This window comes from Narcine bancroftii, chromosome 7 (assembly GCF_036971445.1).
Source record: "Narcine bancroftii isolate sNarBan1 chromosome 7, sNarBan1.hap1, whole genome shotgun sequence".
NCBI lineage: Eukaryota > Metazoa > Chordata > Chondrichthyes > Torpediniformes > Narcinidae > Narcine > Narcine bancroftii.
This window is the reverse complement of record NC_091475.1, coordinates 138,529,382-138,601,470: the sequence shown is the minus strand read 5'-3', so window position 1 is coordinate 138,601,470 and position 72,089 is coordinate 138,529,382. Positions and strand designations below refer to the sequence as shown.

General features: G+C 41.3%; 1 protein-coding gene across 5 annotated transcripts; it reads left to right on the top strand.

The window, feature by feature from the left end:
- Window positions 1-46,841: 46,841 nt before the first annotated feature.
- LOC138739174 (SLIT and NTRK-like protein 5) lies at window positions 46,842-58,081 on the top strand. 5 transcript variants are annotated; one of them, XM_069890730.1, is made up of 5 exons: window positions 46,842-46,952; window positions 49,967-50,122; window positions 50,245-50,387; window positions 52,822-53,059; window positions 53,177-58,081. In XM_069890730.1, exon 5 carries the CDS (start codon window positions 53,228-53,230, stop codon window positions 55,832-55,834), a length of 2,607 nt encoding a protein of 868 aa, XP_069746831.1. In that variant the 5' UTR covers window positions 46,842-46,952; window positions 49,967-50,122; window positions 50,245-50,387; window positions 52,822-53,059; window positions 53,177-53,227; the 3' UTR covers window positions 55,835-58,081. The 5 variants fall into 5 exon arrangements, 3 of the variants coding, with proteins under 3 accessions (XP_069746831.1, XP_069746832.1, XP_069746833.1); XM_069890731.1 differs by lacking the exon at window positions 52,822-53,059; XR_011342063.1 differs by lacking the exons at window positions 49,967-50,122; window positions 50,245-50,387; window positions 52,822-53,059; window positions 53,177-58,081 and adding an exon at window positions 49,188-49,373.
- The last annotated feature ends 14,008 nt before the right edge of the window (window positions 58,082-72,089 follow it).

The following is a 72,089-nucleotide window of genomic DNA, read 5'->3' as shown; positions in this document are numbered from 1 at the left end:
CATCAAACCACGCTGCCACCATGTACTCCCCATGGGCACCGCCATCTTGGACCAGCCAACTTCTTCCCACGCAGAACACATCATTTCCTCCCCACTGATACGACAATGCAGTTAACATGTGCGCGTACAGCCATCCCCCGACTGTGCACTCATCACACCTCACATCATACATGGAACATACCAGACCCAAGCTACACATATGATGATTCCTCCACCATCCTGGCTAATCAGGACAGCACCTACAATCTGCTACTCACTGCCGCCAGCTTGGAGCAGCAATTTGGACCCCGAGTCCGTCCGAGCGTCCACCATGCTGTTGGACAACATCCCCCACATATTCTGGTGCTCAATGATGGATATCACTGTCAACAGGAAGGTAATAAAATGCCTGTTCAATAGCGGTTGTACTGAGAGCTTTGTGTTCCTACATGTGGTCCATACACTGGCACTCAAAGTACACCCAGCGAACTTTTCGATTGCCTTTGCATCCCATGACCACTCCATCACGGTGCTGGGGTGCTGTTCTTTAAATTTGCCTGTGGGAGGGGAGAATCTACAAGGGGTTCAGACTCCTGATCATGCCAAAGCTCTGCGATCCAGTTATCCTGGGATGAGATTTCCAGTGCCATCTCTGTAGTGTCATTATCTTCTGTGGCCCACTCCCTCCTCTCACCTTCCACATCCACAGTGCCAAACCGAGTGACTGCCACTGCCTCACCTGCAGACTGTCCACCCTACGGGTACCCCCTCCCTCCTTCTTTAGCTACCTGATGCCAGATGGTAAACCCACTGCAGCCAAAAACAGGCACTACTGTTCAGCCGACATGGCAACAGCTTCTGGTAGAAGGGGTAATAGAGCCCAGCACTAGCACCAAGTCCCGGTAGTCAAAGGGGGCAGTAAACTGAGGATGGTCATCGACTACAGGCAGACCATCAACTCGTACACACAGCTGGACACCCAACCACTACCCCATATTGCCGACATGGTCAATGAGATAGCCCAGGACAGGTTTTTCTCCACCACTGACCTAAAGTTGGACTCTCATCAGCTCTCCATCCAGGCCTGGGATTATCCCTATACTGCCTTCAAGGCTGACGAGTGCCTTTACCAGTTCCGCCTGGTCCATTTTGGGGTCACAAATGGAGTCTCCCAGTTCCAGAAAGAGATTGACCATATCATACACTGACATAAATTAAGAGCGACCTTCCCATATCTGGACAATGTCACTATCTGTGGCCATAACCATCAGGACCACGATGCTAACCTGGAGACGTTCCTTCGGATGGCAAAGGCATTAAATCTCACTTACAATAGGGAGAAGTGTATGTTCAGCACCTCCTGCCTTGCCATCCTTAGGAGTATTATGGAACTTGGTTTCATCGGTCCTGACCCTGATGGAACTTCCACTTCCCTGCACAGATGTAAGGCCCCGCACAGATGCCTAGGGCTGTTTCCTTACTATTTTCAGTGGGTCCTGTGGTTCTCAGACAAGGTCCACCCACTGGCCCATGCCACCACTTTTCCCCTCCCCGCTGAGGCACGTGGCTTTTGCCTATATCGGAAAGGATATTGCCAACACCACGATGTATGCCGTGGATACTGTCTCGACAGGACCTAGCACCAGCAGGAGCCCAGCACCCCCATCCCAGGCACCCAGGCACCTCCAAAACCCTCTTGGAGCTGGCATCCTCCTCCCATCCACCCTGAACCACTGGACCCCACTGCCAACGGACCCAATCCTGACCTCCACTCCCTCACTGCCAAGCAGCACCCCGGCCACACAACTGGCCACTCTGACCACCCCTGACCCAGCCAACTTTCAGGCGGCCCTGTCTCCACTGACCATTGACCAGAAGCCTATCTTGTGATTGTCCCAGAGGCAATGGTGACCACCAGATCACCTGAGTTTGTAAACTTGTAAATATGTTTCTTTTCCCTCCCCAAACTACTCAGTATCTAGTGGATACTCAGCATGAAGATGGTGCTGGGCACTTTTTATTCCCCCCCACTCCCCCCCACCTTGGGACACATTTTATGAAGGAGGTGATTGTGGTGGTACAACCTCTGGACTGTATGTCGCTGCCTGTGCCTGTCCGCACTCCTGCACTGTCTACTGCAGGAGGAAACCCGCTGTACCTGCAGGGAGGTAACCTGTGAGACTGGCTCCACCTACTCCCTGCCAATCACTGGCCCCATATAAAGGCTCATGCCGGCCCTTGGGCAGAAGCAGAACACATGGAGCCAGAAATGTCTGCAAGTTTTAAGCTAATTAAAGCCTGTAGCACAGCCTTTTGTTTGCGCATGTTTGTTCGCACTGCACTGCATCACAATCCCTCCAGATCAGAGGAGCAACAACTTGCATTCATATAGCATCTATTCAGTCCTAGAAAAGTAAGTATTCCTATGTGTGCTTATGGTAAATAACATGAGAGACAGGATCTTATAGCATATATAAAATTCTGAGAGGCATATGTGGATTGCAAGAGTCCCTTTCCCAAAGAGAAAAGTTAAATACCAAAAAGAATTAATTTAATATGAGAGGAGAAAATTGAAAGGCAGGTATTTTGCACAGGATAGTGGTAGCCGGAGGGGTGGTAGAAATAGATACTAAAGTAATTTTCAAAGAGTGCTTAGACAGACAATAGAAGGATACAAACCCCAATGTGCAAACAGATAAGATTAGTCTAAAATGCATCACAGCCAGTGCAGGCCAAAGAGCTTGATACTGCACTGCACTGTCCTACATCATGAAAGTTCACAAATGCAGGAAATACAGGTAGTCATTTCTTTTTACACACCTGTAGCTGTGATTCATCCACCCCATGAAATTTGCTCCACCTGTGATCTCACTTGACAAATGCTGATTTGGAAACATGATAATCGTGATTTAATTGAAGGAAAGAATGAAACAGCGCAGGAACATTGGTCGTTAGTTGATTTCACTTCTGCATGTTCAGTTTCACAAAGGTAAATGCATTTTCCATTAAAATATTGTACTTTTATTCAAAATAGAATCATACGTGAGATAGTATAATTAGTTTTTAAGCAGATGTAGCTGTAGCATAACTCATAATACAAAATGGAACAGAATTGTTTTTTGAAATTAATTGTTCTTTTTGCCATGTGCAGATAGTTATAGTGAATTTGCACTTTTATGTACTGTGTTGTGTATCTGCACACAGGCAATCAAAGAATATGGAGACAATGCAGGGGAGTGGGGTTGAGTGGGAGAATGGATCAGCTTATGATGGAATGGTAGAACTAACTCAATGGACCAAATGGCCCACTTCTGCTCCTCTATCTTATGGTCTTATGGTCTATCCAAGCAAATCAACTCAAATTTAAATACAGCAGGTAATGGAAATTTAAAACAAAAGTGCTGGGTATAGAGTTACTAAGACAAAATGGAGGGCACAGAGAAAAGTACCATTAAACAGTGCAAGGATATCATCTTTTACCAATGAGAGGTGCATTTAAGGATCTGATGACAGCAGAAAACAAGCTGTCATTGAAGCTAGAGATTCGCATTTTCAAGCTCATGTATATTCTGCCCAACAGAAGTGGGCAGGGAAGGGAGGAGACCAGGAATGGATGGGTCCTTAAATTTACTGAAAACTTTCCCAAGAAAGAGAGAGGTCTTGATGGATAGGTTCTTGGTTGGTTTGCTTGAGCTCCAATTACAGCTATCTGCACTTTCTTGCAATCTTGGACTGAGCATTCATTGGACCTATCAATCCAGATATGATATATTCCATAATTTTATTTTAAAATTAGATATACGGGATGGTAACAGGCCCTTTCAGCCAATTATACCCAATTGACCTACAACCCATGGTACATTTTGAACTGTGGGAGGAAACCAGAGCACCCAGAAGAAACACAAGCAGACATGGGGAGTACATAAAAACTCCTTACAGACAGCATGGGATTCTAAACCCAGTCCTAATCACTGGTGCTTTAACAGTGTTGCGCTAACTGTTACACTAACCATGCCACCCTATGGTTCATTCACCTCACTCTCAATATCAGCAAGATCAAAAATCTGGTTAAAGACTTCTGGAAGAATGGCAGAGCTCACTCCCCAGTCCACATGAGGTGGAGATAGTAGACAACTTTAATTTGTGGAGCAAATATCTTCAATGACTTGTCTTGGGTCACCCAAATTGATGCAATGACTAAAAAAGGGTCCCACTGTCTCCTTCAGGGTGCACAGTGTGGTGTGGCAACTGCTCCGCAAAAGACCACAAGAAACTGCAGAGGACAGTGAACATGATTCAATCCATCATATGTGCTTCCTCCTTTCCATTGACTTCATCTAAACCTCCCACTGCCTTAAAAAAAAATCAGCCAACATATTTAAAGACTCATTCCACCCCAACCATATTATCTTCTCTTCCCTCCTGTCAGGAAGAAGATTCATGAGTGTGAGAACACACACCGCTAGAGTCAAGGTCAGTTTCTGGCCAGTCATTATCAAATGCCTGAATTAACTTCACAACAATATTATTTTGCTTTTGCTCCTTAACATCTAATCTCAGCACTTCTGTGTCATATCTTACGTTGTATTATGTATGTGTTGTGCAGCTAGACTGCTTGTAAAACAAACATTATCACTACCATCACTTGGTACTCGGTACAATATATTTCAACTTGAACTTCAACTCCTTAGGGACACCTCTGAGATTATTGAGAAAGAGGTTATTATCTTGACACCATGACACCAGGCTCTCTATCTCCTTCCTATACTCAATGTTTGATTGTAATCCTGCAGCAGTATTTGGCCTCACCGTGATGAGTATATAGGGAATAGAGCAGGGGGCTGAGTATGCAGTCTCGCAGGTCACTAGTGTTGCTATGGAGGAAGTGCTGTTAACAATCCTCACTGATTTTTGTCTGCAGGTCGGGAAGTCCAGGATCCTGTTGCAGAAGGGAGGGATGTTGAACTATCTGAGTAATATAATAAATATCCACAAGCCATTGAACAGACACAGAATGAAAAAGATATTTTCCACAGGACGTACTACTTACACACATTACAGAGGTGATATCAGATCACCACTGACTTGCTGTGTAAAAATGACATCCTTTGTTCTGTTGTGCTACTGCCAATCTATACAATAGATGCAATTGTACTATTTCAATTAATATTTGTGATGGACTGGTGCTTCTGTTTCATATTTCATAATGACATAGTAACAGGCATTTCAAGTCATTGTCAACTCTCAGAACAATCTCATCAATCCTGTTCCCATTTATTTGCTTATAATCTGTTCTCTAATGCACCCCATTAACATTCTTCACTCCTCCACTTTCCCATTCTCCTGCCACCCATTCACAATGGAGACACGGAGTCGAAAGTATTGCACAGAGGATTATCGTGTAGCAGATTCTTATGTTGGTTTATGGACTCCCCAACTGCTTGTCACTTCTGTGATCAGGTGGAGACAGTGTACCATGTATTCTCTATATGGAGTATGAGAGGTTGCAGACTCTAATTGAATATCTGAAGGGGCTGCTCCTCAAGTTCTGGCTGCATTTCTGCCCCATGCTCCTGATCTTTGGTCACCCGGTGAGGAGGAGGATGGTTCACTCAGACGCTCTCCTGTCAGTTTGTTCCTAGGCCTGGCCAAATTTGGCATTCATGGGTCTAGGTAGTGAAAAACTGAGGGTTCAGCTCAGCCTGACAGCCTGCCCATCTTATTGGATTACATCCGTGTAATGCGTGTTGAAAGAACCAAACACTTGTTGATCCAAACCAAGGCTTTTATTAACTAAAAGACTGGAGCATCTCTCAAGTAGGTCGACCAGTCCAGAATGACCTGGTCTGGCTAGGAGCAATCCTTTAAGACCTGCTAGTAGGTGTGACTACACTCTCAGCCAATCACAGCCATCCTACACTACCTTCTGTACATGTGTACATATACACATTGGTGATAGAGTTTGTACTATCACATTCCGCACCTGTATGTTTCTAGAAAAGGAATACGCAGTGTCCTTGGGTACAATCGGGCATTTCCAGGACCCATGGTGCCACAGGAGCGTGTGTGCATTCTTAGTAGTTATGACTGCATTACAACTTGAACATAAATATAGTGCTTCTGGGGTACCCTAATATTTTATTAATATGACCTCTTGCAAACTCTGAATGATCCCGCTTTGTTAAATGAGAAAAAAAAACCTGCAAACTCATGATCAAACTGAGGGATCTAAGACTCGGTTAATCCCTCTGCCACTAGATCCTTGACTTCGTCATTGGCAGACCCCAATCGATGTGGATTGGCAACATCACCTCCTTTTTGCAGGGGCCCCTCAAGGCTGAGTGCTTAACCCCCTCTTGTATCCCCTGAGCACATCATGACTGTAACTTTACAGCTCAAATGCAGTTGATAATGGCAGTTGATAATTTTGTTGATGATACCATCGTTGTTAGCTGAATAATGGGATGGAGGTGGTACCAATTAACAATCTTGTTTTTAGTGACACTAAGACCATGGAGCTTATTTCTGATTTAGGAAGGAGAGGTTGAGGGGTTAGCACCTGTCTTTAATAATGGGATGATAGTGAACAGGGTTAGGATTCCACAAATCAGAAGACCTTCCCTGGAGCCTGCACCTTGAAGCAACTGTGAAAAAGGCACACAAGTGCCTTACGTTGTTAGGAATTTAGGTTATTTGGCATGTTGTTAGTTACTCCATCAAACTTCTAGAGGTGCACTGTGTAAAGTATACTGACTTGTCACATCATGGCTTGGTTTAGTAAGGCTGAAGAAACAAAATAGAAAATCCATCACAGGCTTTCACATTCATGTGTGGCGTTGCATCAAGAAGGCAGCCAACACTGTCTATCTGATCATGACCATTTCTCACTGCTAACTTCAGGCTAAGATACAACAGGTTCAAAACTAACACCTCTCAGTTCAAGAATAGTTATTATCGAATAGCTATCAGGGTCTTAAACCTCCCCTTATTAACTAATCATAGTTTATGATTTAGGAGACATTCAAGAGGACAGGACCACAAAAAGGCCTCTCTGCACTTTTTGAAACACTGCTTTTTTTTCTTGCACTAACCTACAGCGGCACATTTGGCATAGCAGTTGCCAAGACACCTTTATAGCGCCAGCTATCTGCACCGGGGTTCGAATCCTGTAAGGAGTTTGTAGGTTCTCTCCATGTCTGTATGGGATTTCCCCAGGGGCCACGGTTTCCTCCCACTGTTCCAAACATATCGGGGTGTAGATTAATTGGGTGTAAATTGGCTAGTATGGATTTGTGAGCTGAAATCGTCTGTTAGTGGTGTATGTCTAAATGTAAAATATAAAAAGCAATAACTGTAAATATTTATTTATCTATCATCTCTTTATATTCATCGTATCTATTGATGGATTGTGGGGCAGCTGTACTACCTACTGCACTATTGTACCATCTGTTTGAATAGTAAATATTATGCCTCTCTCCACTCCATCACTGCTTGAAATTAAATAGGTTATGTAAGTGAGGATGGGCAGGGCCGGTAACAACAAACGATTTAATTGCTTTCTCTTGATGTGGTCCATCAGCATAAGGAATAGACCTGGCAAATCATCTGACTCTGACCCAGGAACAGTAATATCCAATGGTTACACTTCCATAAATAGGCACTTCCAAAACTGCATGACATGAAACTGCTCGACCTCCATCCCACCCAACGAACTCCTACCACCTCTCATCCCAACAGCACTGCATTGCATCCATATTCCAGACTTAAGGGGTAGTGAGCAACTTGATTCTTGAAAATCAGGAGACTACCTTATGCCTGGGTTAAGTCATGCCTGTAACCTGAACATTCAAACTTTGCTGGTAAGTTTAACAGGCTGTCAAAATGAAAGAAAATTTAATTCTGCCTCCATCTCAATTTAATCTGATTAGCAGAAGCATCCAAGGAGCTGATTGTGGACAAGGAAAGAGAAGCCAAGGGAGCACACTCCTGTCTTTATTAAGGGAATGGCACATCGATATATTAGAAGATCTCTCCTGGGGTCAGCACATCATGACCACTGCAAAGAAGGCAGAAGAACAATTCAATAACACTTTATTTTATTCAACAGTTATCAGGCTCAGGCATTTTTTTTCCAAAAATAAACTTTATTCACAATAAATTATTTACAAGAAAGAAATCAATTCAAAGACATTTCACATCTTTAGTGACCTATACATTTATTTCTAGCAATCTACATTGTTTTATTTGTTTGCTATTTAACACCATTGCCTCCACTATTGCACTTTTTTTGTTATTCCCCTCTCTATTGTTTGAAGGGATTCCCCTCATTCTCAACCCCTCATTGCCCAGCAATGGAAGGACTCCAGACTGTGGTCCTTCTCCACAGGGCCCTAACATTGCTGTGCCAAGCCTCAGTGTGTCCATCAGCACATACTCCTGCTGCATTTCCCTCACTTACATCTCAGGATGTGAAGAACCAACAAGATTCGGGCAAACCAAAGGGCATCTTTCACTGAATTGATGATCTTCCAGCAGCTCTGGATGTCTGGCTCTGCATGCTTCCCCAGAAACAACCTGTACATTAGAGGGTCATCTATAATGCTGCTGCTTACAAAGGGCTCAGGCCTGAAACATTTATCCCTCACTTTCTGTGGATACTGCATGACCTGCTGAGTTTCTGCACCACTTTTATGAATTGCACTACAATTCCTGTTTATCTGGATCAATCAGAGAGCAAAGCAGGAGGCCATAAGATTTCAGCAACAAATCTTTGGATGGGCAGCTAAAGAAAAGTATCTGCCGATAACTTTAATTACACCATGCAATTGCAAATCAAATTGTTTCAAATTCAACAGGAATATTCATTATTTCTGGGACATATTGATTCACATTGGAAATTCAACTCTACACTTCCAGTGTGAGAGATACACAAGATATGGAGAAATGCAGGGGAAGTTGAACTCTGTCTTCGTGGGAGTACCCTCCTGTCACAAACATAGTCTTCCCAGGAGAATGCTAACTGGCATGCTTGCCAGGTACCTTGCCTTCATCCTTTGTCCCGTGTCAAAGTTAGTCCCTCCATCCCCACCACGACTATAATTATTCTAGACATTTTATTTTAATCTCAGGGTGTGTATAAAGGACTGGAAATTATGGAAAGACCAATAGAAATAATTGAGACCAAATCCTTGTTTTGTGTCTTCATCATTACCTGGAAGTTGTAAAGTGGAAAGTACACTGACTGGGTACTTCATGTGCTGATTTGGAAACTCGAGTGCCCAGGAATGCATAAGGTTGAAGAAAGTGGGAAACCTAGCCACATTTATCATGACCTGCCTCTTTAAAGCATCAATGTGAGATAATGCCTTTCAAAGGCAGCCAAACGACATAAAGAACCCACTTCACCCTGGTCACAATCTCTTTTAAATGATCCTTTAAAACAGAGATACCGTTCCTCTAGATTTGAGAAGTTTTTTTTTTCTAATGGGCATTAGGCTATTGAATCTTTTCAGTACAACACTATCCCTAATACAGGACCCCTAAAAGATCTGTCTGAATTTCTAAAACATCACTTTTTTTTCATACATTAACTTCTACTGTAGTGTATCTGTTATCTTTGTGCTTATCTTTGTGACAAAGATAAGCGTATACAGAGCCGTTGTCATACCCACACTCCTGTTCGGCTCCAAATCATGGGTCCTCTACCGGCATCACCTACGGCTCCTAGAACGCTTCCACCAGCGTTGTCTCCGCTCCATCCTCAACATCCATTGGAGCGCTTTCATCCCTAACGTCGAAGTACTCGAGATGGCAGAGGTCGACAGCATCGAGTCCACGCTGCTGAAGATCCAGCTGCGCTGGGTGGGTCACGTCTCCAGAATGGAGGACCATCGCCTTCCCAAGATCGTGTTATATGGCGAGCTCTCCACTGGCCACCGTGACAGAGGTGCACCAAAGAAAAGGTACAAGGACTGCCTAAAGAAATCTCTTGGTGCCTGCCACATTGACCACCGCCAGTGGGCTGATATCGCCTCAAACCGTGCATCTTGGCGCCTCACAGTTTGGCGGGCAGCAACCTCCTTTGAAGAAGACCGCAGAGCCCACCTCACTGACAAAAGGCAAAGGAGGAAAAACCCAACACCCAACCCCAACCAACCAATTTTCCCCTGCAGCCGCTGCAACCGTGTCTGCCTGTCCCGCATCAGACTTGTCAGCCACAAACGAGCCTGCAGCTGACGTGGACTTTTACCCCCTCCATAAATCTTCGTCCGTGAAGCCAAGCCAAAGAAGAAGAAGTGCATCTGTACACTTTACTAATGTGTATGACAATAAACATCATCATCAATTATAATTCAGTCAAGTCCCAAAAAACACAATTGTTACATAAAACAGTTCAATAGCATCAGTTTAGTTTTGTATAGCACCAAAAATATAGGCTCAGTTCCTCATGGAACCAGGCACGTAATTCCACTGGTGATTTTCTATATAGCAATCACAGCAGCTTATAAAGATACACATTTAATAGCAAGTAGATGGCAACAAGACTTTTTATGGATGCCATGGATAGATAGAGAGAGAGACAGACAGACAGAGGGATGGAAGGAGGGAGATAGGCTGTGAGAGGGAGAAAGAGGAGGGGGAGAGAGAGAGAGAGAGAGAGAGAGAGAGAGAGAGAGAGAGACAGACAGACAGACACACACACACACACACACACACACACACACACACACACACACACACACACACATATACACAAAGACAGAGGGAGAGAAGGAGGGAATGTGAGGGAGAGAGAGAGAAAGACAGAGAGGGAAGGAGGGAAATAGAGTGTGAGAGGGAGAGAGAAGAGGGAGACACACACACCCACACACACACTCACACACACACACACACACACACACACACACACACACACACACACACACACACACACACACACAAAGAGGGAGGGAAGGAGGAAGGGAGGGAGTGAGAGGGAGAGAGAGAGAAAGACAGAGGGAGGGAAGGAGGGAAATAAAGTGTAAGAGGGAGAGGGAGGAGGGAGACACACACAACCATACCCACACTCAAAGACAGAGGGATGGAAGGAGGGAAGAAGGGAGGGAGAGACGAGAGAGAGGGGGAGAGAGAGAGAGAGAGAGAGAGAGAGAGAGAGAGAGAGAGAGAGAGAGAGGGAGAGAGAGAGAGAGAGAGAGAGAGAGAAGAACCCTTATAATTGAGGTATATGATATGTCCTGTGTCTTATGGACTGATATGTGCTTGTGTGCTGGTGGCTGGGAAGGAGAATTTCAGGGATGCCCATAAAATGATGTTGGTAAGTTGTGCAAAAGTGAACTGCACATCACCACAAATATATCTCAATTTCACAATGAAACTGTTAAGACATTTATACCTGATTATAAAACACATTTAAACACTCACTAAAACCATTAATCCATGTAGTTATTTTATCCACATCCCATAATATGTCCATTACCATCCCTTACTCTTACCTCAGCGTCGGTTTTTCTACTTCACTGACCTCATACAGAGCATGAGCTTCCTCCTGTTGGATAATTGAAAGCTCATTCAACATAGTTCAGCCTCTTCAGTGAAGCTAAATTGGAGAGGAATAGCAGAGAGCCCACCTGCAAAGAATGAACATTTACAAGGAATATGTGATACTATGCGAGAGGAGGTTCTCCTTCTCATTGTGGTGAAGCTGCAGAAACCTCAAGCAAAGAGGTTGTAAATCATTTCCTGAGGAAGATCATTAACAATGCTTCAAAATGACTATATCTAAGTCATACCTCGCACTATCTAAGCAGTAGCACCAACATTGATAATATATATGTGCTGCTAAGGAGTGCTTTATCCTTTTACAATAATGGGAGAGATTTACTCCATGCCACAGAGGCAGTCATTACTCAAAACTCTTGCATTACTTGAAAATGGAGGTGTATGAAGGAAGAGGAGTTGGATGCTGATGTTGATAATAATGATCACAATGTATCAAATGCTGCACAGTCACACTGCAGAAGTTGACTCTAAAGAATAAGCAGTTGAAGAGAAAGGTGAATATGTCACCAGAAGGTGCATCAATGTTAGCATGCTTCAATCAGGTGGAGAGAACTTTGGGACAGATGATTGCCGAGGCAGCTTTTGTTGTATCTGGACCTTTCAGAACGGCTCAGATGAAGGTCAAGAATGGGATGCATTCATGGCAAAGCTGTTGCAGAAGTATAAAATTGCACTCAATGTCACCAAAACCACAGAGCTGATTATTGACTTCAGGAAAGGAAAACCAGAAGTGAAGAGGGTGAGCAAATTTAAGTTCTTAGGAGTCATTATCTCAGAGGATCTTTCCTGGATCCAACATGCTAATGGCATTGGGAAGAAAGCATGTCACCACCTCTATTTCCTCTGGAGTTTGCAGAGGTTGGGTATGATATCAGAAACCCTGACAAATTTCTCCAGAAGTGTGGTGGAAAGTTTGCTGACCAGCTGTATCGTGACCTGGTATGGAGAGAGCAATGCCAATGATTGGAAATCCCTGCAACAGATAATGGACACAGCCCAGGACATCACAGGTAAAATGCTCCCTACCATTGAGAATATTCACAGGGAATGCTGCATTCTTAGAGCAAAAGCAATCATCAGGGATCCACACCATCCAGCATAAACTCTGTTTTAACTGCTACCATCAGAAAAGAGGTATATGTACCATAAGATTCACATCACCAGCCTTAGAAACAGCTGCTACCCCTCCACCATCAAACTCAAACTCTTTTCAGGGGCTTTCACATTGCCCCTGAAAGCTGGTATTTAATTGTTTCTTTTTTACCATTTCAATTACTTGTGTGAACATGACCCACATGGTATGTGGTGGGTCATTTTCATTCTGGTACTTACCTGGCAAGGTAGGTCGCATCAGAGCCGATGCAAAACACATTGGCTTCAGTGTAAAAGGTTTACCTGCCTTCAATCTTCTCCAGCATGATGCTGAAACAAGCCATGAAAGACCTCAACAATGAAGACGCTGTTTACATCAGGTACCGCACGGATGGCAGTCTCTTCAATCTGAGGCGCCTGCAAGCTCACACCAAGACACAAGAGAAACTTGTCCGTGAACTACTCTTTGCAAACGATGCCGCTTTAGTTGCCCATTCAGAGCCAGCTCTTCAGCGCTTGACGTCCTGTTTTGCGGAAACTGCCAAAATGTTTGGCCTGGAAGTCAGCCTGAAGAAAACTGAGGTCCTCCATCAGCCAGCTCCCCACCATGACTACCAGCCCCCCCACATCTCCATCGGGCACACAAAACTCAAAATTTCTATTTCGGCTGCACCATTTCATCAGATGCAAGGATCGACAACGAGATAGACAACAGACTCGCCAAGGCAAATAGCGCCTTTGGAAGACTACACAAAAGAGTCTGGAAAAACAACCAACTGAAAAACCTCACAAAGATAAGCGTGTACAGAGCTGTTGTCATACCCACACTCCTGATCGGCTCCGAATCATGGGTCCTCTACCGGCATCACCTACGGCTCCTAGAACGCTTCCACCAGCGTTGTCTCCGCTCCATCCTCAACATTCATTGGAGCGCTTTCATCCCTAACATCGAAGTACTCGAGATGGCAGAGGCCGACAGCATCGAATCCATGCTGTTGAAGATCCAACTGCGCTGGGTAGGTCACGTCTCCAAAATGGAGGACCATCGCCTTCCCAAGATCGTGTTCGTAGTTTACTCTCCTGAAGAATGAAGACTTAAATCTTTCCTTCACAATTCCCTTTATTCATTGCAAAGACTGTCACCTATGTAGAGGATCAAGGATCTCCCTGAAGCGTCAAATGCTTGGGTTGTATACCCTGCCACGTTCTGATGTGAACCAGTCACAAAACACATCCATACACCCACACCCCCCTCCTCCCCCTCCCTCCCTCCCACACACACACACACACACACACACACGCACACACACACGCACACACACACGCACACACACACGCACACACACACGCACACACACACACACACACACACACACACACACACACACACACACACACACACACACACACACACACACACACACACACACACACACACACACACACACACACACACACACCTCTTCTTCTTAAGTCTTCCTGACTCAGAAGAGAAAAGCAAAAGCAAGGTGGAGTGGAAACATGGTTCTGGATCTTCAACGATTTATTTCTGGGCTGAAAGGTTAGGACAAAGGTATAGAATCCCCTCAGACAATTCAACTGTACATCATCTCAGGGAGCCACATTGGTGGTAATGGTTCAATACACAAAGTTGCTGGAGAAACTTAGCAGGTCACGTAGCATCCATAGGAAATACATGTTGTCAACTTTTTGGGCTTGGGCTCTTCATCAGGTACTCCTTCCCCTGCCCATTACTCCCTCTTCTCTTCTCCTGCACCATCCTCCCCCTAGCATTTTTATTCAGGCACCAGGCCTGAAAAATTGGTTACCCTTTATTCCTTTAGATGCAGCGTACGTAACCTGCTAAATTTCTTCAGAATATTAGTGCATTACACTTGACTCTAACATCTGCAGACTTTCATGTTTAACTCTTATTGGTTATGATGTTCTATGGTATTAGACAATAATGTGCAGAAATGAAAGGTTTAGAATAAATGGATGCAAGACACTAAGAAAAACATATATTTTTGGTAAATAATGGAATGATAGTTTAATTTCTGGCAGATCAATTAATAATTGTCTACCACTTCTCGTGAGAGCTCAGTGTAGGTTAAGAATTTTGCTGTGTTCTCTCACAAGAAGACCAATTCACTTCTTACCATAAACATTCAAGCAGCTCAATGTCCTGCCTTCCACAGCTGTTGTCCCAATTGTCCTGGACTTGTCTGAAATTGGAGCAAGTTTTTGTTGCAGTGATCAAAAACTTAATGGGAAAGAGAGCAACCTTCCATTTGGCAGACAGAATCTTCACTGAAGACAATGCAACCCGACAATGGGACACTAAAACTAATATGCCAGCTGGTATAATGGTAAAGGCATAAAGATGTGAACATTTAATACATCATCTAATTTTTCTTTTATTATTGTAAAGTATTTTTAAGGTATAGTCATTGATGAAATGTATTCTCATTTTGTGTAAATAATATTTTTATTTATACAAAGATGAGTAAGCCCCAGTCTAACAACTTCTTACATTGATACACACATTGGTACAAGTTTTGTGACCAGGACCATCATTTGCTTGGTAAATGATGCTGATAAGAATGTAGGGTGTGCTAAAATTATCAGTTTATAGAAGGCGTCCTCCACTTTTACATCAAGAAAGAACTCCAGCATTGTCTGCTCTAGGTTAAATCAAAATTTGATTGCATTGTTCCAAGACAAATGCAAGAACAACACATCAATTTTCTAGGCTAAAAAACCAACTGACTATATCGGTCAAAGAATTGCAGGCGATGATTTGATTACCTAGTTCAGTGGCTTAGTAGTAACTTATTTTTGGCCCAATACCAAACTATCCCATCAGGAATTCAATGGTCTCAAGTGTATGGGTCCACAGGCACATCTCAAGAGTCAAACTGTTTGTGCTATGGAATATGAATGAGTCTAAGAACCACAATAAAGATCTATGGTTCATGAAAATATTAATACCATTGAGGATGCAATTTCTATCATGTAAGGGATCTACATAATGATTAGCAAATAAAAATACAAAAATTAATGTTTCAGGTAAATGACAGCACAACTATTAAGACTGGAAATTTGCAGTTCCTTATTAAACCAAATTTACCAGAGGCTTTATTTTGTGCAATTTGAGTATTGGCAGTAGGAGTGTAGTAAATTCAATAAATGTTGCTACTTTGCAACATTTACAACATTTATTACATAAAGGCATGGAGTCATCATGTTTATCAGCACAGGGACAGGCTCTTCAGTGTAACAGGTCCATGCAGACCAATCTGTCTGCTGAAGCTAGTTCTACTTGCCTGCATTTGTCCCACATCCATCTAAACCTTCTCTATTCAAGGCAGAATATACAGAAGCCTGAAAACCAGCACCTCTAGGTTCAAGAGCAGTCTTTGCAACAGCTAACAGACTCTTGAACCTCCCCTTCTTTCAATAATCATGGCCTGTTCCAACACCACTGCATCACAGCAAGTCACTTCTTTTTGCACTCTGTGAATATTTATTATCTATCTCATGTATTTATTGTCTTTTATTTAGATTAAGTTCAGTTTTTATGATTGTTTTATTTTAAAAATGGCTACTTGGCAGCAAGTGAGAATATCAATGAATATGTACATTGCATAATATATATGAAAATCAACTCATTATCCCAACTCTTATCTCTATAATGCCACTCTTATTGAATTCCCTAGCTGAAACCTGCATATAATCTCAAAAATCCTTCAAACAGTAGTCTCTTTGTATTATTTCTTTCTTAAGAGGACCAAGATATATTGACATCTTATGATGATTATCACATATAAATTCCTCTAAGGCATCACCCCAACAAATCTTCATAGACTCCCTGATCTCCACTGTGTGCTGATATTTCAAATAACTTATTCTTTGTGTTCCACTTCCATGATCTAGATGCTGACATCTATGCTCAGTAAATTCTTCCTAGGCTCTTCCATTTCTCTTATTTGTTCCTGATGATAATTTATTTTTTTACATTCAATCAAGCCTTCAACCAGAAGTCCTGGATGAACAATGAAATCCACAGCTGCTGAGAGCCAGGTCACAGGCATTTAAGTCCGGAAACCCAGATCAGTACAGCAGGAACAGGTATGGTTTGTGGAAAGCTACCTCCTGGGCGATTTGGAGATTCTAGATGAAAATGGAAAGAACAAAGGACTCCCAACAGCTGTGACAGGGCATAAATGCCATAACCTGTTGCAAAACCAAATCCGGTAACGTAGTAGATGGCAATGTTTCACTCCCAGAGGTACTCAACGCCTTCTATGCCCATTTTGATCACTGTAACAGTGAAAACCACCCACCCCCGCACCCCCACATCCCCTGATGATCACATTGTATCTGAGGATTATGTGTGTGCTGCCTTCAGGAGAGTGTATTCAATGAACGTATCCAGTCCAGATGGAGTATTAAAGTGAGTAAAGTATTAAAGATCTTTGCTGACCTACTTACCAATGTATTCATGGATAACTGCAATATCTCACTCCAGTAGAGTGTGGTACCCACCTATTTCAAACAGGTGTCAATCATACTGGTGCCCAAGAAGAGTGTAGTAACCTGCCTTAATGACTATCTACAAGTAGCACTTACATCAACAGTGCTGAAGTGTTTTGAAAGACAGGTGATGAAGCATATCAGCTCTTCTCTGAGCAGTGACATGGATACATTCCAATTTACTTATGATAATAACAGGTCTTCGGTGGGTACCATCTCATTGGCTCTACACAAAGCATACATCAGGAAGCTCTTTATCGACTACAGTTTAGCATTTAACACCATCATCCCCTCAAAAATGATTCAGCATACTCCAAGACCTGGGGCTCAACATCCAACTGTGTAATTGGATCATGGAATTCCTCACCTCCAGATAACAGCAGTGAAGATTGTTAAGAACTTCTCCTCCACAATCTCCATCAGTACTGGGGCACCACAGGGCTGTGCTCTAAACCCCGTGCTCTACTCACTTTACACCTACGGCTGTGCAGCATGGTACACCAATAACACCATCTACAAATTTGCCAACAATACCAATAAAGAAAGGGATGAGTCAGGATATAGGATGAAGATTGAAAACTTGGCTGAATGTTACACCAACAACAACTTCGCATTCAATGTCACCAAAACTAAGAAGCTGATTATTGACTTCAGGAAAGGAAAGCCAGAGGTATATAATCCAATGATCATTGGGGGATAAGAGGGGATAAGGTGAGCAAATATGGGTCCTTGGGAGTCACTATCTTGGAGGATCTTTCATGGGCCTAACACACCAATAGAATCATGAATAAAATATGTCAGCACCTTTACTCAGGCTTTTGTGGAGGTTTGGTATAACACCAGAAATCCCGGCAAATTTCTACAAAGATGTGATGGAAAATGTACTGACTGGCTGCATCATGGTCTGGAATGGGAACACCAATATCTCTGAGTGTAAAACCCTACAAAGGGTAGTGCACACAGACCAGGACATCACATGCAAAACCCTCCCCACTATTGAATACATCTACAGGGAACATTGAAAGCAAGCCAGCAATCATCAAAGACCCTCATCACCCAGCATGCACTCTGTTCTTGCTCCTGCCATCAGGAAAGAGGTGTAGGTGCCGCAAGGCTCACACCACCAGGTTGAGGAACAGCTGCTACCCCTCCACCATCAGACTCCTCAATAACAAACTCAGAGATTCATTTAGGCACTCTTACTTGTGCACTTTATTGATTTTCTTTTGTCCTCTCAGTATTGCACAGTCAGTTTTGTTTACATTTGTTATCTGTTATACAGTGCTTACATTTATTTTCATGTTTACGCTGTGTACAGTTTATTTTATCCACTATCAATTAGTGGTAATTCTACCACACCCACAGGAAAAAGGAATCTCAGGATTGTTTGTGACATCATGTATGTTTTCTGACAATAAATCTGAAATCTGAAATCACTAGCTTGTTTGTTTTTTGATGGAGAAGGGAGGAGTGTCTATTTTGCCTCCACTAACCTTGGACTTTATTATTTTCAGCTGATTTAGGCTGAGATCTGCGAGAGACAATTTTATGCCTGAGTATATAATGAATGTGAGAGAATGGCAGCACTGCTGGAACTACTGTAACAGTAGCACTGCCGCTGGTGCAGATCCCCTGAGAGTGAGGAGTGGAGTTACAGTGCTCCCACGGTGTCCAACTGTCCTGTCTGATGGCCATAAGCTCCACATAAGCTTTGAACTGCCCGTTAAAGGGCCAAGGCTAGTTTTATTTAAAATCCCGTGGGAACCCAGGGTCTGCTCCCAAGACAGCCAAAGCCACGAGTGGTTGCAGACTCTGGAAAGCAGTAGACTGGAGCCAAAAAAAAAACACCAGAAAACAGGGAGACTACCAGAGGACATGACCCAAGGGACTATGACCACAATAGCGGACCAGGGGTACTGCAGTTGGAAGACCCACACATGCGGCGAGTTACTGGTGACTCAAGGTGAGGAACCCATGGAGGCTGTCAGCTGCTGTAGACTGTGATCATGGGACTCACAGCAGGCTGTGGACTGCTGGAGACTGGCTCAAGACTGGCTGAAGAGGTACCAGACATTCAAACCGGGATATGAGAGAGTTGAAGGTTTCTTGATCATGTCGAATTTCAGATCTGGAGCTTGGGTTGTCGATGGTTTGGACTGGAATGTGTGTGGTTGCAGAGTCTTCAGAAGTGCTTGAGTTGAATCTATGGATCCTTGGTGACTCTCGGGAGACCCTTTTGATTGTTTTTCTCTGACTGTAAGAGGCGATTCAGGCAATTTCTGCTGATTGTGTATCTGTCTGCCTTACAGCAGGCAAAAGCAATGTTGTATAATATGACACTGTATTTATTATATGATAATAAATTGAATCTTGAATCTTAAATGACCAACTGTAGAGCAGAAGAAATACCTAAACAGGAAAATCTTTAGATACTATGATTGGTAGACCAATACACAAAAGTGCTGGAGAAACTCAGCAGGCCATCTTTGGGATTCACAAATTTACCTTAGTTAAATAAACTGTATAAGAATATTCAGGGAGCCCATAAAATATATAATTTAGAAGCATAAGAGCTAATCTAGAAAGCGAATGGATACTACCAGCAATCTTGGCAAAATTGTCACATAATATGAGACCAAAATATCAAAACTTTGACATGTGAAGGTAATAAGCAATATTGAAAAAAACAAGGAAGTTAAACTGTCAGCATGCACAACACATTGTCAGCTTTTAATTGAAAATTTTGAACAAAAATGTGCAAGAATTAACATGCTGTAACCAAACTAATTGAAGAAGAATGAAAAGGCTTGAGAGCATGAAATATTTTTGTATAACAGCAGTAGGCATGCCATTTTTGAAGACATTTTCGTTCTTAACCATTTTATTCAATAAAATTTGTAATTTTTTTTGGAACTTGCTTTAACGTTGTTTTCCAATATAATTCTGTTAAATGTAATGCAATAATTGAATTATACCCAAAATGCATCTTGATCTTTCCAGCAGGAGACTGGTGAGAGACTTTGCAAAAATTGTCTCTTTGTAGGTAATCACTCAGGATCTTGATTCCACTCAAGTTGTGTGTTCTAAGGCAGCAGATCATGGAAAATGACTCCTTCACAGATGGGGCAGAAAGTGACTCATGTAGCAGACAGGTGGATTTGTATTAGCAAGTGCACAGCTTCTATTGTTTATCCAGAAACCAAGGACATCAGTGTGATCCCATTGCAAAGACTGAAGGTTTTCAATGCATTCTGAATGTTCCTGATCTGCTTTTGGCAATCATGTGCAGGAAGATCGAAGCGTCAAATCGATATACAGCATGTAATAGCCAAAAAGTTATTTATTTATAATTTCCATTCTGAGGAGTTGGATTCATTATTGTCCCTTACTCCAATGTACAATATATCATTTAAATGTAATTTGATATGGATAAAAGTAGAGTCATTAGAATTGTGAAATTAGCATTGTGCTTCCACGTCAACTCATATTAATGAATGCAGTACAGGAGGACTTTCAAGGAGACAATGGATAGACTAGGATTTTTTCTTAGAGCATTGGAAGTTGAAAGATAAATCTCATAGAGTTATATAAAATCATGAGGAGAAAAATTATAGTCTTTTCTCTAGGGTAAGGTGTCTAATATTAGAGCAGTGGTTCTCAACCTTTTTGCCCTAGGACCTACTTTAATTTTTCAAAAAATCATACACCCCACCATTATTGGAAAAATGCTATATATTCAAAAGAAGTTTTATTTAAATCATTTACTGCAAGTGTATTTCAATGCAATTAAGGTCAGGAATACACTGGAACACATATTTCTTATTCAACTACTAATTCAATATGTCAAACACACATTAAACAATTATCACCAATTTAGTGGGAACTTTGCCCCTGATGGTGGCTACAGATTTTTTTGGATTTGAGGGACCAATTTTGTTAGTTTCAACCTTAAATCTCCACGTTTTGTATTTCCAGTCTGTTTCTCTTCGTTTGTAGCAAATCACGAACAGCTCTGAAGCCACATTCTACTAAATAAGACAATGGAAAATGTATCAATAGTTCCCTTGCAAAAGTAGTCGAGTTTGGGCATTTCCTTTCAATCTCATTAGACAGCCACATCATAGTTCCATTCATTTTGAACAGAGTTTTCACAGATTCATTATGTTGCAACTCAGATAACTCCTCTTGGTATTGCACTGGAACTTCAGATAAATCCACCAGCAATGGCTGAGTTAATCAAGAGGGAAAATCCATTGCCTTTAAATCATAAAATCTATCATTGAAGTTGGGGACCAACATTTTAAAATGGCCAACAATGATGTTTGTAGTAGCATCATTTACCTCACATCAATAGAATTGATTGAAATTTCTTGCAGAAATATCCCTTTGGCATAATTCTAGAAGTGTCATAAATCCAAATATCTTTGTTTTTTTGCATCAACGAGTGTCATATTTACTACTTGGAATTACTTGTTCAATGTACTTAGTTGCTTAAAAATGACAGTTGTTAGCAAGAGCTTCATTTCAGGTTTATCTTTCAAAAACTCGCTGAGGGGATCAAACAATTCCATAAATCTTTTGAAGCAGTTTCCCTCTGACAACCACCTTACTTCAGTGTGAAGCAATAATCTCACATGTTCTGCATTTTTATCAAGATCAAACTGCTTAAACAGAAGTTCACATTTGGCATTAGCTTTGATGGTATTGATACACTTGATCACAGAATGCAGTATCTCATGTAGAACAGGGGAAACTTGGAAACTAAGTTTTCTCATTGGATTATAAAATGGACAAACAACATGTTTGGATTTTCATCCTTCATTAAATTTAAACATCCTGTTTTTTTACCCATCATTGCAGGTGCACCATCTGCAGCACAAGATACAATGTTTCCTTTTGGTATTTCATTTTCATCCAAATAATTTTTGAGCTTGCTGTAGGTATCAACTGCAGTAATGGTTGTTTCTAATGATCCACAAAACAACATCTCTTCTTGAAACACTTCCAGTTCAAAATATCTCACTCAAGCCAATAACAGAGCCTTACTGTCAGTATGATAGATTTATCCAGTTGTATTGGGAACTTACATGATTTCAACTTCTCAATAAGCTGTATTTCAACATCTTGGCCCATGTCATCTATTCTGTTGCAGACAGTACTATTACTCAATGGCATTGCTCGGACATCTTTGTCATCTTTTGGAGAACTATTTGTAAAAACAATGATATTGCAAGTTTAATCAATTCCTCCCCAATTGTACGGTCTTCCCATGTTTTGTAATCAGCAGAGAAATTTCATAGCTAGCTTCAAGGGTACGATTCAGGGCTTTAGTTTGCACAATGAATAATGAAGTGATTTTTTAAATCTATTTTCAAACTTCTCTTTCAGTGATTTAAAATATTTCAATTTCAAATTGACATGGTTTGGATGTTTTACCCTCAAATGAGCTTCAAGATGGCCCGTTTTCATTGATTTATTTGTCAGTCTGTAGGCATAATAGGCAAAAAGGTGCAGGTATAAACCCAAACTTAAAGGCCTCCACTGAATATTGACAAACCTGTTGCTTGCTTAGTTTGCTCATTTTGAACATACAACAGCACAAGCTCCCTGAAACAGATTAATCAATTTTTATTATGTCTTAGAACTGAAAAATGTAATAAAAATAATGATCGAATGAAAGGAAGAATAGTGACCCTAAAATAATGAAAAAAAAACTAATGTGGTTTCTGACATTTTTTTCTCACGGAGACTGCATCAGAACTGCACTAGCCTCATGCTTTATTTTCTGGGGTCCCTATTTTTTTCCAATTTTGCAATTCCATCAGGCTCACATCTGGGGCGGACCCCCTTCCCGCCCCCCACGTCAATATGCTAGTGCACAAAGATACATACAGGTACAGGTCTTACTCACTACTGAATTGAAAAAGTAAAGGAGTATGGATGGAGACATAATTGTCGAGATAAATTGGAATCTTCATTGCCAATGAGATCATTTGGAATGGGTGATAATAAGTCAAGAAAGAAAAAAATAATAATTATAATGTTAACCAAGGATAACAACAGTTAAAATAAGAGAAACAACGGAGAAACAATGGAGAAACATCGGAGGAGCAAAAACACATTATGAAAATAAAGAGAACAAAGTGGTTTTAGTTGGAAGTTACCACAATTGTGTTGACCTGACAGTGTTGCCAAGTCACATCTTACACACCAACATAATGAGTCTATTTTTTCAAACCAACTTCTTAAATTATTTCCAAAAAATATTCCTACGCCCCACTAAAATATTCTTAAGCCCCATGCCCCACCAAAATATTCCCATGCCCCACCGGTGGGGTGTCTGCCCCACCTTGATAATCTATGCATTAGAGGGTTTAGGTTTAAGGTGAGAGGGGAAAGATTTAAAAGAGATCTGAGGGTCAACTTTTTATACATAGATGGTGATGGGTAAGCAGAATTAGCAGCCAGAGGAAACACTAAAGGTGGGTACAATTGTGATATTTAAAAGATTTTTTGACATGTATATATGGAAGATATGGATGGATATGAGTCAAATGGAACTCATTTAGCAGGCAACTAGGTTAGCATGAACATTGGGCTAAAAGACCTCTTTCCACGCTGACTCTCTAATTGGAAAACTTCAGTTATGGAGATTGAATAGACTGGGTTTGTTTGCAACTGACATGAAGGAGGCTGAAGGCTGATTTAAGATTGGAATATAAAAGGCAAAGGATTGATGGTGGGAATATTTTTTTTTGTTCCACAGGAAGGCATAGGTTTAAGGTAAGGAGTTTTAAAATATGCACAAACAGTAAGATTTTTTTACCAGGAGAATGTTTGCTATGTAGAACTCACTGGCAGAGGAGATGGTGGAGATGAAGAAAATTACAATATTTAGGCAGGCAATTTACACAGATAAGGATAGGCTACTGTGAGCAAATAAGATGTGTAGATAGATTAAAAAAAAGGTTGACAGGGCCATAGTAGGCTGTAGGCCCCATTACAGTGCTGTGCAGCTCTCTGATTTTATGATGCTAATTAATGATTGACCAAAATATTTTTAATAGATCCTGTCAAATCCATCCTTTCAACATGAAAGGACATAGGCAGAACAAGGATGGGAATATCAGCAACTGAATTATTTTCCGTAACACACACTATCCTAATTTCAATTCCATTATGAATTGCAATAGACCTCTTGGCTCCTTCAGCCCATTTCACTATTCAATAAAATCTTATACGACTGCAATCTCAACTCTGCATGCCTATATAACTTGATAACCTTTCACCCTCTCACTGATTGATAATCTATCTACTTATCCCTTAAGAATATACAAATATTTTGGATTCTGCCACCATCAAAATAAAACTGGTCCATCACAGTTCTGGCTGGGATAAAATATCTTATTGATGTTCATCCTGTCAATATCCCTCAGAAAACCTTAACCTTTCAATCAAGTTCTCGCTCACATTCCTAACTTGCTACAGATACATAGAAGAACCGACTATTGGATCTCCTATTAGAGAATGAGGTAGATCAAGTGATAGAGGTTTGTGCTGGGGAACACTTTTGGTCAAGTGATCATAATACTATTTGTTTTAGGTTAATTATGGAGAAGGATAGTGCTGTTCCTAAGGTTGAGATTCTTGATTGGAATAAGGCTAATTTCAAGGAGATGTTAAAGGATTTAGAAGGTGTGGATCGGGCTAATTTATTTTCTGGGAAGAATGCAACAGGTAAATGGAGAATATTCAAAGGGGAAATTTTGAGAGTACACAGTCAATATGTCCCTGTGAGGATTAAAGGAAAGGTTAGAAAATATAGGGAGTCTTGGTTTACAAGGGATGTTGGAACTTTGGTTTGGAGCAAGAGGGATATGTACAATAGATAAGACAGCAGGGAATAAATGAGGAGCTTGAAGAATATAAAGAGTGTAAAAAAAGTCAAGAAAAAAATTAGAAATGCTAAAAGGAGATATGACCCTGCTTTGGCAGGCAAGGTAAAAATAAATCCAAAGGATTTCTACAGGTGTATTAAAAGTAAAAGTATAGTGATGGATAAAATTGGGCCCTTTGATGATAAGAGGGATAAGCTCTGTGAGGAGTCAGAAGAGATGAGGGAAATTTTAAATGATTTCTTTTCTTCAGTATTCAGTATAAAGGAATATTGAGTCAGGTGAAGTGAAGAATACTAGTATTGAGGTCATGGATGATATACAGATTAATGAGGAGGTAGTTCTGGCTATTTTAAAGAGAATAAAAGTTGATAAATCTCCAGGTCCTGACAAGATATTCCCCAGGACCTTGAGGGAGGTTAGTGTAGTGTAAATGTTTAAAATGTCAGTAGCCATGGGGGAGGTGCCAGAGGATTGGAGGGCAGCTCATGTTGTTCCATTGTTTAAAAAAGGCTCTAAAAGTAAATAAGGGAATTATAGGCTTGTGAGGCTGATGTCAGTGGTAGGTAAATTAATGGAGAGTGTTCTTAAAGATGGAATGTACAATTATTTGGATAGACAGGGACTGATTAGAAGTAGTCACTATGGTTTTGTGAGTGGTAGATAATGCTCAACAAATCTTATAGAATTTTCTTAAGGAGGTTACTAAGGATGTTGACAAAGGGAAGCCTGTGGATGTTGTCTAAATGGACTTTAGTAAGGCCTTTGACAAGGTTCCACATAAGAGGTTAGTTAGGAAGGTTCAATCATTAGGTATTAATGTTGAAGTAGTGAAATGGAGTCAACAACGGTTGGATGGGAGATGCCAGAGAGTAGTAGTGGAAAATTGTTTGTCAAATTGGAGGCCAGTGATTAGTGGAGTGTGTCAGGGATTGGTATTAGGTCCATTGTTGTTTGTCATATATATTAATGATCTGGATGATAGAGTGGTAAATTATATTAGTAAGTATGCAGATGATACTAAGATTGGTGGTGTTGTGGACAGTGCGAAGGTCTTCAAAGCTTGCAGTGGTATATAGGCCAGTTAGAAGACTAGGCAGAAAGCTGGCAGATGGAGTTTGATACTGATAAGTGTGAATTTTGTTAGGAATAATTAGCAAAGGTCATACACATTAAATGGTTGACAATTGAGGAGTGTAGTAGAACATGGGATTTAGGAATTCTGGTACATAATTCACTGAAAGTGGAGTCACGTGTAGATAGGGTGGTGAATAAAGCTTTTGGTATGTTGACCTTCATAAATCAAAGTACTGAATACAGCAGATGGGATGCAATGTTGAAGTTGTATAAGGCATTGGTAAGGCCACATTTGGAAAACTGTGTGCAGTTTTGGTCACCAAATGAGAGGAAGGATATCAAAAAAATAGAGAGAGTGCAGAGAATATTTAAAAGAATTTTGCCAGGGTTTCAGGGTTTGAGTTAAACAGACTAGGACTTTATTTCCTGGTGATTTGATAAAAGTATTTAAAATTATGATGGGGACAGATAGAGTAAATGCAGATAAGTTTTTCCATTGGGAGCGGGGGAGTTTCAAAGAAGAGGACATGGATTGTGATTGAAGGGGGAAAAGTTTGGGGAAACATGGAGGGGGGGGGAATTTCATCACTTAGAGGGTGGTGGAAGTGTGGAATGAGCTTCTGGCCAAAGAGGTAGATGCAGGCTTGACTTTATTATCTCAGGAAAGTTGGATATGTATATGGTCGAGAGGGGCGTGGAAGTTTATGGGATAGGTGCAGGTCAAAGGGGCTACATGGGAGAAGGTGTTCAGCATGGACTAGAAGGGCTAAACTCGTCTGTTTCTGTGCTGTAGTTATTATATAGATACAATGCTAATCAGTCAAATTTTTCTTTATGAAGAAACTACTCATTGCTGGTTTAATAAACTTCTCCTTTGATTTGCTCCCAGTGCATCTACTGTGTCTCTTCATACCAGAGTTTATCATTTTCATTGTAATATCAAAATCCCTTCAAAGTTTAAAGCCATGCAAGTGTTCGCCATTTAGATGAGATGACTTTTCTTTATTTCCTGCCAAAGTGGACAATTTCACATTTTACAAATATTCACTCCTTTTGTCAGTTCACTGACTTCAGCTCATTATCTATATTCCTTTGAAGCTTTTTATATTCTTTTCACAACTTGCTTTTTGGCCTGCTTTTGTATTATCATATCTTTAGTGTCTTCATTCAAATCAATAGATAAATTGTACCATGCCATTCCTTTCAACTTGTTAATGATAGATATACCAATTTATGGCTATTCCCTGTTTCTTACTAGCCAGCCTGTCTGCTATCCATGGCAATATGTTACAACTCATATCACAAACATCCATTTTCTGCAATAAAGAAATCTAAGTGTAATACATCCACCAGTTCTCCATCCGCAGCACAAGTTTATTCTTCAAAAACTCCAATAAAATGCTTAAAAATTATTTCCATCCCACGCTGACTTTTCCTGTTGGCATTGAAGATTATTTATATACCATACTATAACATAATTAATCACATTTTCTAATATTGTCCCAATGATAGATGTTCACCTATCTAGGTTAAAATTTCCTGTTTTCAATCTAAATTCCTTTTGTAAATAATGGAATTATGTACCATTTTTCCAATCTGATGGAAACTTCCTCTAGTTATATAAAAATGAAAACCAATGCATTGATAATTATTTTATACATAAAAGTGCTGATGAAACTCAGCAATTCATGCAGTGTTCGATATGTAGCAAAGAAAGAGATGCATAAGCAACTTTTCAGGCCTAGGCCCTTCATCAAGGTATGAGTGTATGAGCAAAAAGCATGCAGGCACCTGAATAAGATGGAGGGGGGAGAGTCACATGCAAAAAGTCATAGCTGGATATGGGTGGGACGGCTCAAGAGAAAAAGGCTGCAAATGGATAAGGGGAGGGGATAGATCTCTGATTGAAGAGGGTAGAGGTAAAGAGCTGGAGGAAAGGAGAGAGAGGGATGGGGAAGAAAGGGAGACAGGGGAATGGCCTAATGGAAACTGGACAACTCAATGTTAATGCCATCCAATTGGAGAATAACCAGATGCAATATCAAATATTGCTCCTCCAATTTATGAGTGGCCTTGATTTGGTAGTGCATGAGGCCATGGACAGACATGTCAATGCAGGAGTGGGGCACAGAATTGAAATGGTTGGGGCTACTGGGAGAACCCTACCATTGTTACAGGCACAGGTGCTCAGCAAAATGATCTCCCTGTCTGCATCCAGTCTCTCGATGTAGAAAAGGCCACAATGAGAGCATTGAAATAACCACCACAGATTCACAAATGAAGTGTTACTTCACTTGGAAAGACTGTTTGAGGTCCAAAATAGTGGTGAGGGAGAAGGAATGAGCACACATGCAGAATTTCCTATGGTCAAAATGGGCAAGTACAAAATGGGCAATTAGTGGGAATGGACAAGTCAACAAGGGAGACATGGAGCGAGTGGTCCCTACAAAATACAGAGAGAGGAAGATGTGTCTGGTGAAGGGATCATTTTGTAGGTGACAGAAATAGCAGAGGATATGTTGGATGTGGATGCTAGGATTGTAGGATAAGGGGAATCCTTGTTCTGTCCAGAGTGGTCTGGGCCAGATGTGTGCGAGATAGATGAGGTGATGGTGGTAGAAGGGAAGCCACATTTTTTTGAAGGAGTCCATCTCAGATGATATCTCATTATCATAATATTCTGTATATGACATCAATTATCTCATTAATCACATCTGGTTAGCCTGTAGCTCGTATAATCAGTATCGCTTTCTGAAAGAGTGTCATTTTTTTTCTCTTCAGTCCCATTCCCAATTTACAGCTAATTCTGCAATGTCATTTGTATTCTCTGCAGTGAAGTCTGATGCAAAATAACTGTTGAATTCATTTGTCATCGCCTGCCCTGACTCCCACTTCACAGTACTAATGCTGATTTTGTGAGCTTGCTCATGGTTCTAAAGGATGTATCAGTACCATTTTGATATTTCTAGCTAACTTTATCTTGTACTCTAAGGAAATCTCTTATCATCTCTTACCTTTGCCACCCCCTCCTTCCCCCTCCCCCAATTCTTTTGATCAGATGCCTACCAAAATTCTCTCATACTTTGATGAACGGGCTAAAGCCCAAAACGTCAGTTATGTATCTTTGCCTTTGCTACATAAAGGACGCTGTTTGACCTGCTGAGTTCCTCCAGCATTGTGTGTGTGTGTTTTTTTTTAAATCTTGAACTCTGATTTTTTCCATCCTTATCAGTGCTTAAAACAGTCTTTACGTTTTTTTTTTATTTTCATCCAATCTTCTTACCTACTATCTGAGCTGTGTTATTGAATATTTCTTAAGTACTATTATTAACTATGATTACTGTGACTAACCATGGATGGTAGTGGCCCCCTTGGAATTTTTCTTTCTCCTTGGAACATTGTTGCTCTTTCAATGTCACATCTTGAAATTCATCACTATGGGGGTTCCTTTACCAAGGAGATAGCAGGAAATCAAGAAAATAGTTTATTACCCAGTTGAAATGGTTTAGGGGGGGGGGCACTAAATTCTGGCCATGCCAACTATAGTCACAACCTATGTGTGAACAGAAATTATGTTAAGCATATAACACACCAATATTGCCCCAGATGTCAGTCCAAACAATCTTCATATTTTCTTGATACTTCTGCTAACAGCAACTTTCAGCTTAAAAATGGAACATAGAACCACACTAGAATGGGTCCTTCAGCGAACAATGTCTTTTCTGAACATGAAGCTTGAATTATATGGAATTCCTGCTGCTTGCACATGATGCATTTCATATTCCCTGCAATAGCATGTATCTATCTAGAAGGTGCATAAGATTGACTACCATATCTGCTTCCAGAATTACAACTGACAGCCCATTCCAGACAGCTGTATAAAAACTTGCCCTACACATCTCCTGTCAACTACTTTCCACATCTTCTAGCTTTGATGTTTTACCTTGTTGAAATACCAATATTTAAAGTTTCAGAATAACGTTTGATTTTCTATTCAATACCCCCATTTACCCTGCTTATATATCATATTTGAATGTATATGAATTTTCATCTTGTATTTGAATCTATTCAACATTGCACCAATTTGATTATATGGTCTCTTTGTGCACCTTCATCTGATGCATGATGTTGCATGTCCACACATTAAATTGGATCTCCAAGGAATCTTTCTATTTCATAATTTATTCTCTGACTTCCTATAACCTGTTGCGGGTATTGAAACATCTGCAAATTGTATTCCTTATACCAAAATCTATGCTATTAATAATAAAATGAACAATCATACTGCCTATACCTGGGAATACATTGCATAATTCTCTACATTCAGAAATGTGTATTTAAAAAATATCCCAAAGCTAATTATCTAACAAAGTTACCACATTTTTATACCATCTTTTAATACCTCTGTATAAATCTGTAATTTCACCTTCATCAACCCTTTCTGTTTGTTCATCAAAAACTTCATCAGGTTCATTGCATTTAATTTGCTTTAAACAAGTCAATGCTGTCATACCTTATTAATGTTTACCTTATTAATGCTTATTTTTATGTGAGAATTAATATTGTCCATGATCATGGTCTCTGTAATTTTTTTCCTTCACTGAATTTCAATTGAAAAGTTTGCCAGATGTATCCCCTTCCACATTTTAGAAACAGGTTGTAGTGGTGTGGATAGTCTCAAAGAGATGCCAGAGGTCAGAGAGAGATGCAAAGCTGAGCTGAGAAGTGGAGATGAAATTTAACCCAGAAAAGTGTGAGCTGGTTAATTTCAGTAGGTCAAATTTGAAGACAGATTGCGATGTTAATGGGTGGACTCTGAGTGGTGTAGAAGAACTGATAGATCTTGAAGTTCATGTCCATACCAACACTGAATGAGCACATGTGGACCCACAAGTCCGACCCCCTGGTCGAGAAGGTGCTCCTTCTCCATTCGAACCTGAACTATGCCTACAACAAGTACCCAAATGGACGTGAGGACATCATCATGACCAGGGATCTGGTACAAGCAGGGGCCGCACCACCCAATATCACAAGTACCCAGCTCAACCTCTCCACCAAGGGTACCCTTGGCCCACTCAGGATTCATTGGGAGCTGACCTCATCTTCCAACTCTCCAGAGGGCCACACTCCTTGCAGACCAGACTTGCCCAGATCCATCTCGCCACCAGAAACCACCCCGCCCACACCACCACCCAACCCAGCCACCCCAGGCCCATCTGACCATTAGGGAACCCCACCCTTGCCAACCTTTGACCAGCATCCAACCCTGCAAGAGTTTCAGAGGCACAGACAGCTGCCGGACCACCTAAACCTGTACGATGCAACCTGGCACCGTTCCACAGGCTTAATTTAAGAAGGGGGTGAATGTAGTGATATAACCACCAGCCTACTTCAGGAGGCAACCTTTGTACCTGCAGAAAGACCACCTGGGAGAGTGACTCCACTTGTCCGCTGTCAATCAACTGACCTGGATCTAGACTATAGCATACCCCTCCCGGGCCAGTCACACATGGAACCATTGAGACTGAAACTGGTGTATAAGCCTTTAAGTGGATTAAAGCCTGTAGTACAACATTCATTGGAGCGACTTCATCTCCACCATCAAAGTACTCAAGATGGCAGAGGCCGACAGCATCGAATCCATGCTGCTGAAGATCCAACTGCGCTGGGTAGGTCACGTCTCCAGAATGGAGGACCATTGCCTTCCCAAGATTGTGTTATATGGTGAGCTCTCCACTGGCCACCGAGACAGAGGTGCACCAAAGAAGAGGTACAAGGACTGCCTAAAGAAAGCTCTTTGTGCCTGCCACATTGACCACCGCCAGTGGGCTGATATCGCCTCCAACTGTGCATCTTGGCGCCTCACAGTTCGGCGGGCAGCAACCTCCTTTGAAGAAGACCGCAGAGCCCACCTCACTGACAAAAGACAAAGGAGGAAAAACCCAACACCCAACCCCAACCAACCAATTTTCCCTTGCAACCGCTGCAACCGTGTCTGCCTGTCCCACATCAGACTTGTCAGCCACAAATGAGCCTGCAGCTGACGTGGACATTACTCCTCCATAAATCTTCATCCGCGAAGCCAAGCCAAAGAAAGAAGACAGTCTTTCTGTGTTTTGTGTCTGCTTGCTGCACCACAGCTCACTACAGACTTGAGCATAACATACAAACAAAAAACCATTACATATGTAGGACAAATATACATATATAAAATTAAATATATACTGTTTAATAAATAATAGTCTCAGATGGTTAGTGTGAGCAGTTCCTTTGGGGATTCAGCATTCTTCCTCGCCATGGAAAGAAGCTGTTTCTCAGCTATTCTGCAGCTACCCCTACATTTGCAGGGTGGTAGGGGTCCTCAATGGCTTTGCACGTCCTCTCCAGATAACAATCCCTGTAGATTATTGACTTTTAGACAATATCATGAAATTAGATCACATTGTTCTATGGCACATCTGGAATTGGGCAGTCTCAAAGTAATGATGATGTAATTAATTTATATCCTGAACAGGTATCAGGTATCAGTCCAGGGACGTAAACATCCTATCCTTTGAATCACTAAATTTTATTGCACCAACAAGCCTCATCCCATTGATTCTTTAAAACTTGGCTACTCAATCACCCTAAAACAACCATACAGTTTAAAGACATCCTGAACTAAAAACAGTTGCCTTAATCCCTCATACCTTATCCAATATCCTGATTGGCAACCTGTACACTCATCAGATCCATAATTTTGGATTGAGACCTTATCTTCTTCATGATACCCCAGAATATCACTGAAGTTTATTGTTGAGCCAAACCACCAGTGATCCAGAGGCCAAATTTGGAGAATTGTGTGCAATTCTGGGTGTTTAACTACAGGAAGGATATCAATAAGATTGAAAGAGTGCAGAGACCTCTTAATACATTAATATTTTAATGTGTTAATTGCTTTCCTAACTAATATCTATATAAATATGCTCTGTAGTCCTGAAGAAATGCTATCTCATCCTACCATGTGAGCATGGTATGATAAATAAATAAAGTTGACGTGGCTTGATTTTCAGGAGTTGAGTTACAGGGAAAGATTAAACAGGTTAGGACTTTATTCCTTGGAGCGAAGAATAATGAGGGGAGATTTGATAGAGGTTTACAAGAATTTGAGAGGTTTAGACAGGTCATAGTTTTAAACTGAAGGGGAAAATGTTTAGGGAAATGGTTCTCAGCCTTTTCCTTTCCACTCACATACCACTTCAAATATTTCCTATGCCATAGGTGCTCTGTGATTAGTAAGGGATTCCTTAAGGTGGTATGTGATTGAAAATAAAATGTTTGAAAACCATCGTACCTAATTGACTCATTGTGTGCACAGTTTCATAACTCCAAAGGAAATGGGCCAATGACAATTTTTCTCAAGCAAAATATTTCAGCAACAATGGGTCTAAGCAGTGATTCTCAACCTTCCCTTTCCACTCACATACCACCTTCAGCAGTCCCTTACTAATCATAGAGCACCGATGGCATAAGCATTATTTCAAGTGGTATGTGAGTGAAAAGAAAAAGGTTGAGAACCACTGGTTTAGGGGGATCATTAGGGGGCAAAGTTCTTCACTCAGAGAGTGGTGCGAGTGTGGAATGAGCTGCCATCTGATAAGGTGAATGCGGGCTCAATTGTGTGTTTGAAGAATAAATTGGATAGGTACACAGATGGGAGAGGCCTGGAGGGTAATGGAATGGGAGAAGTTCAGTGGACTAGGGAGATGATTGTCGGCACAAACTAGAGGGCCAAATGGCCTATTTTCTGTGCTGTAGTGTTCAATTATATACTAACTTTAGCACATTTCTCTGGTATGAAAAATTTCCAAGGCATTATATTTTCTAACATGAAGGGTAAGAATGATTTTTATAACATACCGGGACTTGGGTGCTTTTGACCTTTACTACCAGTGGACTATAATCAAAACAATCTTTGGTATGCTGTTAAGAGGTCTTTTAGCACACTTCCCCGAGTCCTAATAAATTCTTAGGTCATTATGTCTTCTAGCATGTGATATGAATTGAGGCATCATTTACCATAATTATGCTTTTAAGTGTACTAACTCGTAATCACTGCTTGGTAAAATCTGGAAAGATAATTTTACACATCAGGATTGCAACTCTTTCATATAAATAGTTCAAAATAATATAGATTTCAAAATAATATTATTTTATTTGTCAAATATTTATTTAAATGTCATCTTCTACCTTAATCCTTTTTGAATGCCCCAATCTTAATCTTAATTTCACATCTGTAAATATTTGAAATATTGAATAAAATTCAGCTCTCTTTTCTTTCTATTGTGCAATCTATGCAACTTTGTCAATGGAATTGACTGATTGGACAGATTGATGATATCACTGTTACTGGATTCCAAGGAACTTGCGAACCACAGCCTGATAATGACAAGCATCCGAAAAAAAAGATGGTTCATGCAGTGTAGATCACTGGACCTCTGTCAGCGGCTTCCTTCATGGTTAGAAGTGATCAAAATCATTTTTAACCTGGGGACAAATTCAAGGCCAACACCGTCACCTTATTCTCTTGTAAAGAGAGATCCAAAATATTTATTTGGCAACACACTGATGCCCTCTGCCTCCACAAAAAAAAAAGGTTCCATTAAAAAAAACCTGAAATAGTTCTCTGTGGATTTGTCATTCAAGATATTTAATTTTTCAGAGATTACTGAAATTATGGTTTCAAATTGTATTAATAATCTGCTTTATTTATGCTGATGCTAATATTAGTCTTATTTCAGTTTGATTGCCTTATATGTCTCATCCAGGGTGGGAACCTCATCCAGCTCTAGCCTTAGGGGCTGTTGAGGGAGCTGGAGCAGGGCGGAATCTTGGACTGAGCGGTTGGTACTGAAAAGAGATTGGAAGTGTTCTGACCATCGGTTGAGGATGGAGATCTTGTCGCTGAGGAGGACTTTGCCGTCTGAGCTGCGCAGCGGGCTTTGGACTTGGGGTGAGGGGCCGTACACAGCCTTTAGAGCCTCGTAGAAACCCCTGAAGTCGCCAATGTCCGCGCTGAGCTGTGTTCGTTTGGCGAGGCTAGTCCACCACTCATTTTGGATCTCCCGGAGTTTGCGCTGAAGATGGCTGCATGCGCGACGGAAGGCTTGTTTCTTCTCTGGACAGGACGGCTTTGTAAGGTGAGCCTGGTGGGCAGCTCGCTTCTTTGCCAGCAGCATATATATATAAAATTACCCATTGAATAAACATCATAATGCACAGGGTATCTAACTCTCATTGGTGCACAGCAATAAAAACCCACAAACAAATGATGTTATAAACCACAGAGCATTAAAAAGCTCTGTAACTCACATTGAAACATATTAATGTTAAACATGGGAGCTGTAAGGTTTAGTGAAATCTTACTTTAAAGAAATTGCACTGAAATTCTCTTAACTAAATAAGAATGATCACTGCCCTAAATACTTAACCCTGTTCTATTTCCATATATTCTACTTCCATAATAAGGGCAGCAAAATGCACTCTGTTTTAAAACTGATTAAGGTGTAAATCCATCTACTTTCAAGAATATTCTCCTTGTCTCAATGGTAATCTCAACTTCTCTCAAGGAAAATAATCATATATATGTAATTTTCCCTAAAGTAGATTGTAGGTCAATCGGGTGTAATTGGGTGGCACGGCCTCACAGGCTGAAAGGGCCTGTTACCATGCTGTATGTCTTAATTTAAAATTTAAAATTTGACACCTTAAGTGGTTTTATTTCTAAATGCTTTTGCTCCCTTTATTCCAGACTAGGAATGTTTGGAAATAGAACAGATAAGTATTTGAATCCATGTTATTCTTATTTAGATATCTATAAAGAAAGATCTTTTGATAAACAGGTAAATAGATAGTTGTGCCTGTGTTTAGAAGTTCTTCTGGAGATCTGTATGGCTTGCACATATTTTTATTAGGCCAAGTTGTAAAAAAACACTCCTATCACTATCAGCTCTAATTCAGTGTCTAATACATTATTGAAATGCAAATATTATCTTGAAAAGCTATTGGTTAGCATATATGCTCAAAGCAAATATTCATGTTCCTTCTGATGTTTTCAAATATTCTTCATAATTATTATGTTGATTTAATATTTGATCTAGAATCACAATTTAGCCATTTGCAACTATGCCATTATATTTTTGTTTTTTTGTATTTTTTGGGAGGCTATCTTATTATCTCTTTCTCTTGCTAGCCTAAATTCCAGTATCTAATATAATCAGATTTAAGTCCCCAGTCAGTTCCAGGCAGTGGTATGCAACAAAAACAACACTATAGTGGGTTACAGTTACACACACACACACACACACACACACACACACACACACACACACACACACACACACACACACACACACACACACACACACACAGAGACACACATACACACACACACACACATGTTCACAATCACACAAGAATGCACACACACACGCGCGCGCACACACACATATGTTCACAATCACACAAGAATGCACACACACACATGTTCACAATCACACAAGAATGCACACACACACACGTGCGCGCACACACACATATGTTCACAATCACACAAGAATGCACACACACACACACACACACACATATGTTCACAATCACACAAGAATGCACACACACACACACACACATTCACAAACACACAAGAATGCACACACACACATACAATATAAACACACATACACATATTATATCTATAGATATATAGATAGATAAATATACTGTAGATAGATATGGTTTGCACGGTTTGAGGCGATATCAGCCCACTGGCGGTGGTCAATGTGGCAGGCACCAAGAGCTTTCTTTAAGCAGTCCTTGTACCTCTTCTTTTGTGCACCTCTGTCTTGGTGGCCAGTGGAGAGCTCACCATATAACACGATCTTGGGAAGGCAATGGTCCTCCATTCTGGAGACGTGACCTACCCAGCGCAGTTTGATCTTCAGCAGCGTAGATTCGATGCTGTCGGCCTCTTGGCGCTTCACAGTTCGGCGGGCAGCAACCTCCTTTGAAGAAGACCGCAGAGCCCACCTCACTGTCAAAAGACAAAGGAGGAAAAACCTAACACCCATCCCCAACCAACTAATTTTCCCTTGCAACCGCTGCAACCGTGTCTGCCTGTCCCGCGTCGGACTTGTCAGCCACAAACGAGTCTGCAGCTGACGTGGACTTTACCCCTCCATAAATCTTCGTCCATGAAGCCAAGCCAAAGAAAAAAAGAAAGATAGATACATTGTCAGAACTCTTAAATCAGATCAACAGGACCACATAAAGTTAAGAAAAGCTTAGGTCAAGTCTGCCACCTCCACAGGGGAGGGAAGAAGCTACAATGGTCTGTTAAGGTTACTGGAGCCTTCAATTTAAAGGCTAAAGCTGCCTAGCTGAAATCTCAAAATAGCTCTGAGACTCAGGGTTACAGCAAAACAAAGGAGTTAGATGTTTGAAGGCAAAGGTTGGCCAAAGAACTCACTTGCCTCATGAAAAGTTAAAACAGCAGTCATTTAAAGAAATGGATATTTATAAGAAAATACACATTTTTAGGCTGATTGTTATAATTATCTTTTGCTCTCTGATTCACAGACCACTGCAAACAATCCTTTATCATTCCAAGTTTACATTTTCCTCTGAAATAAAACATCATGTCATCCTTGCCAAGTGGGTATCTTTGCCAAGCATTAGAAACCTCACCACCACTTTTTCTTTGGAATCACCATATTGAAAGACCATCTGCAAAGTCCATTTATCAAAGTTATTTTCCATCATGATCATTGTTTATTATTTTAGACTTTAAAATTAGAGATACGTTATAATCAGGGTAAAATGGAAATGTCATGCACATCTCAAAATTAATGAAATGGTGTTATAAGATTAATACAATCTCAATACTTCTGCCAACTGTCTTGCATTAGCTGCCTTCAGGTGGAATCGCCTGGAGAATGCGTCTCTGGAGTGGCTGTGGGTGTCTGAGAAGGGATGTTCAGGTGGCAGCGCTGAAGGCAGTGTTCTGCCACCTGAAAGGTCCGCAAAGGGGAGAGGTACTGCGGAGCAAACACCGGCTCCTGAGTTGGGGCAGGGGCAGCTGTCTGACAGCTACCCTCCCCACTGCCGACAGCCCCCTCCTTGCTGCCTAACAGCCCCCCCTGGCGCAGGACTATAGGGCTGGAGCGGCCAGTGTGGGATGACGGGGCTTGGGTGGCCGGCGCGGGACTACGGGACTGGAGTGGCCGGTGCGGGACGTCAGGGCTGGATGGGTTTTCCGCTTTTAGGTGGCCTCCCGATAGCCACATTTGGGTAATTTTGGTGGCTTTACGTTTGGGTATTCTGGCCACCTGAAAGCAGCTAGTAATACAGTGTGTTTCATAGCCTCAGGATATTTAATGACTTTTTTTGTGGCAAAGAAGTAGTTCTAATTTGTAAGATACAAGAAGAAAAATTCCTTTTTGATAAGGTACAGATTTTATTTTCCAGTCTAAATAATTAATCTTAAAATGAAAAAAAAAATTAAAATGAGCATTATTTAAAGGATATAAATAAAGCACAAGAAATAACTTCGCAGGTCAGGCAGCACCAGTGAAGAGAGCAATAGAGCTAAGCAATCTTTATCAGCTCTAATGCAAGGTTATCCACTTGAAACATTAACTCTGTTTCACTTACCACATATGCTACCTGACCTGCTAAATACCATCGAAAGTTGTGCTTTTAATTTCAGAGATCGACCATTTATGAGGGTTTGATTATAGTATTTTTCAAAATAATGCATTTTAATTTTGTACTTCAACTTGAGGGTACAGCTGGGGTTGGTTTATTGTTACAAGTGTAAAAAGTCAAATATTGTACTGATTTCTCAGCAGTGAAATATCAATGACATGTATGTTAGTCTGTTGATCATTGCTGAGTCCCTACCCTTCTTAATCTGAGATACAAATTTAAGTTACATAAGAACTTAAGAAATAGGAGGAAGAGTCGGCCATTCAGCCCATCGAACCTTCTCCGCCATTCTATAAGACCATGGCTGATCTGATCATTGACTCAACTCCACCTACCTGCCTTTTCCCCATATCCCTTAATTCTTTTTTATATGTAAAAATCAATCTAACTGAACCTTAAATATGTTTAATGAAGTAGCCTCAACCGCTTCCCTGGGTGTAATATACACAGCGTAATCATGTAAACAAATAAAGAACTGTAAACAGTTTATCAACCTCTCTTCTGTTTGGTGGCTCATCACCTTTCTTTATACAACCCACTACCGTGGTGTCATCAGCAAATTTGTAGATGGCGCTATTGTACTGAGCCACACAGTTGTAGGTGTAAAGTGAGTAGAACAGGGTCTAAGGATGCTGTTCTATGGTGCTCTGGTACCGATGGAGATTGTAGAGGAGATGCTCTTACCAATCTTTCATGAATGTAAACAAATGTAAACTGTGCAATACAGAGAGAATTTAAAAAAAAACTCAATAGAGTCCTTAAATGAAATCCTGATTGAGTTTGTTGTTGAGGTGTCTGATGGTAGAGAGATAGCATCTGGTGGTGTGAGTCTTGTAGTGCTTATACCTCTCTCCTGATGATAGCAGTGAGAACAGACTGTGTGCTAAATTCTGTGGATCATTGATGACTACTGCTGCTCCCGACGGCAGTGTTCCCTGCTGTGATTTGGGGATAGTGGGAATGGATTTGCCTGTGTTGTCTTAGCCTGTGTCCACTACCTTTTGGAGGGGTTTATGCTCAGGAGTATTGGTGTCCACATACCAGACCAAGATGCAGCTGGTCAGTACACTTTCCACTATATATCTGTAGAATTTTCCCAGCGTTTCTGGTGTTACATCAAACCTCTGCAAACTCCTGAGGAAGTAGAACGCACTGACATGCTTTCTTCACAATGCCATTTGTGTGTTGGGTCCAGGAAAAATCCTTCAACATCGTGACTCCCAAGAACTTAAATTTTCTCATCTTCTCCTTCTCTGTTCTCCAATGATCACTGAATTGTATACCTCTGGTTTTCCCCTCCTGAAGACAACAATCAGCTTCTTACTTTTGGTGACATTGAGTGCAAGGTTGTGGTTGGTGCACCATTCAGCCAAGTTATCAACCTCTCTCTTGTATGGTGACTCATCACCTTTCTTTATACAACCCACCTCCATGATGTCATCAGCAAATTTGTAGATGGCGCTATTGTACTGAGCCACAAAGTTGTAGGTGTAAAGTGAGTAGAGCAGGGGTCTAAGGATGCTGTTCTATGGTGCTCTGGTACCGATGGAGATTGTGGAGGAGATGTTCTTACCAATCTTCCATGATTGTCATCTGGAAATGAGGAAATCCATGATCTAATTACACAATAGGTGTTGAGTTCCAAGTCTTGGAGTTTGCTGATCAGCTTTGAGAGGATGATGAGTGTAATGAAATTAAAATGCCAAAATGTAGTCGATAAAGAAAATCCTGATGTATGCATCTTTATTGTCCAGATGTTCCAGGGCTTTGTGTAGAGCCAGTGAGATGGCTTCTGTCATAGACCTGTTACTGCGATAGTGGATCTGGAACGTATCCATGTCACCACTTAAATAGGAGCTGATATGCTTCAACACCATCCTTTCAAAACACTTCATCATGGCTGATGTAAGTGCTACTGGTCGATAGTCATTGAGGCAGGTTACTACACTCTTCCTGTGCATTGGTATGATTGGCACCTGTTTGAAACAGGTAGGTACCATGTGAGATATTAAAGATATCCATGAGTACATTTATATAGCTGAACAACTTTGAGCTGTACTCTATCAAAAGCAACCCAGCAGGATGTATCACAGCATACTATGGGAGCTGCTCCACCCAAGGTTGAAAGTAGCTGCAAAACATGGTGAATGCAACTCAGAGTATCGCACAAACCTCCCTTCCCTCCACCACTTTCTGCTACCTCAGAAAGGTAGCTAACATACAAAAGAACCCCTCCCTCCTCAGACACACTTTCTTCTCTCTGCTTCCTGCTCGCATCAGGGATGAAGGTTCAAGTCAGAGCAGTGCTGCAGGACTGCTTTGAAACCAAAGAATGGAGTGCATCCAGGGAGGTGGACTGCTACAGTGATGACTATATGGGCAGAGTGAATAGCTGCATAAGCTAGTGTACTGAGATGCCACGGTGATCGAACGCAACACAGCCAGGGCAAATCATAAACTATGGTTGGATGTGGATGCTCATGCTTGACTCAGCGCTCATAATGATGCTTTCATGTTGTGAGAAAAGATGAAACTAAGCTCAACAAAAGCTCAGCTCTACCATGCTATCAGGAAGGCAAAGGATGGGTATGCACAGAGTATCTATAAAAATCTGTGTGACACTGGCTACATAAGGTGCATGCATCAGGGTATTCGAACAATAATAGCACAAGTCAACTTTGCAGATAACTGAAAGGTTGAATAGATTCTCTGTGTGGTTTGATGAGAAGAAAACAAGGTGATATTGAAGAAAGTCTCATCTCCCCTGAAGAACAGGCACCTAGCATAGCCACGGCTGATGAGAAAGATCCTATCCAGGGTGATCCCACACAATTTCATCAGGTCCACATAATATATCTGCTCTGGAGCTGAAGGTCTGTGCAGTCCAACTGACGCAGGTTGTCCCAAAAATATACTTTATTCACAATAAATTATTTACAAATAATAAAACCTTCAGAGTCTGTTCCCACCCCTACTTTCATATCCACACATTCCTGTCACTGTTGTTGCATTCAATTCTATTTGCAACATTAACACACTGTTGTACCTTGGCGCTTCTCCCTCCTCGGATGTTTGAGAGACTTCCCCTCGGTCTTAGCCCCTCAATGCCTGGAAATGGGAGGACACTAGCTGTGGTCCTTCCCCACAGTGCCCTTGTGTTGGCTGTATGAAGCATTAGTGCATACCTCACTATGTAATCTTGCAACCTGGAATGTGTCAGTCGGCAGCATTCCCTCACCAACACATCCATGTGCTGAAAGACCAGCAAGTTTCGGGCAGACCAAAGTGTGTCTTTCACCAAGTTGATGGTCTGCCAGCAGTTCTAGATGTCTAATTCTCTGTGCATCCCTGGGAACAGCCTGTAGATCAGATAGACCTCTGTCACACTGCTGCTGGGGATAAACAGTGACAAGGACCTTTGCATCCTTCTCCACACATCCTTTGCAAATCTGCATTCAGCTGAGAGGTGGGCAACAGTCTCTGTGCCACCGCAGTCATCTCGGGAACAACATTTGTGGTAATGTTGCATTCATACAGGAAGGATCTGTCTGGAGAGCATGCCTTATTGCCAGCCAGATCAAGTCCTGGTGTTTATTCATGAGCCCTGGTGATGAGGCACTCCACCAGAAGAGGGAACCATCCCACCAGATCCATCAAGTCCTTATCTCTGTGACTGCAGGACTTTCCATGCTGATCACTGCCTAATGGCCTTGTGGTCAAAGGTGTTGGTCTGGGAAAAAAAACTTTTCTACGAAAGATAAGTGGTGTGGCAAAGTGCAACAGGGCTAGGCCCATCCTTCACAACACCTTGGACACGTCGAACCTCAGCACATAGTAGCAGGTGATGCTCTCGTACTTTAGTTCTAAACACATGCAGCCATATATGAAGGGGGTCATCAGGATCAGGCCATGTTGGATACATCCTTGTTTGGTGACTTACACATGGCAATCCTTCAGGCCCTTTCCATCTTGGAACCCCATATGAACCAAACAATAGCTCTGGAGATTGCCAAGGCAGAGGTGCGAGGGATGGACCACATCTGTGCCATGTACCTCGCTCCTGTTATCCAGCTTCTTCCCTGTTACTGAGAGGGAGCACCGCCCCCACAGACCCAATTTCTGGTGCATCTTTGCAATCCACTCTGGCCAAATCTTATGCACACCTCAACCACTCCAAACCTGATTTGACTGTGAAGGGGATGGTGAACCAGTCAGACCTGTTACTGAAGAGCATTGCCTTACTCTTATTCTGGTTGAACCTGGCACCTGATACTAATTTAAAATGGCCACAGATGCTGATCAGTCTGCGGATCAATCGTGTGTCTGAACAAAAGGTGGTGACGTTGTCCACGTACAGTGTGGCCTTGACCTGATCACCTTCACTACCTGACAAAACCACACCTCTTAAGGTCTCACCCTTCTTGATGGATTCTGCAAAGGGATCTATGCAGCACACAAATAGGACTGGAAAGAGCAGACCATCTTGCCTATCTCCAGAATTGATGGGGAAGCTATCTGTTTCCAACCACTGATTTGGACTGCACTATGGATGTCTATGTAGAGCAGTTTAATCTGGATTCCTTCTGCAAAACCCAATCCACTGTCTCCACGGGTTTCAAGAAAGCCATTATCATCCCAGTGCCCATGATGCCCTTTGAGCAGATGTTGATGGAACATATCAAAGTGCACCTCCCAGTGACATTGGACCCATTCTAGCTTGCTACCATCCAAAGTGAGCCACGAATGAAGCAATAGTCTTGACCCTCCACCCTGTCCAGACCCACCTGGAGAGCGATGCCTCACATACCAAATTGTGTTCATTAACTTCAGCTCAGCATACAACATGATCATACCTTAGAGGCTGGTGGATAAACAGTTCTTGCTGAGACTCAACAGCCTTCTCTGCAACTGACGGAAAGACCACAGTCATCCAGGTTGCCAGAAAAACCTCAAGCCCCATAATGCTGAGCACCTCAGGGCTCTGTGCTCAGCCCACTACTTTTCACGCTGCTGACTCATGACTGCACCGCCAAATTCACTTCTAACAGAATAATTATATTCCTGGATGATACAATTGCAGTTGGCCTCATCCACAGAGATGATGAGTTACATGAGAGAGAGGAGGTTGAAAGGCTCATAAACTGGTTCAAGAACAACAACCTGACAATGTGGGCAAGATAAAGTTGATGATTGAGGGCTTCAGGAGGATGAAGGTCAACGATTCTTCATTACAAATCAAGAGCTCTGTCATGGAGAGAGGGGAGAGCACAAAGTTGTTTGGTGAGAACATAAGAGATAACCTAACTTGAAGTCAAAGCACCCTACTCATTCCTCAGGAAGGTGCAGCAGCGCCATCACTTCTGATGCATGATCAATTATACAAACACTGAAGTTAGTGGAAACTGAAGGCTTTTATTAGCAAGAGATGGACAGCATCCCTTGTGTTACTGGCTCAGACTGACCTGGACTTGAACTGGGGGCAGGCTTGTGGCATGATAGCCTATATGGGAGATAAACAGGAGGAGTCATCAGCCAGCCAGTGAAACCAGGGTCAAACATAAAAGGTCAAGTCATTTACATACAATAGTGGTTTCACAACATTCACCCCCTCTTTTAAAAAGAAGTCCCGGGGAGTGTGTGATGTGGTCAGCTAACCTCATATGTTCAGTCTGTATGGCAGTCTCCATTAGCATTGTGATAGGTATGTCCCAGTCTGAGGATCCACTACCTCTGGCTGATCCATCTCAGTTGGCCCAGCTGGGGTATTTGGTTGAGTCGGGAGGATGGAAGCATATGTGTCGGTTGCTGGGTTGTCTGGGATGGTGGGGGTGATTAACTAAAGTCCTGGAGAGCTGGGGGAGGGGGGGGGTTGGTACCAGTCGGCTGGTTTTGGGGGGGGTTCCAGATGCTCCAGCATGTGCCAGGTCTCGAATGGATACTGCATCTTCACATCTGTCCAGTAATGCCACGTAGGAGTACTGTGGGTTTGTGTGGAGCAGCTAGTCCCTCTCGACCAGAGGGTTGGACTTATGGGTCCCTCACATGCCTGAAAAGTAGGACCAGTCCGGGGAATGTCAGCCAGGTAGGGAGGGTGGTTCCCAACCCCAATCTCCTGGGGAATGTAAAGAGTCTCTCGTGAGGTGTTTCGTTGGTGGCCATAAACAGGAGGGACAAGATAGTGTGAAGGCCTTCTGGGAGGACTTCTTGCCAGTGGGGGATGGGAAGGCCTTTGGACTTTAAGGACAGTAGTACTGCCTTCCAGACCATGCCATTCTCCTGCTCCAGCTGGCCATTTCCTTTGAGGTAATAGCTAGTGGTCCATCTAGAGGAGACACCCTTGGACAACAAATACTGATGCAGCTCGTCACTCACAAAGGACAAACCCCTATCACTGTTGACGTTAGCCGGGGTGTCCAAAAATGGTGAACAGATTGTTCAGATCCTTCATCACGGTGGCTGCAGTCATGTCCGGGCAAGGAATAGCAAAGGGGAACTGCGAGTACTCATCAATGATGTTGATGTAGTACATGTCATGGTTAGTGGATGGTAGGGGTCCTTTGAAGTCCATACTCAAATATTTAAAGGGGCAAGTGTCCTTGATCAGGTGTGATGGGTGGGCTGGTAGAAGAGTGGTTTGTATCCTGCATAAATCTGGGAATTTCTAGTCAGCGTCCTTATGTCCTTGATGGAGTCGGGGAGATTATAGGCCTTGATGAAGTGTAAAAAAACGGTGATCCCTGGGTGGCAGACGCTGTTGTGCAGTGCTTACAACCTGTCCATCTGTGTACTGGCACAAATCCCCCGAGACAGGGTGTCCGAGAGCTCATTGAGCTTTCCGGGCTGGTTCGGTATGTCATAATTGTAGGTGGAGAGCTCAATTCTCCACCTCAGGATTTTACCATTTTTGATTTTACCCCACTTCTGGTTGTTGTACATGAAGGCAACTGCAAATTGGTTAGTCAGCAGGGTAAAATGCTTACTGGCAAGGTAATGCCTCCAGTGCTGTACTGCTTCAACAATAGCCTGGGGCTCTTTCTAATGGAGGAATGCCAGATCTCGGGGCCCTGGAGGGTATGTGAACAAAACGCCAAAGGGCTGCCCACCTGGTTAAATGGCACCTAGGGAAAATTCAGATGCATTGCTCTCCACCTGGAATGGGATGGACTCGTCCACTGTGTGCATAATGGCCTTTGCAATGTTGGCTTTGATACTTTCAAAAGCCTCACGGGCTTCTGCCAACAAGGGGAAGATGGTGGCCCTGATGAGAGTTTGGGCCTTCTCTGGCTAGCTGGGAACCCAACGAGTCTAATAAGAGAATAATCCCAGGTACCTTTTCAGGGCCTTAAGGCAGTGGGGGAGTGGACATTCTAACAGGGGGCACATGCATTCAGGGTTGGAGCTGATGATTCCATTCTCCACAACCCAGCCTAGTATAGCCAGATGATTGGGCTAAAAGCACACTTTCCTGTATTATATGTGAGGTTGAGGTGCTTTGTAGTGTGGAGGAATATCATGGCCACAGATAGTAACTTTGTTGAGGTATGTGAAAGTGGCTCGCAGACCGTGTTTGTCCACCATCTGATCCATCTCCCTTTGAAAGACAGGTACCCCATTCGTGACCCCAAAAGGGACTCTGAGGAAATGGTACAGTCTGCCATCTGCCTTGAAGGCAGTGTACTGGTAGTCTTCGGGGCGCATGTGGAGCTGGTGATATGCAGACAAGATCTATGGTCGAGAACCAAAATGCGAATGCATCTAACTGGGTGAACCTGTTGATGGTCTAGGAGTAATCTATGACCATCCAGTGTTTCTCCTGACTCTTCACCTTCATTACCTGGGCTCTCTAGGGCTCGTACTCTGCTCTATCACCCCCCCCCCCCGCCCTCAGTGAGCAGATGACTCATCTCTGACTTAATAAATGTCTTGTCCCCAACGCTATATCATCTAATTTTAGTGGGGATAGGCTTACAGTCAAGGCTGAGATTAGCGAACAGAGGTGGGGGTGGATCCGGAGTGCGGAGAGCTGCATGTCAACTGCGGTCATTGGTTTGAAGCTGCTGGTCAGCCCCACGGGTGAGGTAGGGCCGGGCGGTTTAAAAATTGCTCGTAAAAGATCGTGAGGGGAAGGTGTGGCCTGTGGTATTCCATGGTGATGCTCTTTAAGTTGCACTGGAAGTCTAATCTCAGTAGGATGTGGAAGTACTAGCAACCTAAAGTTACGGTAGACTGTGCCCTGGACAGTCAGTGTCACAGTACAAATGCCACAAACTTTAGCAGAGTGGGATTGGGACACTAGAGATACACTGTGTTTAGTGGGCTTCACCCCAAGGGAGTAGTGCTGTAGAGTGTTTGGGTGAATTAAGCACTCAGTGCTTCCACTGACAAACAGGCAAGCGATGGGGCAGCCATTTACCTGGACATCCATCATGGCCCTGGAGATTTGATGCAGTCTGCATTGATTCAGAGTTACCAAAACCAGTGTCAGCTCATTGTCTGAGGAGTTCCGTTGGCTGCTGGCAGTCCATTAAGATGGCGGTCGAGATGGTGGCCCACATGGACTGCACGTGGCCTCGCTGTTGTTCGCCGGAAGAGAAGAGGAAGAAGATGGAAGTGACGTTATCAAGTCGGTGATCTCCATGGTGCATGGGCGGAAGTGACTGCATCAAAATGGCGGCATCAGCATGCACACAGCACTGCTGGGCTTGGGGAATTGCTTAGACTTACAGACCTTTGCGAAGTGTCCCTTTTTCCTTCAGTTGGAGCAGTTGGCATCCTTGGCAGGGCAGCATTTCCTCGGATGCTTGCCCTGCCCATAGAAATAGCAGATCGGTTGTCACTAATGGCAGCAGAGGTCAGCTCAGGATGGGAAGGGGCTCGCAATCCCACCTCCCAAGATGGTGGCTCCTGTGTTCCCCACGATGTGGCCGCATGCTCACTGGAGAACGATTCTGCATTGTGGATGGCCACCTCCAGAGGTTTCGCCAGTTCAATGGTTTGAAGTAGGCTCAGTTGCTTCTGTTTGACTAGCCTTTGCCTCATGTAATCAGAGCAGATGTCTGTTACACAGGCATCTCTGATCAGTAGGTGTGTGTGCTGTTCTGCACTCACAGTCTGGCAGTTGCAGTCTCTCATAAGGTCCTGCAGGGCTTTGACAATGTCATTGAAAGTTTCCCTGGGTCGCTGCCTGAGCTAGTGGATTTTGTGCTGTGCCTAGACTTTGTTCACGTGTACCTTGTACTGGTCTTTCACGATGTCCATGTCTGGCAGTCCCCGATCATCCAGTAGACTCAACATTCGATGTACAATGATAGCAGATGGAGCTTGTCCTCGTCATCCTGGATCACAGCTGGAGAGGCTTTGAGGAACTTTTCCAAGCAGCGGTGCCAGAGTGTGAATTTATCGGCTGCTTTGGGTTCTCTCAGGTCAATTTCTAAGTGATTCAGCTTCAAGTATTCACCTATTACCTCCTGCCTTTGGAATGATGCTCCTCTCCGCACTCCTCTTCCCTACCATTTTGTTCTGACACCTGCCGACATTATTCCATACCTTGATAGTCTCAAGCCTGAAACATTGGTTATTTATCTTTGCTATATAAAGTACCCTCGCTGGAGAGGGCATGTCTCTAAGATGGAGGATCATCACCTGCCCAAGATTGTGTTGCATGGCAAACTCTCCACTGGTCACCATGACAGAGGGGCTCTGAAAAAGTGGTACAAGGTCTCCCTGAAGAAATCCCTTGGTGCCTATCACATTGACCATCGCCAATGGTCTGCTCTCCCCTATGATCACGTGGCCTGGCGTTGCACCATTCACCAGTCTGTCTCCTCCTTCGATAACACATACAGGGCTGGTCTTTTAAAAAAAAAATTAAAAATTCACACTTTGAACCATATCAATCAAAATACATACAAAATTTCCCTCTTAAATATACACAGTGGCATTTTCTCCCTCCCCCCCCTACCTTCCCTCCCCCCTTTCCACCCCCTCTAAACATTCAACATGTACAACAATAAAACCATTAAACAATGTCATCATGCAATGAAAATAAAGAAGAAAAATGTATCATCTACTTTTATACACTGGATCAAGTCATTTTGTCTTCGTTATCATTTTAGGGGGTGACGGTCCCCTCTCTGTTACGTTCCATGTACGGCTCCCAAATTTCCTCAAATAATGTGACTTTATTTTTTTTAAATTATGTTTTTTTTTCAAATGGAATAGATTTATTCATTTCCATGTCCCATTGCTGTATTCTCATGTTCTTTTTCTGATTTCCAAGTTGACATTATACATTTTCTTTTGCTACAGCTAAGGCTATCATAATTCTTGAGGAGAAAAGGAGACGGAGCATCTACAACAGCACCAAACCCAGAACAAAAGTTCCCTTGCAGCCGCTATAGCAGAGCATATCTTTTCCACATTAGCCTCAACAGCCCCCTCCTTAAATCTTTGTTTGCCAAGCCAAGCCATGATAAAGTACACTGTTTGACCTGCTGACTTTCTCCAGCTTTGTATTTTACTACAGGAGTATTAAAATCAGGAATGCCAGACTGGGGAATAACTTTTTTCTACAGGCTTTGAGATTGATATCATTTTACTGTGAAAATCATTGCAAGTATTTATATGTATGTATTTTAATTATGTGGTCTTTGAGTTTTTGTGTGTTCATCATGGCGAAAGGCACTGTTTCGTCGGATGAGATTCCTCACCATCACATTTAAAGACTGTTCCCCATAGCCATGGATCTGACATAGTCTCATGCTCTCCTTGCCTCAGGCTAATTGATTCTTTCACTGTAACACGACACACTATTTTTTGTGCATGTTAGAGTTGACTTGCTGGTCTGCTGTTGAAACAAAAATCTTGGAAGAAGGGCTCAGGCCCGAAAAAGTTGGCAGTATATCTTTGCTTTTTATGGAAGCTGAAAGACCGACTGAGTTCCCCCAGCATATCGGTGTGTGTGTGTTTTTTTTTAATTACCATCACAGCGTCTGCGGACTTTCCCGTTTCACTCAGTTCAGTTGATCCACTGAGAAATCTCTTCAAGGGTTGCCTGTCCTGAATAAGTTCTCCTCCTCTCTTTGAAGGGAGTTCTGCGAGAGTCTCAGGAAGAAGGGCTCAAGGCCGAAGCGTCGGCAATATACCTTTGCTATTGATGAACGTTGAAAGACGGGCTGAGCTCCTCAGGCATTTCGGTGTGTGTGTGTGTTTTTTTGCAACTGAATTAATCCTCACTGCGCCAGGTAGTGTGCCAATACGTTTAAAATGTGAAATATTACCAGCAGAACATAGTCGTTGCTCTGTTCTACCACCATGGATGTATCTGGTTAAACGTTAAATGTTATTGTTTCCTTGTCGTGCTTAGAAAGCCTGGGGTTGTTTTGTAATTATTAATGCGGTGAAAACTCTCTCTATGACCGCTCGGAAAATTGCAATGGCCGATGCAGAACGAAGAATTAAATTTGCTGGATTCACCGAGTGGGGGATAGAACCGTAGGCGAATACCAGGTAAGTCTGATCCCAAATCAACTGCTTTCACACAATAGCTTTTATCCCCCCCCCCCCCCCCCCTCCTCTCCCTCCCTCCCTCCGGTCCTTCTTGCCAGGATATAGGCAAAGTCAAACTGAGGGAGTTTTCTGTCAGTCCTCATTTGTGTCACCCTGCACTGCCATCTATTGACCATTACAATACTGAGCTCTTCCTTTTGCTCCTATTTTGCGTGTTATTTGGGAAATGGCTGGAATGACTAACAACCAGGCTCTGTGCACAAAATACTGACGCTCCTACAAATGGGTTGTTAGCGCTGATTTATTACCCTCCTAAAAAATATGGACTGGATCAGCCCGAATGGAATGTCAAGCAAAATGTGCCCGTCCAACAAAACTGAATGCAGAGCAGGACTCGAAACTCGTGGAAGACTCTGGCTTCAAGATTTATTTTCCAGCTATTATTTGCGCATCACCCATCTTCCATTTCAAGTGTAGCAGGTTTCCAAATTACAGCAAGGATTTCTGCAGTTGGTTGAGAGCGGCGTTTGGCTTTAAATGAGCAAGGATAATGCAAAGACAAGGCGATATGACATCCTTCCGCATTCCCCGAGGGTTGATTTAAGTGCCCATTAACAGGACGGTGGATTTCTCCAGACAAGTCCCCTTCGCTGCTCCATCACCCGAGTTTTCACTTTAAAGCAACGCCAGTGGATCAAATGTGCCACAGCCATATTTTACAGATCGCGATTAAAGGAATCGTTGTCATCGTGGAAGGAGAAAATTGAGGATTTTTTTAAGCGCCGAAATGGAGGGCAAGAAGGCAGTCTGTTGTTGGGTTCGGTGATTTCTCTCTCTCGCTCGTCAGTCTCGATGATCCCATGGTAAAGTTGCTGGAAGTCTCATACGGCCAACCGCTGCGTTGATAACATGAAGCAATCGGTAAAAACAGCGCGCAACAGATCCACAGCCCAAAGAACCACTTTAAGCATTCCTAATTACATAGCCAATAGTTTAACTCGGAGCTTGGCCGGACATCCACCACCTCTTGCAATATTATGACCTCGGAGGAGCCGAGCTGGGTAAGTAAATGCTAATTTAATCGTAACGGAATTGAGCGACCTCAGGCTTCATATTTTCAATTATAATTATTGATAAAATGGTGAAAAGTATCGAGTGCCGGACAAAAACAAAATCAAATCTTCTGGCATAAAAACATTGAACACACGCAGCAGTGATCCGGAGAGATGCTGGGCATTCCTTGGATACTGGTGACTTCTGCCTCTACGGTACTAATCTGTAGTTGAACTCTTCGCATCTTTGCATTTTGTATCAAGATGTGGGATAGAATTGAGAACTTTTTTTTTGCATCTGGGCAAGTGGAATGGGAGGTGGGGTGGGCGAAATAAAATGCGCCCCATGCACGTACCATCGAGGGAAACGCTGACGAGGAAAGGGGAAAGAACGCCGTTCTCATTCATTCCTCATGGGATGGGGTTCGAAAAATAATCGCGTCGAAGCGCTTAGGCGTTTAATTGCGCTTTGTTTAAATTTTGCGCTGCAACCTTGTGCGTCCGCATCCTTGAGGTTGCAAAGGCTTGTGACCAGCGAAGAGCAATTGTGCTCGAAACCAAACGATTTTCGGCATCAGTAGGTGAAAATTTACATGTCTTTTGTGATGCAATGGTTGAATGCGAGTGGGAGGAGAAGCAGTAGGAAATCGGATTTGTTTCGAGCGAGATGAAATTTAGGTTTTAAATCTCTGTCGTAGATTATTGGCTTGTGTGCCTTTTACCCGGAGGATTGAGGGGCTGCGACAGTTCTCGCCGATTCTAACCAACCGTTCTTGTTGTAACCTCGGCGATGGCAAATCTTTCAATGCAACTTTCACCGGGCTGCTGTCTGGAAATATCGCATGGAACCGCGATGTCCTTTCTATCTGGCCGAAGATACTGAGCTGTTGTCCAGAACCGCTACTTTTGGAGAGAGGGGTGCACTGGCAGGCAGGGGAGGATCAGCATTCTGCTCGAATGAGAGCGAGGAAGGAAAATAAAATCATGTTCATTATTACTTTGCCATCTTCCGCGTGAATCGTAATGACCCACAATAGCTTCTGAAAGCACTCGGTTGCGTATAACAGGAAGCGTACTGGGCGCCTTCTGTGCAAGCAAATGAACGGCTTATTTTTTTTTGGGGAATTATTTGCGAGATATACACATGTCTGATGAAAACAATTTTTAGTCATGGATTTTTTTTTCGAAAGCAGGATTTCCTTTTAATTAGAAACTGACAAGTATTCGCATTTACCAACCTAACCAGAGCTCTAATTTTGCAAAAAATATATATTGAATTGAAGATGTATTTCTGAAATCGAGTAAAATTCATGTGTGACGTTTAACGCAGTGTGTGATAAGTGACGCTAACACTAAATGCAACTTCCTATCTCAACTAACAGATGCTCCAATCATTCCTTATCCACCGAGTATGTCTCTTCCAACAATGCATTGAATGAGTGCATTGAACTGTAGCCACTGGAGGATCTATCTGGTCTCGAACTGAGAAACTATCAAATCCCTGAATTTATACCGGGAATATCACTTTAACTTTTGATGACCTGGACGTCATTGCAGGGATCGGTTGGGAAGCTGATAGCAATTTCATCAACCCTCAGAAAACAGCCCACTCCTTTGAAGGTGGTGGTAGCGGCGGAGTGTGTGTGTGTGTGTGTGTGTGTGTTGGGGTGGAGGGGGCAGAGGATTTTGGTGACGTTAGAGGCTGAAAGTATTCACACTCTGTCTTATCTTCTGAAGGTGATAAGCTGTAACGGAACACTAGAGTGAACACGGATCCACACTCGGACCATGAAAATGTATGTCTGGGTAACGCAGACCATCGCTTTTGCTTCGTTCGTCCTGTCTTGGGCTGAAACCATCGAGAACTACGGAGAGGTCTGTGAAAATCTCTGCTCCTGCGAGGAGAAAGATGAAATACTGGTGGTGGGGTGTGAGCACAGCGAGATTCTCAGTCTGCTCCAGATCAACCCGCCGCGATTCTCCGTCTACCATCTGTTTCTCACCGGTAATCGGCTCCACCGCCTGTATTCCAACGAGTTTATTAATTTTACTGGGGTTTCTATTCTGCATCTGGGTGGCAACGAGATCCAGGATATTGAACCGGGCGCTTTCAACGGGCTGCGAGCGATCCGGAGGCTGCATCTCAACAATAATAAATTGGAAGGGATACGAGATGATACTTTTGCTGGACTAGAGAATTTGGAATACCTCCAGCTAGATTATAACTACATCAGCTCGATCGAAGCCGGTTCTCTCAATAAACTGCACATGCTGCAAGTCCTGATACTGAACGACAATCTCCTCAGCGGTTTACCCAGCAATGTCTTCAAGTACGTCCCTCTCACCCACCTCGACTTAAGGGGCAACCGACTGAAGATGTTACCCTACGCGGGGCTTTTAGAGCACATGGACAGGGTGGTCGAGCTGCAGTTGGAGGAAAACCCCTGGAACTGCACGTGCGAGCTCATCGCCCTGAAGGCTTGGCTGGAGAGCATTTCTTACACGGCCTTGGTCGGGGAGGTTGTTTGTGAGACGCCCTTCCGGCTCCACGGCAGGGACCTTGACGAGGTCGCCAAGCAGGAGCTCTGCCCTAGGAGAATAAACATGGACTCCGAGAGGAAGCCCGTGTCCCCTTTGACGACCCACGGCTACTTCTACACAACCCCAGCGTCAGCCACGTCCTTCATCACTTCGTCCCCTGTGTCCAAATTTCCAGCCAGGGCCCCTAAAGGCACTCGCCTCCCCAAAGTGCCACAGGTTCGCGCTCCCTCCAAGAGCCCCTCCTTAAAAGAAGGATTCAACTATGGACCCATTTTCGCCTATCAGACCAAACCTCCAGTGCCTTTAGTGTGCCCTCGCCAATGCACGTGCAACATGCAGATCTCTGACCTCGGTCTCAACGTGAATTGCCAGGAGAGAAAAATCGAAAGAATATCCGAGCTGCAGCCAAAGCCCTATAATCCCAAAAAGATGTATCTCACTGGGAATTACATCCTGACCGTGCGGCGTTCCGATTTCTTTGACTCGCCGGGATTAGATTTATTGCACCTTGGTAACAATAAAATAACTGTGGTACAGGACCGGGCTTTTATGAATCTGACTAATTTACGACGACTTTATCTCAATGGTAATTGCATCGAAAGGCTCACTTCAGAAATGTTTCACGGGCTGCGACGTTTGCAATACCTCTATCTCGAGTACAACGCCATTAAAGAGATAGTACACGGGACCTTTCGGCCAGTGCCCAGTTTGCAGCTGCTCTTTATAAATAATAACTTGCTGACGGGTTTCCCCGCAGATGTCTTTCTTGGTTTGAATTTGACCAGGCTCAGTTTGCGGAGTAACCGTTTCACCTCCCTGCCGGTGGTTGGAGTCCTCAAGCAACTGCAATACTTAATACAGATGGAGTTACACGAAAATCCCTGGGATTGTACCTGTGATATCGTTGGCATGAAGCTTTGGCTGCAAAGGTTTAATACTGGGACCCTTATAAATGACGTGATCTGTGAATCGCCCAAACAATTCGCAGGGGAAGACCTGCGGTTGATTAAATCCGATTTAATCTGCTCCGATTACTCAGATATCCTGGGGTCGACTCCCATCCCCTCCGTCACCCAGTCGGGAAAGGCACCCACCACCGCAGCGACTCCTTTTCAGTACATGGCAGACACGGGGTCCGTGCCCCTCTCTGTTCTTATCCTCAGTTTGCTATTGGTTTTTATCACCTCCGTGTTTGTTGCCGCTGGACTCTTCGTGGTGGTCGTGAAACGACGGAAAAAGGCGCAGAGTGACCGGGCCAGCACCAATAACTCGGATGTCAGCTCCTTCAACCTTCAGTACAGCGTTTACAACCACAGGTCGGCCCCCAAGTCCAAGGGTCCTGCCAGTCAAGTGTATGAGTACATTCCTCAGCCTCTGGGACATATGTGCAAAAACCCCATCTACAGATCCAGGGAAGGCAATTCAGTGGATGACTACAGGGATTTACATGAGCTGAAAGTCGCTTACAGAAGCCACCCAGAGGAGGGAAGGGAGAACCAACTGAGAAGTCCCACATATAGCATCAGCATCATAGAGCCCCAGGAGGAGGTCTCTCCAGTGCAAAATATAGATCATTTCTACCGGGGGATTTTAGAACCCGAGGTGTCGCCTAATGGGAACAATGTTGACTATAAATATGGTAGCCCACCAAACTATAATTACTCCCCAAACTATGAAGTTAGACGACAGTATTTACATCCGGAAAGGTTGAGGGAGACGGTTCTCTATGGGGCACCCAGTAACCTATATGCTGAGCAAATTAGAAGTGACTATCTGGAATTGAAGACAAAGCTTCACGTTGAGCCGGACTACCTCGAAGTTCTTGAAAAACAGACCACGTGCAGTCAGTTCTGAGCCAGAGATTGTTTATAGACAGTATTTATTGATAATTATCTCTTTTTTTCTGATTAGCGTAAATGTTTGAGGTGAAAGTGCCTTGGCACCAGATTGTCACCTTGAACGGATATTTGAACAAAGGCTGTGCAGCACAAACACATGTCCACTGAAACATTGGATTTGCTAGGATCATTGAAGTTTAACTGAAGGTTGACCTGGTAATGTGACAGAAGGTATAAGTAATCATTTTGGGTGTTACTGCTTCTAAAGGGACTTTGCAATCTTATTATCTTTTGGGAAACAATTTAGTTTTTACTAAAATGGCATTACATCAAAGTGTGCTAGTAAGTTTGTTGTTTCTCCATAAAAAAAATATTTATTCAAGTTGAATATTTTAGTTACAAAATACCCCTGGTAATCACACAAAAATGATCTGGGAGTTACCACTCCAGCCAAAACATTTTGCTTTTCAGATGACCTCAATAGTAACGCATGATGTACAGAAATCCATCAGTACATTGCAGTTTTGTTGCAGGCCATAATATACCTGTTGCAGAGGATCTCTGTGTTTTAGATGAGGTACAATGCACAGTTTGAGAATGATTCGACCCTTTCTGTACAATTAGGATCAAATTGGCCTTCTGGCAAACTTTCAAGAGACTAGCACAGCCCTGATTTTAGTCCGCAGCTTTTATTCTTGAAGTGGATGTCTTTGTATGCATTCTGCACTTTTAAATTAGTAAAATACATTAGGGTCTTTAATATTCATCTCAGAGTTGCTCAGAACAGTGTGTACACTGGGGCCATGCAGGGCTATATGAAGAATTGTACAAAACTGTATGTAATAACTGTACCCTTGTAAAGAAAAAAAAGAACGGAAAGGGAGAGTTATATTACATCACCAGGTGTTCAAACTGGCTATTTCTGTGGCATTTTTTTTACATACAATATATAGTTTATCAAAAATAGAAATTATAATGGCAGTTGAATTTTTTTTAAAATGGCAATTTTGTTTCCTGCGGCTATTAATTAAGCAAAGCCAAATAAGGAAAAAAAAAAGTTTTTGTCAGAGAGCAGCATTTTAACAGGGTTTACCATTACTCATTTTAACCATTTGTCATAATGAGTTGCATTTGTTAACCGAAACAAATTTCTGCCAAAAAATAGATGCAGTTAGAATAGCTGAGTCGGGGATCAGCATGTCGATGCACCAATAAATCAATTTTAGTGAAAGAAATAGAAGAAGATCTAAAAATTCAGTTTGAACAGGTTGCATTAACATCCCCAGCAGAGGTCTCTACAAATACATGTCATTAGTTGGTCAGTATTTTTATTCAGTAATTTTCTATATCAATTGTTCCACATAATCTTTGTTTGAACTGATTGAAATCTTAATTTTCATAATATGGCCTTGGTACTTACTGTTACATGTTGTTTCACTCCTCACCACAATTTTCACCCCAGTGTAAAGTGTATAAATTGATGTTAAATTAATTTAGTTAGTAGATAGTGCACATGAACTGCCGTAAAGCAGATTTTTATTCTGGTACATTTTACATATATTTATTTTCTGAGAGATGTGACTGAAAGTAGAGATAAGTATTTCAACCAGGAAAAAAAAAACATGGATAAAATGAAATCTATAAATTTCACTGTTTCTCATAGAAAATTAATTTGACAAGCAGTATTTAAGCCAATGGGAAATCACAGCCATATTGATTTCTCCAAGAGTTTTTGAATTGTGAAGGTTATGTCATTGAAACATTATCTGACTTTTTAAAAAAAATGTTCTTTTTTTTCCACCTGATTAAATCTTCTAAATGATTTGGTCAACCTTCCCTACACATGCTTTTAATGGACATATAACAATCATAGCCATGCTTAAGAAGGAGCCAGGCCTATATTTGTGGAAATTAAATATTAGGATAATAGAAAGTTATCATTACTCTTTTTGGCACACTTAATGAAAATAAAATGTTGACAGAAATGTCTTGGAAATTATAGTTTTGTTGCAGATTAGCTGATGCATTCACTTTGCTTCCCCAAGAAGAATACAGCAGCACTTGGAGGATATCCAGACTTGCTCCTCTCTTTCCTGAAAATATTATCACACTGTCCAGAAGCCCTAAATGTATCTCACATATGAAAATCACAGTATTTATTCTCGGTTGGTTTTATCAACTTTGGTGCAATAAAATACAATAGATAGCATCCTCTCCAGAATTATTATTAAGACTAATAAATCACTATGTATGTTTGTTAAAAGAGGAAGAGTTTTGAATGTTCTTTTTTATTTTCTTGAACATGCCTGAAGTTATTTGCCTGATTCATTAAGTGATCGCTGGCAAATATCGCCTACCTGACTCAGATAGGGTGGAGCACCTGAATGATTGAATCACTCAGTGGAAGAAAGAATGCTTAATTCTTGAGTGCTAAATTGCACCCAATAACATTCTGGTTCATGTTCATAAGATATGATTACACAAGATTTAAAATGACATTTTAATTAGTTTTCTCCGATTATTGCTGCAGAACGCTATGTGTTATTCAACTTTTCTTTGCATTCTTGATAACAGAAGCTTTAAAAACCATTTTTTGCAGAAAGTATGATTTGACAATGCTACAGCAAGGTCAAAGAGGTATCAGGGACTCAGCAAAACTATGGGATTTTTCTCCAGCTCCTTAACCAAAGAAATTTAATAATTGATTATATATATCAGAATAGATGGCATGAAAAGAAAAAAAAAAATGTATTACAGCCAAATTAGGTACCAAAAGAGAAATGAAGACTGAGATGGAAAGACTGGATTCATAAAAAGAGAAAATGAGATAAGCGAGTAAAACAAAGGAAATAATACATTGTTTTACTTTTAACAAAATTAAAAAAAAATAAATATGGCTGTAACTCAAATGTTTAAACTATTTGTTTGCTGCCAAATCGATTAATTAGTATTGCCTTAAAATTTGTAATTTATTATAGTATTCTTGTGTTTGACAATCAATAGTGATTCCAGGTTGATCTGAATTGTGGTGAATTCAAAGTATGAAGCCAACAAAACAATGACATAATCAACCAACCAATTATGAAGAATTGGAACTGATTGAAAACTTTGTTGCCTGATTAATGCTTTGTCAGCATACAATTACTTTGCCAGATCTGCCCTAACCATTAAAATGATAAAGTTGGAACAAACAGAATGCTAGAAAATGTTTAAGGACAATAGTTGAATTTATTAGGAGGATCTGATTCTGAATACTTTATTGTTTCACCACACATATATTTTCAGGAAAGTACATGTCTGTAGTAATGCATTTTTGTGGAATAAGTGAGTGCACAGAATTGGGTTTCAGATAAGAGCATGTCACAAACATCAAGCACAGAGCACTTAATTGTGCAAGGTTAGTTTGGTAAAGAGCATGGTTTGTAAAGACATAGCTTACTGACTAGCTTCAAGGGTCCATCTTTCTCTTGAAATATTTATTTCGAGAACATTAAAAGTGAAGATTAAAGTCACAGCTCTAAATATGTATTTGTGAACAGAGTTCCACAAATTAAATTTGATGCAAGATTGATTTCAACATGATTAATTTTTTTTTAAAGTTTTTCAAGGAATATTTCAATATTCCTAACAACAAATGAACTTACCTTGATCCAAATTACAGTTGAAAATATATTTTGTGCAATCAGAATATAATTAGATAAAAGATTTCAAAAACAAATCAAAAACCTAGCAGTCATATGTGCATTTTACAGATCAAGTACTAGCTGATACTTTACTGAAAACTATATGACAAGCATTAAGTAACTTAAAAATACCTCTCAGCAATACAGATAGATTTTGTTGTCCACTTATGTAGTCAATGGCTAAATTTCAGACAGATTGCAAGGTTACAGCTGAAATAAAATCAACCATTAAGAGCAGATGGTACAAGTTATACTGTGCAGAGTTGAAAGTAACACTGCTAAACTTGATCAAAATGTTATGTGTATACACCATATTGTCATCATATAATATTTCACTGAGCTTATAACCATATAACAATTACAGCCCGGAAATAGGCCAATTTGGCCCTTCTAGTCCGCACTGATCCAAGTGCCCTCCTCTAATCCCACTTACCAGCACTTTTTCTTAAATGACAAAATTGACCCTGCCTCCACCACCTTTCCCAGAAGCCCATTCCACACAGTTACCACTCTCTGAGTAAAGAAGTTCCCCCTCATGTTACTCCTAAACCTTTGCCCATCAACTCTCAACCCATGACTTCTTGTATCCATCTTTCCTACTCTCAATGGGAAAAGCCTTTCCACATCAACTATCTATCCCTCTCATTATCTTAAACACCTCTATCAAATACCCTCTCAGCCTTCTACATTCCAAGGAATAAAGACCTAATTTGCTCAACCTTTCCTTGTATTGCAGATGCTAAAACCCAGGCAACATTTTTGTATATCTTCTCTGCCCTCTCTCTATCTTGTTAATATCCCTCCTATAAATTGGTGACCAGAATTGCACACAGTACACTAAATTTGGCCTTGTACAATTTCATCATTACTTCCCAACTCCTATATTCTATGCACTGATTTATATAGGCAAGCATACTAAAGGCCTTCTTCACCACCCTATCCACATGGACTCCTACCTTCAGGGAACAATGCACCATTATTCCTAGATCTTTCTGCTCCACTGCATTCTTCAATGCCCTCCCATTTACCACATATGTCTTGCTTTGATTATTCTTTCCAAAATGAAACACCTCACACTTATCAGCATTAAATTCCATCTACCATCTTTCTGCCCACTCCTCTAAGCAGTTCAAATCCCTCTGCAATCTTTGAAAACTCTCTTCATCATCCACAATTCCCCCTATTTTAGTATCATCTGCATATTTACTAATCCAATTTACCACCCCATCCTCCAGATCATTAATATATATGACAAACAGCTATCGTCCCAATACCGAACCCTGAGCTACACCACTTGACACCGGCTCCATCCTGACAAACAATTATTTACCACTACTCTCTGGCACCTTCCTTCCAGCAACTGTTGAATCCATTTGACTATCTCCAAATTAATACCCAAGGACTTGGCCTTCCTAACTAACCTCACATGCAGAACCTTATTGAAGGCCTTACTGGTCCATATAGACAACATCCACTGCTCTACTCTCATCAACATTCCTAGTCACCTCTTCAAAAAATTCAACAAGGTTGGTCAAACATGATCTTCCATGCACAAATCCGTGTTGAGTGTCCCTGATCAGACCCTGTCCCTCCATATTCTTATATATACTATCTCTAAGAATGCTTTCCATCAATTTGCCTACCACAGACGTCAAACTTATAGGCTGATAATTGCTAGGTTTCCTCCTCGAACCCTTTTTAAACAAAAATCCTCCAGCACTATACCCGTCTCTAATGACATTTCAAAAATCACTGCCAGAGCTTCCACTATTTCCTCACTAACTTCTATCAAGGTCCTGGGGAAAATCCTGTCAGGACCTGGAGACTTATCCACCTTTATATGTTTCAAAACCTCCAGTACTATTTCTTTCTTAAACACTATAGTCTCCATATATACCCCCTTTGCTTCCTTTACCCTGCACAGTTCAATATCCTTCTCAGTAAATACTGAGGAAAATAAATTGTTCAAGACCTCCCCCATCTCTTTTGGCTCCACACACATTTGTCCTTTCTGATTCTCTATTGGATCAATTTTATCTCTCACTTTTCTTTTGCTATTTACATATTTGTAGAAACCTTTTGGATTCATTTTCACCCTGCTTGCTATAGCCACCTCATACTTTCTTTTAGTTTTTCTAATTTCTTTCTTAAGATTCTTTTTACATTCAATATAGTACCCAAACATCTCCTTTTTTCCCCTGTTTCTTTTATTGTAGTACTCCTTTTTTCAAACCAAGTTTCCAATATCCCTTGAGAACCATGGCTCTCTCAAACTTTTGACTTTACCTTTCAAACTAACAGGTATATAAAGATTGTGTACTCTTAAAATCTCTCCTTCAAAAGACCTCCATTTCTCCATTACATCCTTCCCAGAAAACAAATTGTCCCAATCCACCCCTTGTAAATCCTTTCTCATCTCCTCAAACCTAACTTTTCCCCCCTCAAAAACCTCAACTCTGGGCCAAGACTTATCCTTTTCCATAATTACCTTGAAGCTAATGGCACTATGATCACGGGACCCGAAGTGCTCCCCCACACATACCTCTGTCACCTGATCCATCTCATTCCCCAACAGTAAATCCAACACAGCTCCCTCTCTAGTTGGTACCTCCACGCATTGATGTAAAAAGCTATCCTGCACACATTTTACAAACTCCAACCCATCCAGCCCTTTCACAGAATGGGTTTCCCAATCAATATTCGGAAAATTAAAATCTCCCACAATCACTACCCTGTGCTTATTACAAATATCTGCTGTCTCCCTACTAATTTGTTCCTCTAATTCGCATTCCCCATTCGGTGGTCTATAATACACCCCTATACTTGTAACTTCCCCTTTCCCATTCCTCAATTCCACCCAAATAGTCTCCCTGGATGAGCCTTCTATTCTATCGCACCTAAGCACCACTGCAATATTTTCTCTAACAAGTAGTGCAACCCACCCCCTCTTAGATCATCTTCCTCTTCAAAAGTTTACAAAACAATTACTTTTTTTGTAAGAGGCACTAAGGTAATATCTGAATTTATGCTGAACTTTGCTGAGTCAGTCAGTTTTGCAACACAAATCGTCATATGATAGGTAAACATTTCAGAGTCAGATATCTAATTCCTTTATTTCTGGGGAAGTTACTAATTGATAGCATGTCAATCTTCAACAGTGGAAAGATATAATTAGCTTTATTTTCCTATGTTTTTTTTTTAATACATCACATTGGTTATGTTGCCCACAATTCTGTTGCTAAAAATTAAAGGTACATAGTGAATAGTGATGATGAAGCAAACCAAGTGAACCAACTGCTGCAGGAACTCAGCTGGTCAAACAACATCAGTTGGAGATGATCAATGTTCCACCCCAAAGCTTGGACAATACTTTAGCTTCCACTATTGCTGCTCGACCTGCTAAGTTCCTCCAGCAGGTTGTGCTTGAGCCCATCTTCCAGCTTCTGCAGCTTCTTGTGTGTCCCCAGGTGAACTTACTCTCTGGGATATTTGTGGATCTGATTTATGTAATTGTTCTGTTTTATCTTATTTCCATGATACACTATGTTAATCTGCTGCACTTCTATTAAAGAGAAAACTTAACAATAACTGAAATCCTGATATAACATAATGTATGCACATTAATCCTTGTTTTGATGTTTGGTTTTAGGAATTCAATTTATTTTTAACTTATTCATAACCTGTAAAAGAAAAGCTCTAGGGACACTAGTAATTAGCCCAATGTGTACACCAAGACATAATGCCATGCAATGCTCAGATTCTTTACAACATCAACTACTCTTAATGAGGCTATTCCACGGAACTAAACTCGAAAAATAATACAAAAAGAAGGCAATTAAAGGAAATGAACTGCCTTTCTGTCCCCCATTGCATATCATCTCATATTTTTTCAGTCCTTAATTGAAGCATTTGAATTTACAGAAAGATTACAGTTGGGGTGGGGTGGGGAAGGCAGGAATATCTCTCAATGTCCTTTACCATTTTCATGGGGAAATAAATTATTATTTTGTGTCACGTAAAACAAAATTATATCTTTATTCTAATTCATTTTGGTGGGGCAAGTTTTAACCAGAAAAGCATGGACATAACAAAAAATGTCACTGAGCATTTTCCTGAAAATAACATAAGCTAACCACCGAAAGCAATGTCTGGAGGTTGGAGGCAACATTAGTCTGAATTTAATGCTATAGACTTTATTAACATATGCTGTAAGACAGAATGCAGAAGGTGAAGCACACAGTTTCTGACAACACATTAATCAATTTTTAAAAGTAAATTTATAGCATTGAAAGTCCGTGTCATTTTAGAGCACATATATTCAGATCAAATTCTTGTCTGGAATATGTTAATAAAAACATCAGCATATTTATTTCAAACAGATTCATTACATTACTAGATTAGCACACTAACATTTGCTACAAGTATATTAGTCAGTGCATATAAACAGAACCCAGGGACATTTCGGCTCATGCTCATTTGTAATATTGGAGACTCTGAAATGCCTGAATTTTGCTGAGTTAAGCCATGCAGATTACCAACTGCATGAAGACAATATTGAACAATTATCTTGCAGGCATTTAAGGTAACCTTGCTGCCCCATGCTGGTGAGATCATGATTAGTAACAGGGTCTTATACCATTGGATGTGATGGTGGCAAAGTGCTTAGCTAACAGACTAGTAAATGTGTATTAACTATTGAGACATATGAATTTATATTCCACTGTGGCAGTGATGGAATTTAGCTTCATTTAGTAATCAAGAATTTGAGAAAACACTAATAAAACTGTAAAAGCTAAATGATGGTTGTAAAATCCCTTCTGGTTGATCAAAAGAAGAAATCTCTCTTCCTGATAATTCATACGTTTATAATTCCCAATTAAGGGTTGAAGCCCGAAATGTTAGCTGTTTATTGCCTTCCATGCTAGCTGGCCTTCTAAGTTCCACCAGCATTTTATGTGTTGTTCCAATTTTCCATGATTTACAGTCTTATTTGCATCTCTCATCCGTACTTGGTCTAGTCTGCAGTTGACTCCAGATCTGTCCATTTTGTTGAGTCTTATACAGCCACTGAAATGGCCTTGTAAGGCTCTCAGTTTGGGATGGGCAATAAATCGCGAGTGATACATAGGCTCTGAAAAAATGAATTAAAAATATAATATCGGGTGTATGGGCCAGAACAATCCCTGCCCACAAAACTGGTGTTAAAGGCATGTGTCACCTTTCCTGTGGGTCAAATATGGCAAGGATCAAACTGTCCATGATACAGAAATTCAGAATCAATGAAATTTTTAAAATAATTAAGAAAAATATATGAAAAATACTTGAAAACCTTTCAAATAATTAAAATTATTTCCTCAAACACAAATAATCTTAAGGAATTCGCCTTTTTTTGCAGCAGTAAAATCCCTATTCATATGAAAGGAATCACAGACTCATTTGGGAACTGACCTTCCGGTGGGAGAAATTTAACATGGCTCTATTCCTTTCCTGGATTCAGTGTAGCAGCAGACTTTCATGCAGGAATCACTGATGGAGCTTGAACAATAAATTCTGGGCTTTCACATTCTCTAATGAGTCTCAAGCTGGGTGACATTTACAATAAAAAAAACCAAGCAAAATCCAAGCCAACAATTTCTTCTGAATAATAAATATGATCAGACATGTCGGTATGGCAGTGAAGAATATGAATACAGTTTTGATAAGAACAATTAAACAGATGCAAATACCAATATTCAATCCCAAACTCAAAGCTGCATGGAATTGTCTGTCAGAAAACAATGTAGTAAAAACACTGAAATGCTGGAGGGATTCATGCAGTCTTTTCAGCATCTGTAAGAGATAAAGATATATTGCCTATGTTTCGGGCCTGAGCCCTTCAAGGAAAAATCAGAAAATGCAGAAGCAGGATATATCAGAAAGTCTCAGAATCCAAACAATGGGGGAGGAATCCAGACCAACAAAAGGTTTTAATTGAATATGATAAGGGACTAGATAGAATTTATCATGTCTGTGCGAAAGGAGACCAGGAATAGACAAATGGTTGTGGAAGTGAATTTGGGTGAAAACATGGTCATAGAGCTTGAGAGCAGCAGGAAGTACAGATGGGAAGCAGTGAGAGAGACTTTCACAGAGCTCCTTCAAAGAGAGGAGGAGAACTTCTTCAGGGCAGGCACCCCTTGAAGTGGATCAACTGAACTGAGTGAAACACAATAGGCTGCAGAAGCTGTGATTGTAGTAAAAACAGAAATGCTGGAGGAACTCAGCTGGTTTTCTTCAGCATCTAGAGGAGACAAATGAGTTGCCAATGTTTGAGGCCTGAGACTTCCTTGAAGTAAAAGGCGGAAGCAGGATATATCAGAATGTCTCAGAATTCAATCAATGGGGCAGCAATCCAGACCAACAAAAGGAGTTAATTGGATATTATAAGGGGCTAGGTAGAATTTATCAAGAAAAAACAGAAAAGGCACACTCAAGGAAAAATCAGAATCTAGTTCCTTATCACATTCAATTAATTCATTTTGTTGGTCTGGATTCCTCCCCCATTGTTGGAATTCTGAGATTTTCTGATATATTCTGCTTTTGTCTTTTCTGATTTTTCCTTGAAGAAGGGCTCAGGCCCAAAACATTGGCAATATATTTTTGTCTCCTATAGATGCTGAATAGACCATCTGAGTCCCTCCAGCATTTCAGTGTGTTTACTATAATCACAACCCCTGCAGCCTGTCAGAAAACAATGAACATGATCCAATGTCAAATGGGAAATCAGGACAAGAATTTTACTTAAGAGTAAAAGGACAGAAAAGGACATAGAGTCAAAAAGACTTCACTTTTCCATCACCTGATTTTAGGATTAACAAACATAGGAGGATGGAATTTCAAGAGATTTTCACTCACCCAGAAAATTATTGCTCTTTCCAAGCATAGGAGCCAACATTCTCCCATTTTCTCTCATCTCCAACAAAACAAAATTAAAATAATACTTTATTCTGGGGGGAAAAGATCATTGAATTCTTTTGTCAACAGATTTGTTATGCCAACGCTTAAAGCTCAGAGAATATTTAATATTATTTGTTATGAATTAAAAATAATTCTTCCTCAGAACTTAACAAAACACAAACCCAGGAAAGTAGAAATTCTGAGCATTTGGTGTTCAGTAGCTAGGTACTTTTCATGTCTGACGGCAGCATTTACACAAATGACCAGGCCTTTCAATGCTTTACTTCAAACTCCAGGTTAAACAATCTTACATTTGCTAGCATTTTTCCACAAAAACTGGAATTACTCAAAAAGAAATAGCATACTTATTTCCAGTAGGTCCCTATGTGGTTGTTTTCACAGGGGCACTTTTTTGAACAATAGACTCTGGAATTTTGAAGTATGAAATCTTTCTGGAATTGCTCTGTGGATAACTTCCCTGAATATTCCAAATGACAAGCCCAACAAACAACAATAAGAATTAGTAGATAATTTGTCCTCATTGATATTCAGTCAATGATAAATATTGGACAGGATGCCAAGAATAATCCCCTTGCTCTTTCTCAAATCGTGCAATTAGATCTTTTAAGTCAATCTGTGAAGACAGATGGTGCCTTGGTTTAACATGTCACAAAAATATGACACATTTCACTACGTGGCACTTCTTCAGTTATTCACTAGTTCATCAGCGTGCATTATATACAAACATCAGTGCATTGCCTTGCATTTCATTGATTCATTTCATGACTTTTTTTAAAGTTATCATTGTATTTACTGTACAGTATATGGAGTTAAACATCTAAGACTGCAGTAGCTATGATTGTAGTATAATTCGCAAAAGTGATGTAGAAACTGAGCAGGTCACATAGTGTCCAAATGGAAGTAATGTTATATAACCAATGTCTCAGGCACAAAACATAGGTTATGTATCTTTGCTTCTTATACTACTGTGTGACCTGCTGAGTTTCTCCAGCACATTTGTGTATTACATTGTATTTATATAATTGGTTTAAATATTTCCTTTATTGCTTTTCTTTTAAGATTATTTTAATTTTATTTTTACTTCCTTCTCTCCTGCTTAATTCCCTAATTTTATCTATACTTTATACTTGTCCACTGTAATTTTGTGAGTTACTCTCATTGGTAACAAGGACATTTATCCACATGCCCTATTTGCGGACCTTCTACTAGAATACTGTGATGTTGCTTTCTTGGCCCAAACCCATATAAAGGATCAAGTCATGCATTTTAATGAAGTATTTTGGTGGTATCTTCACCTACTTTGTAAAATCAACCTCCAACAATTTTAAATTTAGACATACATATAGCACGGTAACAGGCCATTTCAGCCAAAAGGCTATCCAGTCCACTTTACACCCCATTAATCTTCAACCCCTGATACGTTTCGAATGGTGGGAGGAAGCAGGAGCTCCCGGGGAAAACCCGTGCAGACACGGGGAGAATAGACAAATTCATAGCAGACAGTGCAGGATTTGAACCCTTGTCCAAATTGCTAGCACTGTAAGTGTTGTGCTAACTGCTAGCCAATCGTGCCACTTCCAATGCTACTGATGTTTTAATGCAACATTAAAATAACAAACTCCATATATTTAAATACAAACATGCCTTTGATGGCAATGAAATTATCCATAGATCTGGTTCAGTTTCATGAGGACAAGAGAAATAAGATGGGATGGTAGCATTAGGTTTCAGATTTGCTCTTCCATTCACTACTATTGGTTTATCCAAGACCTTTTCCCTATCGTCCAACATTCTCTGATCAAGTTGCTGACTGAAAATCCATACATCGCTGCCTTGAATATGTTCAATAACTAAGCAATCATGACCCTCTAAGCAATGGTTTTCAAACTGCCTCCCAACCTCATATTCCACTTTAAGTAATCACTGCTCTAGACCCAATTGTTACTGAAATATTTTGCTTGAAAAAAATTGTCATTGGTCCCTTTCCTTTGGAGTTATGAAATTATGTACACAACGAGTCAATTACATCCGATTAAAACAATGGTTTTCAAACTTTTTCTTTCCACTCACATACCACCTTAAGCAATCCCTTACTAACCACAGGGGACCAATAGCATAGGGATTGCTTAAAGTGGAATGTGAGTTGGGGGGGGGTGGGGCAGTTTGAAAACAACTGCTCTAAAGGTAGAGAAATTCATAAAGTGACAACTAATTGGTAGAAAAAATCCTCAATTTGTTTCAAAACAACCAAACATTTACCTTAACATGATGACCCGAAGATTAACTCCCCCTACTGATCTATCTTTAAATCTCTTTGAAAATCTCATGTTTTACCTATCATAAATAAGCCCATGTAAAATAAAGAGGAATTTTGAAATTAACTCCTTGATTGTGTTTAAATGCTTTCAGGATTTAATAAAACTTTCTAAAGAACAGAATGTGAATCGCATCGTGAATCAACATTGAATGTAATCCAGTGGTTGGTTGTCCCACTGTTTTTTTTAAATTTACTAGTAGGAGATACATGTTTTCATATTGCAAAAAATGAAATTGCAATTTACAATTCTGAAAATACACTTTCTGATTATTATGAGGTTTCATGGTGGATGAGATGAATTTATTTATTTCTACATTTAACTGTGGGGAAACAACACAGAGTGAGGCAAATTCAACCTTTCAGGCCAGCTCTGGATTGGCATCACAATCTCCTATTTTTTGTCAAATGTTCGAATACCGTATTTGATGTCATAAAAGACCTATCCCCCCCCCCCCCCAAAATGGCTCAAAAATATTCCCCGGTCTTATATGCAAAATTGAAATGAGGGTGATAATGGTGAGTAACTCTGACAGTGGTCATCATTACTGTGTGGCTCACTTACATCACCACCATGTTTCGTTGAGGGCTGGCGGCGGCCTTTTGGGGGGGGGAGGGGGAGGTGACATCGGTGTGGGGGCTGGTGATGGGCTGTTGGGAGACTCTCCCGGCAACAGGCTGTTGGTCCCCACACAGATCCACCGCCTCGCTCCCCCTGGTGGCCTGCTATCAGTCCCTGTGCTGGTTTCCCGGCCCACTCCCCCACAATGGCCCGCCGCTGGACCCCACGCTGGTCCCACTAAGACAAATTCATAATATTCCCTGATGAAATGGGGTGGGGGGGTGGGAGTCTTATATGCCTGTGGGTCTTATATTGCCATCAAATATGGTATTTTGATTCCTTTATAACATAGTAAGGGATAAATCAAATTACCCAATTAACCATCCAGCATATTGCAGGGTTGCATGAGGAATCCAGAGCACATGGTAAAAATCTATAAGGTCAATGAATAAACATGCAAACACTACACAGATAGTTCCTGGGGTCAAGATCAAACCTGGATTCCTGGAGCTGAGTGTCGGCAACACCAGCTTCTATCTTGATACTTGCATGGAATAATTGAACTGTCCATTGACGACCAAACAAAATTCAAGCATAACATGTTGCAATTCCTCCAATGTAAATGTATGATTCAGAACAAGCTATACCTAGGTGAGAGCAACATTCCCACTTGTGTTCACTCAGTCTCTACATTTAACATGCCAAAAGTAAAACCTGAGCTTCCTATTGCCTTTAACTTCAATTTTTCACCCTACATTCACTGTGTCTGTGGCCTCCTCCATTATTACCACTTGGCACAGAGTAAGAAGAGCACTTCATCATCCATCTGAGCACTTTGCAGCCTTCCTGGTTCACTGTCAAAATTTATGACAGGTAACTTGCTTTCTATGTGACAGAGATGGCTAGTTCTGCAATTGGTCATCGAGATGTGATTTTGACTTGAATTTTTTAAAATTTCCCAAATGACATGCTGGCCATGTTTTACCACTTTGCATTTTATTAAGTATATGTTCCTTTGTTTGTGTCTCACAATATAACTGCCCAGTTTCCATTGGTTTTTTTTCATATTTCTTCTTCCTCCACTTTTCCCATCAGTCAGGTGTCCCTTCCTGCAGCAACCCTCCGTTACCTTCTTTGCAATTTAAAACTAATTAGTTTGATTTTCTTTCCCAATCGAACAAAGGGTCTTCAACCTAAAACCATAATTCTGTATCTCCTTTCACATAATGCTGCCTAACATATTAATGTTTCCAGGAAAATAAAATCTGCAGACACTGGAAAAATGGAGCAGCACGCAAAGTGTAGGAGGAACTCAACAGGTCAGCCAGCATCCAAGGAGAGCAATAGACAGTATTTTTTTTGTTTGTTTTTATTTTAGACATATGTCCATCTAAAGTTTCTTTATGTTTAACCCATTCTGAATGTTTTTTTTTGCCCTTTCTGTTTATTTGTTAAGTAAGTGTGAATGGAATTAAGCATCATGTACTTGTCAACAAAAATCTTTGTGAATAGTGGAATGAAAATCATTGATGAAGCTGGTTGGCCCTGAAGAATAATGATGTACGAGAACGTTGATATCCAATAATCACAGTCATGTTCCTTGATGTTAGGGAGTTAGATGCAATTCCAGCCTGTGTTTTTCACTCAGTGCCAATTAATTTCAATCTGGCCAGACATCCTAGCCACAGCCAAGTTTTGGTCCAAAGTTCGGATAGATTTTGGAGCTGAGTGGCACTAGTATAACTCAAACAAGAAAAGGGTCAGTTGAGTTTATCCCTTGGGCAAATGTCACAAAAAATATTATTGAAGGCACCTTTTATCAGTGATTGTACAGTAAATGGCCATGCTGGATTTGTTCTGCAAAGAGAGCAATTTACAACATTGTTGGGTAGATGTTAGTATTATAAAATTGTTAGAATTGTTTGATTAGAAGTATATATGGTTTTGGTATACAAATCATTACTTATAGCTCTTCTTTCTTCTTCTTTGACTTGGCTTCGCGGACGAAGATTTATGGAGGGGGTAAATGTCCATGTCAGCTGCAGGCTCGTTTGTGGCTGACAAGTCTGATGCGGGACAGGTAGACACGGTTGCAGCGGTTGCAGGGGAAAATTGGTTGGTTGGGGTTGGGTGTTGGGTTTTTCCTCCTTTGTCTTTTGTCAGTGAGGTGGGATGTTGTCTAATCCTGTGTACATAGGAATATCTAGGGTTCTGAATTAATTATTGATCTCATGTGGAAGGACTCAAATTGGTCAAGGTCTGGATTCCGTGTTATTCGGATCATCCATATGATATTGCGACCTGAAGATGGTTATGAACATTTTTACAATAATAAGCTGGACCCCACCATTACGGAGGTTTGGGATGTTCTTTGAGTCTTCCCATCCCATTACTTATGTGATTATCAATTCATCATTAGATGCAACAGGACACCAGATGTTTGGTTTGATCTGTTAGTTGTTAGTTGGTTTAACTTTGTTGATTACATGCTGCCTTTGCTGTTCAGTGTGCATGCAGTTTTGCATTGCAAGTTTGCCCAGTTGGCAACCCATGTTTAGGTATGCTGCTTCTGGTATGACTCTCTGTAATCAAGGAATGAAGTATTATTCTCTAGTTCAATTGAAACAGGAGAATGAGTGATGTGCTGTTCCATGCAGTGAGAATTTCTAATGATGGCCTGAACATCACATTGACCTCCAATTTTGAGCTGTCTAATACATCCTTAGACTGCCATAATGGCAATGCTGTACAACAT

Bases quoted from the DNA above. Each gene is read 5' to 3' on its own strand.
- LOC138739174 (XM_069890731.1), top strand. From the start codon at position 53,228: ATGAAAATGTATGTCTGGGTAACGCAGACCATCGCTTTTGCTTCGTTC.